General features: G+C 54.1%; 2 protein-coding genes across 2 annotated transcripts in view; both read right to left on the minus strand.

Annotated features, from left to right (window-relative positions):
- Nucleotides 1–14,627: 14,627 nt before the first annotated feature.
- Nucleotides 14,628–41,973, minus strand: LOC137484402 (centrosome-associated protein CEP250-like). Its single transcript, XM_068208275.1, has 30 exons — nucleotides 41,959–41,973; nucleotides 40,964–41,011; nucleotides 40,582–40,814; nucleotides 39,984–40,137; nucleotides 38,479–38,669; nucleotides 37,046–37,173; nucleotides 36,699–36,868; nucleotides 35,778–35,954; nucleotides 35,465–35,479; nucleotides 35,028–35,162; nucleotides 34,608–34,751; nucleotides 33,865–34,145; nucleotides 32,952–33,111; nucleotides 32,132–32,375; nucleotides 31,351–31,505; nucleotides 30,085–30,426; nucleotides 29,237–29,427; nucleotides 27,811–27,938; nucleotides 27,463–27,632; nucleotides 26,542–26,718; nucleotides 26,229–26,243; nucleotides 25,792–25,926; nucleotides 25,372–25,515; nucleotides 24,629–24,909; nucleotides 23,716–23,875; nucleotides 22,836–23,139; nucleotides 22,055–22,209; nucleotides 20,770–21,111; nucleotides 19,260–19,341; nucleotides 14,628–14,755 (listed from the first exon to the last, which is right to left on the minus strand). Exons 1-30 carry the CDS (start codon nucleotides 41,971–41,973, stop codon nucleotides 14,628–14,630), a joined length of 5,004 nt encoding a protein of 1,667 aa, XP_068064376.1.
- Nucleotides 41,974–58,567: 16,594 nt separating this feature from the next.
- The window catches only part of LOC137484403 (centrosome-associated protein CEP250-like), a 16,614-nt gene continuing 6,171 nt past the window's right edge, over nucleotides 58,568–69,010 (minus strand). The window contains exons 5-11 of the mRNA XM_068208276.1: nucleotides 68,952–69,010; nucleotides 67,667–68,008; nucleotides 66,819–67,009; nucleotides 65,294–65,513; nucleotides 64,707–65,039; nucleotides 63,201–63,282; nucleotides 58,568–58,695 (exon numbers count right to left, since the gene is read on the minus strand). The exon at nucleotides 68,952–69,010 is cut by the window's right edge and continues 96 nt beyond it. Coding sequence (XP_068064377.1) covers nucleotides 58,568–58,695; nucleotides 63,201–63,282; nucleotides 64,707–65,039; nucleotides 65,294–65,513; nucleotides 66,819–67,009; nucleotides 67,667–68,008; nucleotides 68,952–69,010 — 1,355 coding nt within the window. The remainder of the gene's footprint in view (nucleotides 58,696–63,200; nucleotides 63,283–64,706; nucleotides 65,040–65,293; nucleotides 65,514–66,818; nucleotides 67,010–67,666; nucleotides 68,009–68,951) is intronic.

The raw sequence follows: 69,010 nt of genomic DNA on the forward strand, positions 1-69,010 counted from the left end.
TCCTTGAGCAGAGCTGCAAAGGAGCAGGACAGCTCCTGCTGAAGGTCTGACAGCTCCTGCCTGGTCCTTGCACAGCTCTCAGTGTAGTTCTGCCGGTGGTCCTGTCGGTCTTGGGCCAGCTGTGACTGCAGCAGGGACACCTGAAAGAGGCACAAGGCCCGGCTCAGACAAGCCCACGCTGGCAGGAGCACCTGCAGCCCCACGGTACCGGCTCTCGGGGCAGACACAGCCTCCAACTCCAGCCCTCACCAACTCTCTGCCCTGGGGCAAGGGGAAGGGAACAGGCTCCCACACAGAGCAGAGCTCAGATGATCAACAGGTCCAGTTCAAGGCTGGCAAAGCCTTCCCACGGACATCCCTCAGCCACCACAGGTCTGTTAGAGAGAGTTCTCACGGGATTTAGGAACCCAACTCTGATTTCCAAAGCACACATTTGGGCCACCGAGCCCTTTTTCCACAGGCTGTGCCTCAGCACGAGGGCTGCTGCTCCCTTCAGTTCCTGGAGGACTCTTCTACTTGAGCTGCTCAACAGCCAGCCCAAGCATGAGGGGAATGTGGTGCTTGGGGTTTCCTGGTACTTTCTTGAGGCATTTGAGCACCCCAAGCCCCATATTACACGTCCCCCTTTTATACTGATATGTTAATTATGGCTTTAACCGATTTATATTTATTGATATTTATTATGCCTCTACTCAATTTTACTTAATTTTCAGGGATTCTTAAAGGGCCTTTGGGGTTTTTCTTGGTCTTGCCATGTTTCAGTGCACAGTCTGCCTTTCCCACACTCCATTGTCTAAATGGAACTAAAATATAGCCTTAAATATTTCCTACTTATTCAAATTTATTCCATTTTGGTCAGTTTTGTGTAAATTTCGAGGAGGTTTTGAGGCTTTTTGGGGTCATTTTGCGTACCCTCCCAGCCAATCCCTGAGGGCACTTTTCCCCGTTGTCACTCACTGAGGGGGGGTCGGGCTGAGGCCGGAACTCCTCCCCGCCCTCCCCTTGCCCATCACTGCCGCCGCTCCCCTGCCTCGCTGCCAGTGGCCCCTTGTGACTCTGAACTTTGCCCAGCTGCCCCAGTCTGGACTGGTTTATGCTGGTTTATTCTCCCCCCTGCCCAGGTAGTGGAGTTCCAGCACCCCCCACCGCCCAGAGCGTCAAATTCACGTGGCTCGAGGGTCGTGTCCACAAAGGAGACAGAGGAGTCCTGTAAAAGTCCCTTGGCTGGAACAAAGGGAGGGAGTCCATCAGGGTCTCTCTCAATTAGCTGGAGCAAGCAGCCTTCTTTTCTCCTTTCCCGGCTGCATTTTCTCCTCAGTCCCTTTCCCCTTTGGCTGAGCTACTTGGGAGGTACTCGGGACTTCCTGATCCGCCTATCCGTGTCCCCCTTAGTATGTGCCCTCTGTAAGACACACAAGCCATGATCATTGCAATCAGCTGAATCCATTAATTTATTTTAGAAAGCTTTACTAATTGCCATGGACTTCTTCTCAGGGAAGAAGAATAAAGACTTAATAGGGTTTTGAATATTAACTTTGTGAGAAATTATGCTCACTTTTAAAATTCCAAAGGTTCATTAAACCTGAACAAAATTGCAGCAAAAGTCTGTGTAAAATGACTACATAATATTGGCTTTCACCTTTACGTATTAGCTTTTGCATGTGGTCAGTGATTATAAGTATTTAGAAATAGTACCAACTGTAACTCTTTTTAGCTGCTTGTGAATATAATAGAATCTATCAGCTTAAGTGTGCACTGTATTGCTCATAGAAATAGTGTAATGAATATAATATCTGTGTAGCAGTTATGGAAATAAGAGTGTGATGAACGTATTGTAGAATAGAAAAGGCTTTTGTGTAACTAAGAAGAACAATGTAAGGCCGTCCACTGACCGACCCGTCCAAGTGATAAGATAACCGTCACACAAACCAGAGCACCGGAGGACAATTAGAGAATGCCATGTTCCATTTAAGGAGGACACACTAAATCCTTAACAGAGGATGTAAAACAGCAGGATGGAGACACAAGAAGAAATAAAATATATTGACCTGATACCCAGGATGTTATGCAGACAAGCCGGAGTGTGAAGAAATCAAACAAAGGAGTTCCCGAAACCTCAGAAAGTTCAAAAGAATGTTTGACTAATGTACAAAACACACGAATATGCATGTATCTCGGTGATGTAACTGTATAAAGGTGATGAAGGTGATGTCACCTTCTCCAGACCCCCAAAACCTCCCCAGAGACCCCCCAACCCTTGCTGCACTGGTGGATGAATGGCTCTATGTGTTTGGAGGTGGGGAGGGGGCTCGGGGGTCCTGGGTGAATCCTAGGGGGATTTGGGGCAGCTACAAGACAAGGGGGCCTGGGGAGTTTGGGGGAGTCAGGGAAAATTCAGAATGGGGGCAAGGTGGTGGCGTCTGGGGGGCTGGGGTTGGCAGCTCTACATGACTGGAGGTCAGGAGGAGCCCTGAGGGGCGTTCTAGGGGGGTTTAGGGAAGGTTTTGGGGTTCTACAGGATGGAGGGGGGGCTGGAGGGGTTGGAGGTGCTGGAGGAATTTGGGGACGGGTGGTTGGGGGCTTTTGAAGGGCTGGGAGACAACTGGGTCTCCTTGTTTGGAGATGGGGAGGAGCTTCAGGGAGTCTGAGGGGAGCTCTGGGGAACTTTGGGCAGGGCTAAATGGGCTGGGAGAGCTTCAGGGGATCTGGGGGGGCTGGAGGACATTTGGAATAGGGGAGATATGGGAGGGCTGGGGTGGCTGGTGGGCGACTTGCTCTATATCTTCGGAGGTGTGGAGGGGGCTGGGGAGGCTGATTTTGGGGCCCCTCCTGATTTTTGGGCGGGGACCACACAGCTCAGGCCATTTTCTCCTCTCATCTGGGTGGGGGCTTTAGGGGTCCCAACTTCTTAGGGTCCAGGGTCCCTTCCTGATTTTGGGGTCCCCTCCCCAGGCTGCACATCTGAGGATGTTTTCTCCTCAGAGCTGTTCCAGTTCCCGCTGTGAGGGGGGGCCCTTGGGAGTGGTTGGGGCTTGGGGGAGGGGGAAGCCCTCCACCTGCCCACCACCAGCTACTCCATGGTCTTCCACCCCCCTCCCACACCCTCATCCTCGGTGGGTGGCACTCCACTGCCGGGGGGGATCTGGGGAGGATCCTGGGGGCTCTGTGGGGGAAGATATGGGGGACACTGGCTCTCCACCATCAGGTACAAGCCATCCTGGGGCAGTCCTAGGGCAGGGCTCGGGGGATCTCTGGCTATCTGGAGGGGGCTGAGAGGGTCCTTCAGGGGTCTGGTAGGGGAAACAGGGGGAGATATGGGGGGAATATGAGGGAATACAGGAAGCTATGGGGTCCCGAGTGGGGATATGGCTGGAGAAATGGGGGGGGATACAGGGGGTACAGGGTCCTGGGGGCCTCATGGAAGGGAGACATAGGAGAGATATGAGAGGCACAGGGAGCTGAGGACTCCTTGAGGGGATTCAGGCAGTCCTGGATGGGCTGGGAAGAGATATATGGGAGGCAGATGGGTAGTACAGAGTCCTGGGTGGGAGATATAGGAGGGGAGATGGTCGGGTCCTGGGTGGCTCTGGGGAGGTCCTGGGAGATCCTGGGGGCTTCTGGGCAGGTTGTGGGAGCAGACTGCGGGGGAGAGATGGGGGAACAGGGAAAATGCGTGGATGCAGTTTGGCCTGGTTTGGAGGAAGCACAAGCAAGGCCTTATGGATAAACTCTTTATTGATGGAACAAGGGTGTGAAGTTTGCTGTCTAGAGGCCCTTCAGCTCTCCTGCCACACGCCTTGCTCGCCTCAGACGAGCTTTGAGTGCACTGATCTGTGCCGTGCTCTGTCCTGGGCAGGGGGCGTTTGGACCCTCCGGAGGGATGGGCTGTGGGGAAAACTGTGGGTCCAAGGAGGGGAGAGTGTCCTCAGCAGCACAGCTCTCCTCTCTGCCTTGGCACGTGGCTGGGTTTGGGACAGGCCATTGGAAATTCTGCCTGCAGGTTGGTGCAGGCCTATGCCGAACAACCCACCCTAATACAGACTGAACGATCCAATTTGCCATGGTCCTTATGTCCCAAGTGTTGCCTGAGATTGCTGGATTCCTTTCTCTCACCAAGTCCCCCTTCACCATTGCTGGATACTCGGGCTCCATGGTTTTGGCATAGCCTGTCCCTTTTGCATGGAGCTGTGTTCCTAAGGCAGGCAGCTTTACTCCCGTGCTTTCTTCCTGGCTCTGTTTTTCAGATGCTCCAGGGAATCCTGGTGGCATCTGTCCTCTGGAGACCTTACCCTTGGGAAGCTTCAGGATTTTGGTGTAGTCACAGCTGGAGTCTCCTCCAAACTGAGAAGCTACCATGGATTTCTAGAGGCAGGGAATATTCTTGACAACTTGGATGGTGAGATAGTCAAGGCAAGCGTGTAAACGTCCTCTGTCTGTTTCAGCTTCCTTGGGTGTGTCTGCTTGGGTGGCTCCTCCATCAACAAGCTGCTCCTTCTGCCTGGCTGCCCTCCCTGACTCAGAAGCTTTGGACTCCAGATGGTCCCCCAAGATCTCCAACACCATCGCTGGAAGCTCCTTGGCCACCAGTTCTATTTCCTGTTGGCGGTCTAGTGGTGGCTCTGCAGGCTCTGTTCTCATAGAGCTGCCAAAAACTCTTCCTCTGATCCCCTGAGCAGTGTTTCTTAAGACACTGACACGCTGGTCCCAAGGAACCTTCTGCCTCGCAAACACTTTGTACACAATGGTCTCAACCAGCTCTTGGAGCTTCTGGCCTTCTGCTGTGGTCAGCTGCTCAAAGACAGCTTTAAAGAGGCCATCGGCAGTGTTGTCCGGCTTCCTCTGGGAGCCAGCGGCTCTGCTGGCATCTTCCTGAGCCAGCTCAGCTGTGGAGTGGGTTTGGCCCTTGTCTAAAGGTGCTTTCACTCTTCTGAATCTCCCTGATTTCAGGGGGGGTCTCTTTGCTCCTCTGTGGAGGTGGGCAGGAAGGTTTCTGAGGCTGCAGCTGCCGCTGTGCCCTGCAGGAAGTGTCAGTGGTTCCTGACAGTTTGGGACCATCCTTTAATTTGGCCAAAAGTGGCAGAAGCCCTTCCAGAAAGGTGACACCAGGTTGTGGGTCATGGCGCCTGGACAAGCACTCAGCCCCTGCGTGCTGAGGATTCCTGCGGGCCCAGGCCGGCACTCTGCTTCAGCCAGGCCACGAGGGCAGGAGAGAAGGGCTTCCCTCAGCACGGGGTGTGCCTGCACATGGCCCTGCTGCCCGTGCCCAGCTCAGCGCCCTGCGCTGGCTCAGCTCCCAGCCGTGGAGTCCTTTCCACACCACAGCACCCAGCCCAGCAGCACAGCCCTGCACAGTCCCATGGCCCTGAACACAACGCTTTGCCTACCTCTTGCCGCCCCAAGATCTGCTCCGACTGCAGCTTGGTCCTGGTCAGGCACTGCCTGCACTCGTTGAACTCCTTCACAGTGCAAATCACCTGTGGAGGGACGAGGACAGAATCCCCCAGAAACTGTCAAGCCATGCTGTCAGCCTTCCCCAAAACAGCCTGACCTCAGTGGGAGAGGAGCTGCCCCCAAGCCCTCTCCCCATACCCTGGTGTTGGGGCCAGTGATGTCCCCCCAGCCAGGGCTGAAGAGGCAGCGTGGGGCAGGCTGAGAAGGGCAGGACTGGGGCTTGCCAGGGCGATGTTGGCACTGCTTCTGCTCCCAGAGACACCAGCGCACGGCTCTGTCCTCTGGCAGCAGCAGGCGGCTGCAGCAGGGGCTGTGGGAGCCCTGCTTGAAGAGGGCTGTTCTTGATCAGCCTGATGTCCAAACCTACCTTGTTGTCACTGGTGCTGCAGCCCTGTTTCCTCAGCATCCGCAGGATGTCCTTGCGCTTGTGGTAGTCCTGAAGGTGGGGGTCATGCAGGCAGTTGTATTGCAGGTTCAGGTGGTGCATGTAGGGGTCGTCCAGACTGAAAGAAGGACATTGCCAGTGAAGCTGTAAGAGACATTTCCCAGAGTATGAAGGAGGCCGGAGAGCTGTAAAGAGGTGCCATGCGGTACCTGTGGAAAGAGCAAGGTACTTTGAAGACCAACACTTTGAAGACCATCCTTCTGAAGACACAGAGACCCTCACAGAAAGACTGCGGGGCCGTGCTGGGCCAGGCTGGGCTGTGATGGGATGGGCTGAGGGAGAGAAAACAAACCCCAGCAGCAAATAGACACCTTAGGCCACCAGGAAGAACTGCTGACCCACCCACAAATGAACCTTCCAGCTGAAAAGGTCAGGCCCAGTGCTTCAAATGCAGACAGTGGAGAGGGGATGAAACCAGTCTCCTCGGGTTAGGCAGGCTCAAGGGCTGTGTCAGCCTGGAGCTTCCCTCTGCTGCCCAGCCCTGCCTGACTGTAGGGCTGCGGCTCCTGCTGTAGAGGAGGTGGCCACAAGAACTTCTGTGCATGATGAGGACCCCATGAAAGAGGAGAGCTTTTCTGCGCTCTTTTATTTCCTTACCTTTTCCCCCAGCTTTCCCTTGCAGAAGACAGAGTTGGACTTGGGCTTCACCTAGATCTTGACTCCGAGTGGGAGGTCCAGCAGGTCAGAATCCATCAGCCCGGTGGCTCAGTCTCCCAGGTGTGGCGTTCCGGGGCCAATCTGTGAAGACACAGACACTTGGGCAGTAGCTCAAGAAGCCTCCTGCACAGCAGGTGCAGGAGAAGGAGCTGAGGCTCTTGAGGGTCCTTAGGCCTAGAGCAGACCCGCATGCCCCAGGCTCAGCGGCTGAGCTCTCTCTATCAGCCCACTGCTTTCCTCCCCGTCATTCCCAGTGCACTCAGCAGTGCCTCTGCCTTTTGGCAGGACACCAGCAGTGAGATGGAGCTCCACAGCTCCTTCCAAGAGCTCTTGTGGTGCTCCTGTCCACAGGCCCCTTCCCCCCTCCCCTGTTGTGTCATTCTGTCAGGCAAAGCTTCCTCACCAACAGGAAGGAATGGGAGGAATTGCCACGCCAAAGATGCCCAGTTTGGGGGCTGCTTTTCCTCCTTTCCCTTTTTAGGGCTTCTTCCCTGTCATGGCCAAGCAGCAACGGCTGGGGAAATTGCAGAAAACTGGATATTTGGCCCATCCCTGGCAACGTGAGATTCCTTGGTCATGTTTTGAGAAAGAGAAGAGAAGCACGGGCTGAGGGAAAGCCTTCTCCTCCCCTTTCCTCAGGATCCCCTTCAGCCCAGACACCTCTCTGCCGCCTTCCCAGTCTCCCCTGCTCTGGCTTCTGCTGTTCCTGTCTGCTCTTGTGATGAATGCTTTGATCAAATAATCAGATCATATAAAAGGGTTACTATGATTATAAGTAGACAGTTGTGAAGTATAAGGTATAGAAATGTCAGGAGCGCTGTGTTTGGAATGTAACTGGTGAAACCTCCCCAGGAAGTTACTGGACCCTTCTGTTGCAGTCACGCTCACCAGTAACACTGCTTGGAAACCCACTATCCTTCCCATCTTGATTTTAAGATTAAGGATTCCAGTCAGTAGACCTCAGGAGAGATGAGCAATGATTGGTTTAGAATATTGGCGAAGTTATTAACTCTTAGAACCAATCAATGTAAAGGTTAAATTTAAGAGTGGGCATAGTATGCGCAGTATGTAAAAGAAGGCACATAATGATGATTCAGCAGAAAAAGTAAATAAAATGGATGGGTTTTGTTTGTTAAGTGGAACACACTTCCAGAGGAGTTATCCCTGTGTTCCCAGCACCTGAATAAAGAAGTGTCTGCTTATTCACATCAAATTGGTATTGGATAAGTTCCCTTTTTCCTGTTTGGTGACACTCTCTGTTCCTACCCCTTCTTGGCTGGATGTGGCGAGGTCTCTGGCGCCCGTTCCTCCAGCCTGTCTGGTTCCTTGGGGCAGCTTTCACCCTACAGAGCCCTGCCAGCCTCGCTCTTTGCACAAAGGCAAGAGACAGGCAGAGCAATCTGTTGGAGGTGCAGTGATTGATCACCACGGGGCTCTAGGGAAACAGCGAGGGGCGCAGCCCAGGGACACTGTTCCTCTGCTCCCAAAGCAGTTCCTGGCACACGCTCCAACTGCAGCTCTTCTCCAGCTTGGCCAGGGGAGGAGCAGCATTGGCTGTGCCCCAGCTTCCCTGGGCCACGTGGACTGCTCAGCCACGAGGGCCGTGAGCCCCGCAGCGCGTTCACGCACACCCGCAGCTGGGGCAGTGCTCAGGCAGCTCCAGCAGCTCCAGCGTGCGGTCCCGGAGGCCGAGTGGGCGGTCCTGTGTGCAGTTCCTTGGCAGCTGCAAAGCACAGGTGCTGAGGAATACACCTGGTGCAGGTAGCTCGGGGTGCAGCTGCAGTGCCAGCTCCAGGCTGAGCTCTGGCTGGCAGGAGCCCAAGGGAAGAGCCCGTGACCTGCTGACCCTTGGCATGACAAAGAGCCCAAGGACCTGTGGCACAGCCAGAGACAGTGGCCGCTCAGAGACAGGGCAGATGCCAAGCCTCGGGAGGAAGAGCTGAGACTTTGATGTGCTCTGACCGTGAAGGCGTAACAGCCCAGGGGTTCGAGGTCCCTCCCTGGAGGCACCGGCTCGGGCTATTTCTGTGTTCCTGTGCTGCAAATAAATTGTTTTTTGGAATGAGACACGTGAGACTCTGCTGTGGGAAACCTGGCCTGACTGTGTGAGAGTGGGGGGAGTGCAGGGAGTCAATGGGGGCACCCTTTGGCTCACCTGAGCCACCCACTGCAAAGGGGATTTGGTCCCTGCAGGAACAGTCTGGTGATGGGAGTGTGAATGCCAGAGTGCCTCGGGGATGCTCAGACAGGGAAGTTTCCTTAACAACAGGGCTGCCTGAGAGCTGGAGCAGAGCCCAGGCCGTGCATCCGCTGGGCTCTGCCCGTAAGAAACCGGGCAAGGTGCAGCAGGGTTCCCTGGTGTGGCAGGGCATCTCCCCTGCCACGAGAGCTTATCTATTGCTTGTTCTTGCCAATTGGTGGGATAACTCTCTCAAGACCCCTTGGCTCGTCTTAAGTAGTCCATTGTGCTGTTTCTCTTTCTGTCCTAGGGTGATGTTATGATGCTTGTATCCCCAGTCGTCTGTTCTGTTTATGCTGGATATTGTATTCAGTGCCTTCAAGACTGGTTCTGAGAGCAAAGGAGGGGAGAAGACGAAGCACGGAGTTTGTTACCAGATCGCACTCCTCCACATTCTGCTTGACTGTGTTGTCTGGGCACAAATGGAGCAGAACAGAGCGCTCCTTTGCTTTTTAGTTAGTTTAGCTAGCTGAGGCAGTGAAGTTTTCCCTGGACTGTCTTTCTTTCTTTCCCTTTTCCTGGAACCATTCGAACCTGCTCTGGACCAGGACCCGGGGAGCACCGAGAGCTCGCACTTTGTGGCCTACTCTGGGCAGCAGCCTTTCCCAGTGCCGGAGGGACTGATAACAGAGCGAGCAGCCACAGGAGAGACTTTCTGAATTTGTCATCTCTTCAGAGCAGCAAATGAGTTTTGTCATCTGGTATTGTTCATTTTTTTGCACGGGACAGTGCTTTGCCTGTTAAATAAACAGGTTTTCTCCACTTCTCTCTGAGGAAATTTTTCCCGAACCGGTTGCGGGAAGGGGGCTGTGGGGGTTTTCTTTCTGGGGGGGGGGGGGGGGGCAGAGGGGGGGAGGCTTTTGGCCAACCCCCTCCCAGTTTCTGTACTGGGCAGGAGGTTCTGTGGTCCAGAATATCCCTCTGGCCAGTTGGGGTCAGGTCTCCTGGCCATGCTGCCCCTTGCTGGCAGAGCGTGGGACACTGAAAAGTCCTTGACTGGGCTGCAACTCAAACATCAGTGTGCAACCAACACTGTTCTCATGCTAAATCCTGAATGTAGCCCTGGACACACTTCTGGGAAGAAAATTAACTCTATCCCAGCCAAAACCAGTGCACTGGAGCATCCCAGGAAGAGATAGGCGTTTGGGGAAGTGTATTCCTGAATGGATGCCACCTTGCTTTGTGAAGGAGCTTGACCTCCCAGAGGCCACACCACTCATCCAGGAGGTATTGGGTCAGCTGGAGTGGACCACAGAGGGAGAAAGGTGGCTCGAGGGGCTGTGGACCTTCTTTGACAGGATGGTCCCCTCCAGGACTTCAGATGTGGACATGAAGTCGTTCATGAATCATCTCCAGAATACGGCAGTGCTGCCTATTCAGGGGAGTAAGACAGACTCAAAGCACCTACTGCCACTATCCTCCCTCTCCAAGGTTCTTTTTGAGTGTCACTCTAAAGTAGAAAAGGTGCTGCACAAACTGGGCATCCCTGTGCTCCAGCAGTCCCTGCTGCCCTGGAGTTTTGCCTACTGTTGCCTGAAGCCAAGGGCACTGCAGGTCACAGATGCCAGGGCTGTAGTGGCCCATCTGGCAGACACAAGAGCTGATCTCTGCTGGGGGGATTTAGGGGAGCAGGACGTGTCAGCCCTGCTAAGGTTTGTCCAGGAGGGAAAGCTGGATTCACGTGCACTGGAGCAGCTCCTCCATGGAGAAGCATGCTGCTTCTCACACTAAGCCAGGACCCCAAATGGCTGGCCAAGCGTTTGAAGGGGGAGTTCACCGATGACCAAGAGCTCTTCATGACTGTGGTACTTCCCCGGCTGTCCCAGCTCACACAGCAAGACCTCATGGAAGCTGTACGCTCGTTCTTTGTCCTGCGACCCATCTGTTCCACTCAGAGCGTGGACGCCATTGTGGCAGCATTTCGGAAGGCGGCCTTTATACCAGATGCCCACAGAACACTGCGCCTGGCCTCCTACTTCTACCCTGACATGCGGCTCCAAAACCGCTTTGCGCCTAAATCTTTCTTTAAGAAGCTACCTTCGAACTGCATAGTAATTGTGGATTTCTTCCTTAAGGCAGGTGTCCGCACCAGCCTCTCTGTAGAGGACTTTGTGGCGCTGGCTGAGGAGATAGAGCGTGAAGCCACTCAGGCTACATGCCATGCTGCAGAACTGCTGGAGCGACAGCAGGAGATGCTCAAGCAACTTGCAATCCTGTTGGAAAATCCTGAGGAAAATTTCCTGAGGAAAATTGCCTCAATCCAATTCCTGCCTCCACTGGATATCCCCCCAAACTTGATGAACCTTCACCCTCCTTTTACAGACTGCACTAAGGCCGTGGCTCTGAAAGGCAGCGTTTCCTACTGCAAAAATGTGGCTGAGCTCCTGTGGACATCAGCCACCATCCTGCCAGAATCCCTTGAACTTGAGGAGCGGTCCCTGGAGGCCATGGAAGTCTTTGCAGAGATACCCACTGCCCTGGTGGTGGCCAACCTGGAGCATGTGTGCAGGGCAGCCTGCTCGACAGAACTGCAGGTAAGCACACGGGCCAGGGTGCTCCATAGCATGTACAGCTTCCTGCAGACCTGTCTGAAGGAGGTGGACGCAGAGCACCTCTCTGAGCTGCCCGTGGTGCTGGCCAAGTCATGGGACATGGCCAGGCCACGGCAGGTGGTGACATCACTCCCGGACGAGGCTGACTTTTACCCCTACCTCCTCACGCCTCACCCCCACGTGGCTGCCTTTGGAGATCTCCTGCAACACCTTGGTGTCGTCCTGGTCCCCACACTGACTCACTACAGCCGTGTCCTGGCCCAAATCTACCAGGAGAGCCATGGCAGTGGAACCCTTTCCAGTAGCCAGGAGAAGACAGTCCTGCTGGCCACACGGCATTTCTTCCAGCTGCTGCGGGAGGAACCGGAGCCCCCCGATTGCTCTGCTGTGGCTGAGCTGTACCTGCTGAGCACTGCTGACTGCCTGGAGCCATCCCACAGACTGTGCTTCAATGACTGTGTGCCCTCAGAGACCGCTCGGGCCCTAGAGAAGACCTTTGTGCTCATGGCTGCGCTGCCAGTGTCTGGGTGTAATGTCAGGTGGCTGCTGCAAAGGCTGCCACCGCACCTGCGGCCGCGGGCACTCTCAGAGGTGACAGAGAAGCAGCTGGAGGAGGGTGGTCCGCAGCCATGTCATTACGGCTCTCAGTGCGCTGCGCAGAGGCGTCTCCAGACCCTGCTGGTATCCCCGTGGTTTAGGCTGGGGCTGGAGTCCCTGCTGCAGTGGCAGACCCCCAAGGCTACGATGGGAATGGAGGGGGATGGTGGCTTTGCAGTGGAGCAGGTGAAAGTGCAGTGCTGCAAGGACATCTGCACTGTGCTGGTGCACAGTGGGGCAAAGGTGGAGGGCAGCTCCCAGTCACAAGTTATCTATGTGTGCCCATCTGGTGGTGCCCAGCGGCTCCTCTACATCCGGCATGCAGAGATGGTGCTGAACTGGCAGCAGCTGAGGGTCGTGGAGACACTGGCACAGGAGATCAATAACATCCTGGGTGGGCAGCTGGAGGCACAGGCTTTGTCCGTGCTGCGTGAAATGCTGGTCTGCCAGGAGCCACAGGACGTGGCCTTGGTTCTGGAGGCGAACAATGTGGACCTGGTGGGTGCTGCACCAGAGCCAGAGAAAAGGCTGCAGGAGGAGGCTGAAGCTGATCCATGGAAGGATCCCAGCCTGCCAGCCTTGAGGCCTCTGCATGGTGTCAGGGGGCCAAAGGTGTGGGTCCAATACAAACCTGTGAGTGCTGCCCAGCACCACAGACAGGGAGGCTGTGGCTCCTGGCTGAGCAGTGAGGAGCTCATGGCCCTGACTCCATCCGTCCCCGAGGCCCTGCGTTGGCTGTGTCAGGCCACGAGTGACCTGCAGGCAGCCCGCAATGACATCCGGCACTGCTGCCCCAACTGGGTGCTCTTCAAAGTGCACCAGGCCCTGGAGAGGGCACTGGTGGCGGCCGTGCTTTGCCGTGGTGAAGCTTTTGCGGGCCACAGGGGGCCGATGGGTACGGCCCAAAGGCTGGAGGCGGAGGAGCCGGAGCTGAGGGGCCTTGTCCTGGACGTGCAGTGGTTGTGTGACCGTGGCACGGACGGCAAGGCCACACAGTACCCGAGTTACCATCCCTTTCCCATGACCCCCAGTGAGGCCTTCCCCAGCGTGGATGAGGAGGAGGTCCTGAAGCGGGCACAAAAAGTGCTGGTAACACTGAAGGACCACGTGGGCAGAAAGTGACAGCTCCCCACCAAGGCGCACGGCACCTGGGCCAAAGGACCATCAGGCGCCCATCAGAGACCCACCATGGACCTGTTGTGGACTTGCCGTGGGCGTGCCACAGACCTGCCACAGCCAATTCCAGACTGTCCAGCCCTGGCAGGGGAGTTCTGGTGGCAGACGCGGGCCCAGAGCACTGGACATCACAGAGTTGCCTGTGCCATTGGCATGTCTGGAGTGTGCAGTAAATAAAGTGCAAAATAAATGCTGCAATGCTGGAAGACCCTTCACTGACAGTGGAGTCAGGGACATGAAGAAGTCATGGGCAATGGGTGTTGAAGGTGGAGGTGGTGATGAAGGAGTTTGGAGAACTGTGGTTGGTCAATTTTGGCTAGCCAGGTGCTCACTGAGCCACTCCATTACTTCCCCTCTTTGACTGAAAAGGAGAAGAAAATGTGATAAAAATCCCACGGGTCAGGGAGATCACTCACCAATTACTGCCACAGTCAAAGCAGACTCACCTCGGGGAAATTAATTTATTTTATAACCACTTAAACAGAGTAGGAAAATGAGAACTAAGAATAAACCTAAAACCACCTCCCCCTACCCTCCCTTCTTCCCAGACTCAGCTTTACTCCCAACTCTTTTACCTCCTCCCCTTGAGCAGTGCGCAAGATGGGGAACGTGGATTGCTGTCAGCTCATAACACTTGTCTCTGCTGCTCCTTTCTCCTCATAGATTCCCCTCTCCATGGGAGACAGTCCTGCACCAACTTTCCCAATGTGGGTCCTTCCCACGGGCTGCAGTTCTCTAAGAACTGCTCCAGCAAGGTGCCTTTCCCTGGGGTCCAGTCCTTCAGGAACAGCCTGCTCCAGTGTTCTGCCAGCTCCTGCATGGACTCCTCTCCACAGAGCATAGCCCCTGCCAGGAGCCCGCTTGTGGCAAGCACATTTCTCTCTCTCTCAGGATTTTTCTTAGAGGTGCACAGAGAGAGAGAAGGAGAAAACAGTTTCTATTTCTGCTCCTTGTTTTTCCTTGTGGAATGTGTTTGGAGAGTTATTTTCCTGGGGTGATTGCTGGATTGGATTCTGGTCAGAATTGTTTGGGCCTGATGCCAATCGGATCCACCTGTGTCTGGACTCTGGAGAACAGGGTCACAAGCTGTTGGTTAGTTAGATTTAGTAGTGTTAGAGAAAGTAGCATGTAGTTTTAGTATCCTCCTTTATATAGTCAATGAATGTATTATAGCATAGTTATAATAAAGAAATCGTTCAGCCTTCTGAACTGAGTCAGACATCATCATTCTTCCCACTGGGTTCGCCTGCCTTTACAATACCTGCTGGAGCGTGGGCTCCTTCCAGGCTGCAGATCCCTTCAGGGCATCCCCACCCGCTGTGCTGTGGGCTCCTCACATGGGCTGCACTGGGGATCTGTTCCTCTGCTCACCTACACGGGCTATGGGTCAAAATCCACTGTTGCTCTCCCATCTTCTTCCTCCCTGCCAGCTGCTGTTGCACAGCAGTGTTTAGCCCTTTTTTAGTACCTAATCCCAGAGGCCCTCCCAGCATCACTGGTTGGCTCAGCCTTAGCCAGTGGCAGGTCCCTCCTGGAGCCCTCTGGAGCCGGCTCTGCCCAACACGGGAGCAGCTTCTGGTGTCTTCTCATAGAGGGTCACCCTGCGGGCCCCTGCTACCCGGATGTGACCACGCAAACCTGCGACAAGGATGATGAGGCAGTACCAAAGGGAGCATGGGGTTCTCAAGAAAAGCATGAGGTAGGGGAAGCAGCAAGAGGAGCTTAAAAGTTTCAAGGAGCTGGAGTCATTGCCATAGGCCCAGAGACCATCACCAAAGTCCCAGTGTGACTCTGCTGGTATGAGGCCAAGGACATGGCCTGCCCCTGGGCCAGGGCAATCCCAAGCACAGACTCAGGCTGGGCAGGGCAGGGGTTGAGAGCAGCTCTGAGCAGAAGGACTGGGGCATGTTGGTGGACAGAAGTCCCAGTGTGCCCCAACCCCTTGCGCTGTCACCCAGAAAGCCCCATGTCCTGGGCTGGCCCCACAGAGTGGGCAGCAGGGGACAAGGGGGATTCTGCACCTCTGCCCTGCTCAGGTGAGACCCCACCTGCAGAGCTGCCTCCAGCCCTCGGGTCCAGCATCAGAAGGATGTGGAGCTGCTGGAGTGAGTCCAGAGAGGCCAAAGAGATGCTCCAAGGTCTGGAGCCCCTCTGCTCTGAGCCGAGCTGGGAGAGCTGGGAGTGTTCAGCCTGGAGAAGAGAAGGCTTCAGGGAGACCTTAGAGACATTTCCAATGCCTAAAGGGACTCTAAGAGAGCTGAGGGCTGACCTTGGACAAGGGCTTGGAACGCCAGGACAAGGGGAATGGCTTTCCACTGGCAGAGGGCAGGGTTAGAAGAAACTCTTCCCTGTGAGGATGGTAAGACACTGGCACAGGTTGCCCAGAGCAGCTGTGGCTGTCCCGTCCCTGCACGTGTCCGAGGCCAGGTTGGAGGCGGCTTGGAGCAACCTGGTCTGGTGGCAGGTGTCCCTGCCCATGGCGGGGGGTGGAATAGGATGAGCTTTGAGGTCTCTCCAGCCCAAACCAGTCGGGGATTCTATGCTGAGGTGAAACATCACCATAGTTGATGCCAAATCCAGGGGTTGCCAAGCTGCCATGGCATCATGTCCATTGAGTGGTCCCTGGCAAGGTCAAAGGGCAGCTCCTGAGGAGACAGGGTCATCTGACTGGGCCAAAGCTGCAGAAGTGGGATGCCATCACTCAGTGCTGAAGGCTCACTGTCAGGTGCCCTGACCCTTGACCGGTAGAAGCTGGAGGCTCTTGTGCCTTCAAGGCGGGGCAGCCTGAGCACATGGCTTCTGCCTCTCCTGCCTGTGGTTCTCCCCTGTCTGGGCAAGGGATGCGAGCTGAGCTGAGGCTGGACATGACATCAGTGCGTGGCATGTCTGTCAGCCGCAGGGACCACAGAAATGGGGGTGGCTCCAGCCAGGAAGACGCATTGCTGCCACTCACCGTGACAGAAAACGTGGAAAACAGAAAGTGTTGGTTGCAAAATACAGCTTAAAGACTAACTAGCAAATGAGATAAAAGAATGTAAAAGTAGACAGACGGGATGTTGAACAGAGCTGGAAGCAGTGGAAAAACAGATTATAAGGCACCCAAGTGGGTTTTGTGGCAAAGTTATGTAACAAGAAACAACAGTGCACGCCCTAAGAGAAGTTCAAGGCAAGGGCACTTCCAGTTTTGAGGGCTCACTGTGAATATGACCACCAGAGACCTCTTTAGATGACCCTCCAAGACCATAAAGGGACTTCCAGCAAGAGGCAGAGGTGGGTAAAATAGTTCTATGAAAAGTAATGTTTATGTATGAGCTAGGAACTACCTTGTGATATGTATGATCATGGTGGAATAAACCCCCTGTTGTAAAGTTTCTTCGATTAGAGGAGACATTCTCTGCATATAAATATTAGTCATTAATCAACAGTAATGCTGGCTCCAGGGATGATCTGGAGTGGGTGGTGTCACCACAGCCTGGCCACTTCATACATCTGATCCAGCAGCACTGAGCCCGCTGGTTTGGGCGGTTTTCCCTTGGCCATTCACTCAGTCCATATCTCACCAGTCGGGCTGTAAGGGGACTGCGTGGCTGCTGAATGTTTTGCAATGTCGGGCAACACCATGCCTGGTCTCCCGTAATTTGCAGAGTTGCTCAGGTTGGCCAGGCACCATGTCCCTGTGCTAAATCTGTGCTGGCTGTTCCCAATGCCCTTCTCTCTCAGTTGCTTGAAAGGGTGTCCAGGAAGATTTGCTCCATCACTTTCCCAGGGATTCCAAAGCAGCTGATTAGCCTGTAGGTCTTCAGACCCTCCTTTGTGCCCATCTTTAAGACTGCTGTAGTTCTCAGGAAGTTCTCAGGAACCACCTGCACTGGCCAGGCTCTTCTGAAGACAATGGACAGCTGACGTAGCTTCCTCCAGTCCTTAGACCTGGTGTATGCCTGGCTTAAGATTCTAACTATTCTCCCTAACTATTCTCCCCCTTCCCTACTGCTGTGGCATATGAATGTGAGAGACACAAGCTAGAAGCAAGTGAATTGGGTTTATTGCAAAGTTAAGACATTATTTATACATTTTATTGTGAGAAACTGTGCTCAGCAGTTTGCTCAAAAGCGGTTGCAGGCCTGTAATAAATCCGTCCTTTTGACGGCTTGTTCTTCTTCTCACAAGGTTTACAGGCTTGACAATCAGGACGCCTTTCCAGTTTTCAGATCGTGTGTAATCAGCTTTCTTCCCCATTTCTCAGCATTCTTGCTCACATGATGCAGGGCAGGCTTCCTCTTAACTCCATAACTGCTTCCACAGCAATGTCTGTACACGCCCCCTGGATAACTTGATTCTTCTTCCACATCGCTCCTTTCTGAGATGAGGTTGGTCAGAAGTTTCCGGTTCACTTGATCTCCTATCACCCAGGGTTGTGATTCTGCTTTTCACTTTGCTAAGTTATTTTAAATTATGCCCTCAACCCTTGACCTTGTATGTCACACCAGTCTGGCACAGTTCCTCTGCAGGTGACCTCCACTGTCACCAACAACAGGACCTCTTTTCCTTTAGCCACTGCCAGTGAGAGGGAGCATGGATCATTACATTTTTTCCCACTTAAGATATGGAGCAGAAATCCCTGTTGTAAATCCTGCCAATTCTTTCTGAATTTGTGCATACAAGCAAAGACGCCTTGCACAGAATCTACCTTCTTGGAACCCTGGAGATCAGTGGCACAAAGTCTAGCGGTGGAGCCTGGAGGACAATGCTGAGTCCAGTCCTTGCTGACACCTTTGTCAGTAAACTGGGTGATGGGGCCAGGGGGTGCCCTCCCACAAACCGGGAGCGGTGGCTGCTCTGCCAGAGAGAAGTGCTGCCATCCCGAGGGACAGTTCAACAAGGGTGACAGTTCTATGACAGGTGCTGAGTCCTGTCCTTGGGAAGGAACAACCACAGGCACCGGTATCTGCTGGGGGCCACCCGGTTGAAAAACTAAAGTTTGGCAGGGTCCTGCTGGACACCAGGATGCCCACGGGCCAGCAATGTGCTCCTGCAGCAATGCAGAACAGCGTCCTGGGCTGCACCGGGAGCTGCGACACAGCTGCTGGAGGGAGGGGATCCTTTCCCTCTGCTCCACAACAGTGAGGCCAGCCCTGGAGTGCTGGGCCCAGAGCTGGGCTGCCCCGTACAGGAGACAGGGACAGACTGGACAGAGTCCAGCACAGGGCCATGAAGGTGACGGAGGGACTGGAGCATCTCTGCCGTGAGGAGAGGCTGAGAGAGCTGGCACTGCCCAGCCTGGAGCAGAGCAGGCTCAGAGCATCTCATCCCTGGGGATAAATACCCGGGGGGAGGCTGCAGAGGGGACAGAGCCAGGGACATTCCAGGGGCCTCGGGCACCAAGTGACACACAGGAGGGGCTCTCTGAGCTCAGGAGGCACTTCTGCACTGGGAGGGTGGCCGAGCACTGGTGCAGGTGCCCAGGGAGGTGGTGGAGTCTCCATCCCTGGAGAGACTCAAAAGCCACCTGGACACATCCTGGGCAGCTGGCTCTGGGTGGCCCTGATGGAGCAGGGGCTGGGCAAGGTGACCTGCAGAGGTGCTTCCAGCCTCCCCTGGCCTGAGATTCTGGGACTCTGAGAATAATCAGGCTGCAGTTTCCTAAGGACAAATGACAAAGCTCCACACATGGCAGGTTTCTCCTGCTCTCACCAAAGTGGTTCATGTCACATGTCTCCCTTCTGCAGATTCCACCCTGGAGTGAGGATGCTTCTCAAGGTCATGCCTTGAGGCTGAGAGAAATGTTTGCCCGTGGTCCTTGCTTTGGGTGAGTAGCATCAATCTTCAAGAATTGGTTTTGCTGGCTTGACTAGAATTGCTACAATGTTGCTTCAAAACATAATGCACTATACTGGAAGTTATAGGTCTCTGTACTGGGTAGTAAATAACCCTGATAAAGATCTATTAGTTTAATCATGATCATCATAAACTCTTTATTTTTCTATAAATATATCTTTCATCCTATGGAACACAGTTGTGTAAAGGTTCAATTTCACCTATACTGTCCTTTAAACATAAACTACTGACTAAGTCTAAGACTGCATCCAGCTGCACCCTGGCTGCTCTCTGAGTCGTTCAGGAAGCAAGGAGGTCCCTTCTGCACCTTGTGTCTCCTGCCTGCTCCCTGCATAGCTCTCCAGGTGGTCCTGTCGGTCTTGGGCCAGCTGTGACTGCAGCAGGGACACCTGAAAGAGGCACAAGGCCCGGCTCAGACAAGCCCACGCTGGCAGGAGCACCTGCAGCCCCACGGTACCGGCTCTCGGGGCAGACACAGCCTCCAACTCCAGCCCTCACCAACTCTCTGCCCTGGGGCAAGGGGAAGGGAACAGGCTCCCACACAGAGCAGAGCTCAGATGATCAACAGGTCCAGTTCAAGGCTGGCAAAGCCTTCCCACGGACATCCCTCAGCCACCACAGGTCTGTTAGAGAGAGTTCCGAGGGGATTTAGGAACCCAACTCTGATTTCCAAATTTGGGCCACTGACCCCTTTCTCCACAGGCTGTGCATCAGCAGGAGGGCTGCTGCTTCCCTGAGCTACTGGAGGAGTCTTCTGTTGTAGAAGTCGACGATTTTGATAGGCAGGCTTGTGGACAGGAAACGTAAAGCAATCTGGGGGGAACACTCTCCTAAAAGTTCTGTTTCTTCTCCTTTCAGGTTCCACCTGCACGTTGGATGGGAGAGAGGGTCACAGAAACCTGTCAGCAAACACGGAGCAAAAAGACCTGTGGACATCATGGCAAGGAGATCTCTGCTCTGAGACCCTGAATTGCACTAGACAACACTGGGGGCAAAAAGCTCTCGCTGGGGGCTGTGCAAGAGAGGCCAGTGTGTGTGCGGGGACACAGGGCCAGGGAGGGAGGCAGCGGAGTGAAGGTGCCCTTGTGAAAGCCATGGGCTGCCCCAAGAGAGAGGACAAACAAAAGGGTGTGCCCACAGCAGGGACAGGGAGAGGCAAGGAAACAAGCAGAGGTCTCCAAAGCACTGCCTGGGCTAACGTGCCAAGTTCCAGAGGAGCCTGAGGCTCGGCAGAGGCAGTGAAAGCCCAATTTACCCGCTCGCCACTTCTGGGCTCAGTGGTTAATTCAGGCCTCTCTCTCTTCTCCTCTTCTAGTGATGCAATTGGTTGCTTGGATTCCAGGATGGTCCCTGAGCCACGTAACAGCTGTTCCACTTGTGCTCCAACAGCCTGCAGGGTATTTAGAGAGGAGATGATGCCCATATTTCAAACACCACAGAAGCTGTCCCTCAGGAATCTCCATCTCAGGAAGCATCCTCGAAGCACCAGCAGTGCAGCTGCTCTTCAGCCCTCTCAGTACAAAACTCAGCTGGGTTTAGTGCATCCCTCTGCTCACCTGCTCCATTACTTCCCACACCAAATCCAAACCCCCATGTGTTGCATGGGCACAGGAAAAGCAGCTCCCCATGCCTAGCTTTTGGCCTGGAGCAGACTGGAACAGTAAGCTCCAGAGCTGGAGCAGTCTTTCTGGGCGAGCCAGGAAACAATCTGGCAGTCAATGGTCTCTGGCTGGAGCCAGGCAGACAGACAAGGCTGCCTGCTGCAGCCCGGGCTGCTTTACCCAAGCAGGCCTGGACTGACAGGGATAGAGACCCACCTCCTCATGGGAAACAGCACTGGAATAATTCAGGGACCCTGGAGTGGACTTAAGGTCAATGCCAGTGCCTGCCTGGATACCAGACTTTCCCTTCAGGATGTACAAGTGTTTCATCAGAGTCCCTTTGGCAATTTCACTTTTCTTCAGTGCAGCACTCAGTACTTGGGTGTTCTCTCTCCATTTCTTCAAAGAAGCAGCCCCATGCTCCAACTCTTCCTGCTCGCCTTCTCTCTCCACTTCCCATTCTTGAGTATTTTCCTTATGATATCTTAACTCAGCTGCATGCATTTCATTCTTCTCTTCCACATCTCTCATGTGCTGCTGGTTCAATTCCTGTCCATGCTGCCAAAACAGGGAGAAAAAGGGTCACTCATTCGCCCCCTTGGTTTGCTTTTCAGACCAGATCTGGACTCCTGCTGCAGGGGCAGGCACTGGCTGCCCCTCTCTCTCTGCCCCTCGGGATGCTGCAGACCTTTGCTGGTCTTCCCCCCTTGATACCGCTCCTTCCCTCAGCCTGTCCCAGCTTCCTTTCTGCCCTTCCCCAAGCTCTTGCAGCCCCACTCCAGTGCTCCTCTGGGGAGGAGCTGCCAGAACTGCAGCCAGGATTTCAAGTCCATGCTAAGCAGGATTTAGGCAGTGCCACGAGGATGTGCTCTCCATCAGGGAGGAAGGGAAGAGCAAACACCGCCAGCATTTCCTTCCCTGGGCTTGGGCTGACAGCAGTGGTTTTCCAGCTCTGCTGTGTAGAGTTTTCATGGCTCCATCCCCGAGAGCCCCACTGCCCTCTCTTGGAGCAGCAATGGCCAGATCCCTCTGTCATCCTCTGCTGCCACTCAGGACGAGTTCTCCCCTTGCAGGCACACGTCCTGGTGTGGATCAGCACTTGGCTTTCCTCTCTTCTCTCCCCACTGGCTGCTCTCAGATGGCCAAGGCCAAACACCTTTCTATTCACAGCAAACTTGGTCTTCTCACCCCTCCTTCCAGATCCAGATATTTAGGAATCTGGACATGGGTTTGGACACGAGGAATTCCCCAAAGCATGCAATGTCCATAGAGGCAGTGTGGACATTGAGGACTAAAGCTTCTAGGGCACAGAAGCCCAGCATGGAGGAAAATCAGCAGGCTCAGCATTAACTGGCTTTGACATGACTACAACATCTTCTCCTCCTTATTCAGAAGAACGCAGTTGGAGAAGTTTAACTGGAAAAAGGTGCTCCTTAGAACTATTAACTGAATGTGCAAACACAGCTAGGAAATGGCCCTTTGTGGCATCCGCCAATCTCACCAGCACATCCATCCTTTCCTTCTGCAGGCTCTCCAATTTCCTCTGCAGAGATGCCACCTCCTGACGAAGAGTCACAGCCTCTTCCTGCCTTTCACAGGCCTCTTTCTCCAGGGCAGTTTCTCGAGAGGTGTGCTTGACTGCTGCCTCCCACAAATCTGCAGCAGGGAGGGGGAAGGAACAGGAGAAAGGAGAAGGGGAAAAGCAAAGCAAAGGCAAACTGATGTGCATCCTGCAGAGACAACAGCAGTGTCTTCTCTGCCTGCCTGAGTTTGCCAGGCCCTGAGCCCACAAGGGCTCCAAAGCTGACAGAAATGAAGGAAATTTGCAGGCAGAGAAAAAAGCAGGAATGAAAGGGGCAAGGTTCAGAGGGACAGGAAAGGGTGTTTGCTCTTGGCCTTGTGCAGAGTGAGCAATCCAAGAGAGACAAAGGAGAGGGGATGCCTGTGCAGCCCTGCTCCAGAGAGGCCAGTAGCCTGGAGGCTCTGGCAGGGCCTGGAGTTTGGGGGAATCGAGCTGAGGCATCCAGCTACAGCTCCTCAGCACAGACACGGCACCTGGAAGGCTCCAGCTGTGCACGGGATCAGCCATGGCACAGCTGGATGGCACTGGCAGCCACAGCATCTTTCTCAAGAAAAAGCTTTCACTGGCACTTGGATGGATAAATCTCCTGCTGGTTGTTTTTCCCTCTGCCATCTCTGGGCACTTTTCCTCTGCGAGCCATCAGCGAGATCCCCGCAGGTGAGGCAGGATGGGGCAGTGAGTGGGAGAGGAGAAGCTGTACCTTGCTCACTTTGCTCCAGCTGTTTCAGCAGCTCCTGATTGTGGGCTCTGAGATGGTCCCTCTGAGCCTGTGTCTTCCTCAGCTCCAGCTCCATGTCCTTACACTGTATGGCCATGGCCTCTGCTCTTTCCTCAGAGCTCTGGAGCCTCACACGCAGCTCAGACACCTCAGTTTCCAGCACGTCCACAGAGTCCCTCAAAGCCCATTCTCCTGCTCGAGACTCCTCAAACGTCTGCAGCAGCTGCTTCTTTCGAGTTGTTTGGGAAGCCTCCATCTGCAGCACTGTGTCCTGCAGGGCCTGGATCTGGAAGATGGATGCACAGAGCCTCAGGGACAGGGCTGCTCCTGAGGCTGCAGAGTGGGCCGCAGGGAGAGCAGCAAAGAAGAAATGATTTCAGGCAAAAACCTTGCCAAAACCAAAAGGCAGAAAAGCAAGGATTCCAAAGGAGACCAATGTAGAGAAAAGAGGGAAAGGGAGGCAATGGGCATCCTTGAGGCTGCAGCTCTGAACAGCAGCTGAGATGGCTGCGCTGGAAGTGCCCTGCCCAGCCTGCCATAGCCACCTCTGTGTCCCCACACTGCTCAGTGCCCGGCACAGGCACCAACTCTGTCTGGGACAACACTGCTAACTGAGGGACACAGAGGCTCCAGAGGAGTCTGCTGCTGCTCCCCTCCCAGATTTCCTGCTGGGAGCCGGGAGAGAACGGTGCAAAACTTGGGCAGCAGACAGCAGATCCAGCCTCGGCCTCAGGGTGCAGCAGCAGCCCCGGGCAGAAGACGGCAGCTGTGCGTGCTGCTGGGAGGGGAAAGAGGTTGGGGCCTCCAAGGCAAAGGTGCTGTTGTGTGTCCCTGGAGAAGAGGATGCCACTGCACAGCTTACCTGGGTGTTGAGCTCCCGCAGTTGTCCAGCGCGGTGAGAAGAGAGCTGCTCTGCCTGCTGAAGAGCAGAGTGATACTGAGACACCTGATAGTTCAGCAGCAGGTTCTGTTTTTCCAGAGTTCTGAGGCGCTGGTTCTTCTCCTCCAGAGACACTATCAGCCTAGAAGGGAAGCAAGCGACTCATTGCTACACGGTATCAGATTTTATAAACTCTCAGGACTTGCAGCACCTCAGGGAAAAACTCCTCTGTCTGATGAGGTCTGTCTAAACAACTTGGCTGTTTGTTCTCCCTGCAGTCAAAGCCCAGCATGTGCCTACTCTGCTTTTGGCCCTAAAAGAACAGGGAGTTCCTGCCTACATGCCCTACCTTCTTTTTGAGGTGGGAATGTGAATACAAACCTAACAAAGTCTTGCAATGAAGACGCCCTCCAGGCACCGGGGCACATTTTATGAGGAACCATGCAACAGAGCCGCTCTTGTTGCTGGGCTGCCTCCGAGGGCAATCTGGCCTAGATCAGCAATCAGGGCCTTCAGATGGTTCTGCCCAGAAAAAGCATCAGAGGCCAGGCTGATCCACATCCCAGAGGCTTCAAGTTACAGGACCCAAGGTGGAGCTGATGGATGTATCCAGCTCCTCACAATGCAGCTCGGGCAGTGTCAACACACCCACCTAAAGACACAATACCCCCTAGAGGGAAAGAGCTACCCCCAAATCCTTTCTCTGCAGAAAAACTCTGTTTGAAGTCTTAAAAGTAAAGAAAATGAAAGACAACATCCAGACAAGGAGAAGTGTCTGCACGGAGAGTTCAGAATCTGCCACTTAGGAAATGCTGCCAGAGCCCCTGGCAGGTGCAAAGAGGGCAAAGAGGGAATCCATTCACCACAATGCAGAGTCCCACAGGCTTTCATTTACCTGGCTTTTTCACTCTCTAGGACATCCACCGAAGCCTGCAATTCTGAATTTTGCTGAGCCACTTCTTCCCAGCGATTCCTTTCCCTCTTCAAGGACTCCACATGCACTTGCAGCTCCTTGTTCAGATTTTCTGCCTCCTCCAGGATCTTCTGGACGTGTTCAACCTCCGACAGCTTCTGCCTGGACTCTTCCTGGGCCTCCCTCACCTCTTGCTGGGCTCTCTGGACAGTTGTTTCCCGGGACTCTCGGGAGGCTGCCAGCTGAGATGTCAACTCTCCCACCTCCAGTCAAAGGGAACAAAGCAGTCAGGGGCTGCAGCCACAGCTTGTCACTGTCAGCCACAGCACAGGCTGAGAGGAAAGGCAAAGGACAACTTTCCATTTCTCCCTGTCCTGAGAGCACCAGATTCACACTGGATATGGACAACTTGTTTCAGTCTCTAAGTGGCCCACCACCAAGGGCACCTGAAAAAGCACCTCCCAAACCAAGGCTGGCAAGGAGAGGCCAGCAGGAATCCATGCTGATGGTTGCTGGCCAACAGCCCAGAGGACTAGCCCAGCTGTCCAGAGCAGCAGCTGAGATTCAGCAGAGCACTGTGTGTCCTACAGAGCAGCTGCCATGGAGCCCCCAGAGCCCGAGACAGCCCCAGGGATCACCCCACCAGCTGCTGCTCTGCCATGGAAAAGCAAGAAGGCCACAGACCCCTCGCTGCATGGCTGCCGTGCCAGTGCTGTTTCACTCACCTGCTTTTGTAGAGCCTCCCTCTGCTCAAGGAGCAGATTCATTTCCTCTTTGAGGCCGTGTAGCTCTTCCTTGTGCCTCCTCTGCACTGCCTGGACTTCACTGCGAGCTTCCTGCAGCTCAGCTTGCAGATTTGCCTTGATGGTCTGGCAACAAAATGCAGAGCAACTTCCTGGGACCTGCCCTCAGGCTCAGCTTGTTCCACGTGCTGCCTCAAAATCCCATTCCTTCAGCTGCTTCTTTTGGCTTCTCTAGCCAGCTCTGCTTCCACTGCAAGCCTTCCTTCCTGGGGCTGAGCTCTGGAGCTTACCAGGCTCTGTGCTCCCAGGGCCTGAAGCAGCCCTTGCCTCCTCAGTCCCAGGAGCTGCCTTTTGTGCCCTTGTCCCTGCCCTGCCCTCTGTTGCCTGCCTACTCACACTTACCTGCCCCTTCTCTTGCAGCTCTTTCACCTCCTGCCTGAGCTGCTGGACCTGCTGGTGGGCTCGGCTGAGCTCTCCCTGAGTCTGGAGCAGTGCCTCTGATAAAGCACTCTTCTCCTTCTGCTCTTCCAGCAGCACCTGCACCGAAGGAAAGAGCAGAGGGCTTCACACTTCTCCTGCAGCATCCATGTGGCAGAGGCAAAGACTGATGGGCTCACGTGCTCTCACAGCACTCGGCTGCTGCTCCCCTGGGCCACTGCCTGCCCCGGGGCCAACACAGCTTCCCAGGAAGTGACTTAAAACACAGCCCAGAAGATATCTCTGGGTTACTGTTCAGAAATACTCCAGGCAAGTCTTTAAAAAGATTTTTCTCTTGTCAATGTTGCTGCTGCACCCCCCTCCCCCCCCGTTTCCACATAAGAAAAGAGCTACAAACTCACTTTGGCTGTGAACACCTACCAGTACACACCAAAAGGGGAGCGGAAAGAGAACAGCGAAGGTACCCTGAGGTACATCTTAGAACAACAGAGCACAAGAGCAGCACAAAGATCTCAGCTGATAGCTGATGTTTCTGCCTGGCTTCCTATGAGAGGGCTCATTGCTGGTCCCAAAGACAGCCCCGTTCAGCTTTCACCTCCCCCAGTTCAATGTAGAAGACACGGAGGGCATGCTCCACACAGCCCCATGTCCTGCCATCTCCCACAGCTCCAGCCTTGCAAAAAATCACACCAGTTCTCCTCTCTCAGTCATTACCTGTCGCTTGGCATTTTCAAATCTCCTTAGTTCTTCTTGTTGGGCCAGCAGGGTGGCATCTTTCTGCCTCATCTCAAACAGCACCTTCTTGTGCTCCTGCTCTCTCTCTGCCTTCTCTTTTTCCCATTGCTCCAGCGTCTCCTGCATCTCTGCACGGTGCCTTTCGCGCTCACTTGCCTGAGGAGGGGAGGAGAAATTTGCAAGATGAAGTCCCAGGCAAGCTCCCTGCTGAAAAAGGTGAAGCTTCATCCCTCCCACAACCCCCAACCGGAAAAGACAACAGCACTCCAGAAACCGTGTCCTGTCATGGAATTCAAAAGGAGGCTCAGCAGGTGCAAGAATCACAGACTCGTGGAATCTCTTCTGTTGGCAAAGACCTTCCCAAGCGTTGAGTCCAAGTGCTCAGAAAAGGAGGTGTCACCTTCCCTTCCCTGACACCCCAGTCACAAGGACTGAAGGACCAGGGACAAGGGGCCTGTTCCCTTTGCTTCCAGCCCAAAGCTAATCCCTCTGTCCACCATGGAAGCACAGCAAGAAAGGAACCGAGTTCCCACGCCTGCAGCCAGCAGCACTGTTGGCATCTGCTCCATGCCGGCAAGTGCTCCACGCTGGCATCTGCTCCGTGGCAGGTGGGACTCAGGGACAATCCTGCCCTGGGCTGCCACGCTTTGGGTGGGCACTGCCCAACCTGCTCTGGAACTCCTCTTACGCCCTCACTGAAGCTGTGGCTGCATTTACTGTCCCAGCACCATCCTGGGGGCTCTCAGGCACCTCCAAGTCCAAGCTGCTGCCTCTGCTGCCCGGTCCAGCAGCGGGAGGCCTTGGCAGAGGATTGCTGCCCTTTCACACCCTCAGGCTCTGCTTGTGCTAAACCAACCCACAGGGCTGGCTTGGACACTCCAGAAGTGTACTGTCCCCTACCAGGTCTTGCAGGAGCTTCTTTATTTCCAGTTGCTGAGCAGTTCCCTGAAGCCTGAGGCTTTCGTGATGCTGCTGCTCTGCCTGCAGGAGCTGTTGAGCTGTGTCTTCCCGTTCCTGCCTCCTGAGAGATCTCTCTGCTTCCAGCTCATCTTGCAGGCACTTCACTTCTCCTACAAACACGACCAACAGCAAGAGTCAGAGTCTTTACTGACTTTACTGACCTCAGGCCCTTTCAGTGCCACCAAGCCCCACCACTCCTCAGAAGCTCTGTGGACAGAGGCAGCTTTACAGGGTGCTTAGTTCTCTAGGCAGGGGCAGCACCACAAACAAAGCACACGAGGTTCTCACCTTCTATCACCTCCTTGGCCTGTGTGACTGTGAGCACTTGAGCCTCCAGATGGTTCCTGGTGGTCTCCAGCTGAGATATCTGCTGCTGAGCAGCACTCAGCCTGGATTCCAGGCTCTCCTTTGCTGACCTATGAGTTGCACATACGGAGAGACATGAGTTGTTTGCTCCAGACACCCACAGCCGGTTATTCCAGGACGACGTGGCTCAAGATCCCCACACCTGAGTATGGGAAATGGGCCACGTGGAAACTCGCCCAGGCAAGGCACATTTGTGCCATCTCAACGGCAGAGCAGGGCCCTCTGAGGGACTGCCCAGGCCTTCCCTATGGCCTGGCAGAGCATAGACAGCCCAGCCCAACTTGGCCTCAACAGCCAAACCTTCAGTTGCTGATCCTGACCTATGACACTGGCTAGCTGTGTCCAAACAGGCTGGGGCGACGAGCAAAAGCCCAGCCTCTGCTCACAGCCCTTCTCTCATCAGCACTTCCAAGCTTCTCTGCAGGGGGACACAACAGACTCTTGTCCTTGCTGACTGCTGACTTTTTAATGCTCTTGATAATGGACATAAAGGTCCATCATCTTCCAGACACCCTGTATTTATGTGGCTTCAGAACTACTTTGCGTGACACAGTAAAATCTCATGGTCATCTCATAGCAGCACTTGTAAAAAATCAGGCCACCCTTTTGTCTGAACAACAACTACCTGAATGCAGAGACTGCAGTTTAAACTCTTGCAAGGTCATGGAGTAGACTTGCCACCTTTATTTTAGTGTTGCGGGCCAAGCAGGCAGTAGCCCGAGGCACTTGTCCTTCTTTACAGAGTGATAGGGACCATCCAAAGGGAGGTTGGCAGGTTTGGCAGCTGGGTGCCCATCAACAATCAGCAAGAATCCCCAGAGGCTGTTGAGAATTCCAAAGAGCTTTCCCTGCTGCTCTCCAGCCAGCTCTAGGGCCTGTCCCACACTTCTCAAGAGTGTGCTTGGAAGCAGAAAGCCCTCAAGATTTTCAGCAGGAGCCTCTGGCTTCCCCCTGAATGGCAGTGTGCTACCCCCAACATGCCAAGGTCGGAGCCTGGAATGCTGAAGACGAAGCTTCAGTTCTGAAGATCAGGATCATGTCAAGCTACTTGCTAAGGAATGAGGGACGTTCAATGCCCAGAAGAAGAAACCAAAGCCAAGAGAAACCTGAGGTTTCACTCAGCATCTGCATGGTTTATCTACTACTCAGTTCAGGGCTGGGTGGATTGCTTTGGACTTCCCACAGGAGTGTGCTCGGCAGCACAAACAGGAGCCCAAGAGAGCTTTGCTGGCTTTAGGTGTCAGAAAAAGAACCTTCACATTGGGGCATATTTTTGTTCTTGGGACTCTTCCATATTCTGTCCATGGAATGTAAATAGATCTGAAAAGGTTCTGCTCCCTGCCTTTACCTGGTCTCCTCCAGCTGCCTGGAAAGGTCTTGTTGGAGCCACTCCATGGCTGCCAGTCGGCCCTCAAGGTCAGCCTTCTGGCCCAGCAGCTCCTGCTCTCGGCACACCTGGGCCAGTGCGTGCCCTTGGCCAGAGGATTCCGGGCCCAGCTGCTCCAGAGAGCAGCTCGATGAATCTTGCTCCTGGGAAACCTGGAAGTGGGACAAGGTACAGCTCGAGCCCTTCCTCGGGAGGCCTGTGCAGAGCCAGCCAGTGGCACCTCACAGGCAGCCAGAGGACAAGGAGCACCTGTGCTCTGGGCTCAAAGTTTCACAGCATCTGCCCTATGCAGCTCTGATAGCCGGGGCTGCCAAAAGCCTCTGGCACTGTTACCTTGGAAGTGCTGTGTCAGGCCCTGCTGGCTTGCCTGGGACCAGACAGCTCTTTCCCAACAAACATCCCCACTCCAAACTCCGTGTTGTCACCCAAAAATACTGCATCTTCTACAACTGGCAATACCATTTACTCTAAGCACCAGGAGTGCAGCTGATTTTCAGCCATTGGTCCACTTTAGTCCATCACTCAGTTTAGTCCATCCCTCTGCTCACCTGCTCCATTACTTCCCACACCAAATCCAAACCCCCATTTGTTGCATGGGCACAGGAAAAGCAGCTCCCCATGCCCAGCTTTTGGCCTGGAGCAGATTGGAACAGTAAGCTCCAGAGCTGGAGCAGTCTTTCTGGGCGAGCCAGGAAACAATCTGGCAGTCAATGGTCTCTGGCTGGAGCCAGGCAGACAGACAAGGCTGCCTGCTGCAGCCCGGGCTGCTTTACCCAAGCAGGCCTGGACTGACAGGGATAGAGACCCACCTCCTCATGGGAAACAGCACTGGAATAATTCAGGGACCCTGGAGTGGACTGAAGGTCAATGCCAGTGCCTTCCTGGATACCAGACTTTCCCATCAGGATGTACAAGTGTTTCATCAGAGTCCCTTTGGCAATTTCACTTTTCTTCAGTGCAGCACTCAGTACTTGGGTGTTCTCTCTCCATTTCTTCAAAGAAGCAGCCCCATGCTCCAACTCTTCCTGCTCGCCTTCTCTCTCCACTTCCCATTCTTGAGTATTTTCCTTATGATATCTTAACTCATCTGCATGCATTTCATTCTTCTCTTCCACATCTCTCATGTGCTGCTGGTTCAATTCCTGTCCATGCTGCCAAAACAGGGAGAAAAAGGGTCACTCATTCGCCCCCTCGGTTTGCTTTTCAGACCAGATCTGGACTCCTGCTGCAGACCCCTCTCTGCCCCTCGGGATGCTGCAGACCTTTGCTGGTCTTCCCCCCTTGATACCGCTCCTTCCCTCAGCCTGTCCCAGCTTCCTTTCTGCCCTTCCCCAAGCTCTTGCAGCCCCACTCCAGTGCTCCTCTGGGGAGGAGCTGCCAGAACTGCAGCCAGGATTTCAAGTCCATGCTAAGCAGGATTTAGGCAGTGCCACGAGGATGTGCTCTCCATCAGGGAGGAAGGGAAGAGCAAACACCGCCAGCATTTCCTTCCCTGGGCTTGGGCTGACAGCAGTGGTTTTCCAGCTCTGCTGTGTAGAGTTTCCATGGCTCCATCCCCGAGAGCCCCACTGCCCTCTCTTGGAGCAGCAATGGCCAGATCCCTCTGTCATCCTCTGCTGCCACTCAGGACGAGTTCTCCCCTTGCAGGCACACGTCCTGGTGTGGATCAGCACTTGGCTTTCCTCTCTTCTCTCCCCACTGGCTGCTCTCAGATGGCCAAGGCCAAACACCTTTCTATTCACAGCAAACTTGGTCTTCTCACCCCTCCTTCCAGATCCAGATATTTAGGAATCTGGACATGGGTTTGGACACGAGGAATTCCCCAAAGCATGCAATGTCCATAGAGGCAGTGTGGACATTGAGGACTAAAGCTTCTAGGGCACAGAAGCCCAGCATGGAGGAAAATCAGCAGGCTCAGCATTAACTGGCTTTGACATGACTACAACATCTTCTCCTCCTTATTCAGAAGAACGCAGTTGGAGAAGTTTAACTGGAAAAAGGTGCTCCTTAGAACTATTAACTGAATGTGCAAACACAGCTAGGAAATGGCCCTTTGTGGCATCCGCCAATCTCACCAGCACATCCATCCTTTCCTTCTGCAGGCTCTCCAATTTCCTCTGCAGAGATGCCACCTCCTGACGAAGAGTCACAGCCTCTTCCTGCCTTTCACAGGCCTCTTTCTCCAGGGCAGTTTCTCGAGAGGTGTGCTTGACTGCTGCCTCCCACAAATCTGCAGCAGGGAGAGGGAAGGAACAGGAGAAAGGAGAAGGGGAAAAGCAAAGCAAAGGCAAACTGATGTGCATCCTGCAGAGACAACAGCAGTGTCTTCTCTGCCTGCCTGAGTTTGTCAGGCCCTGAGCCCACAAGGGCTCCAAAGCTGACAGAAATGAAGGAAATTTGCAGGCAGAGAAAAAAGCAGGAATGAAAGGGGAAATGTTCAGAGGGACGGGAAAGTGTGTTTGCTCTTGGCCTTGTGCAGAGTGAGCAATCCAAGAGAGACAAAGGAGAGGGGATGCCTGTGCAGCCCTGCTCCAGAGAAGCCAGTAGCCTGGAGGCTCTGGCAGGGCCTGGAGTTTGGGGGAATCGAGCTGAGGCATCCAGCTACAGCTCCTCAGCACAGACACGGCACCTGGAAGGCTCCAGCTGTGCACGGGATCAGCCATGGCACAGCCGGATGGCACTGCCAGCCACAGCATCTTTCTCAAGAAAAAGCTTTCACTGGCACTTGGATGGATAAATCTCCTGCTGGTTGTTTTTCCCTCTGCCATCTCTGGGCACTTTTCCTCTGCGAGCCATCAGCGAGATCCCCGCAGGTGAGGCAGGATGGGGCAGTGAGTGGGAGAGGAGAAGCTGTACCTTGCTCACTTTGCTCCAGCTGTTTCAGCAGCTCCTGATTGTGGGCTCTGAGATGGTCCCTCTGAGCCTGTGTCTTCCTCAGCTCCAGCTCCACGTCCTTACACTGTATGGCCATGGCCTCTGCTCTTTCCTCAGAGCTCTGGAGCCTCACACGCAGCTCAGACACCTCAGTTTCCAGCAGCTGCTTCTCTTGAGTTGCCTGGTGAGCTGTCTGCTCTATCTCTGCCAGCAGCTTGGCCTGGATCTGGAAGATGGATGCACAGAGCCTCAGGGACAGGGCTGCTCCTGAGGCTGCAGAGTGGGCCGCAGGGAGAGCAGCAAAGAAGAAATGATTTCAGGCAAAAACCATGCCAAAACCAAAAGGCAGAAAAGCAAGGATTCCAAAGGAGACCAATGTAGAGAAAAGAGGGAAAGGGAGGCAATGGGCATCCTTGAGGCTGCAGCTCTGAACAGCAGCTGAGATGGCTGCGCTGGAAGTGCCCTGCCCAGCCTGCCATAGCCACCTCTGTGTCCCCACATTGCTCAGTGCCCGGCACAGGCACCAACTCTGTCTGGGACAACACTGCTAACTGAGGGACACAGAGGCTCCAGAGGAGTCTGCTGCTGCTCCCCTCCCAGATTTCCTGCTGGGAGCCGGGAGAGAACGGTGCAAAACTTGGGCAGCAGACAGCAGATCCAGCCTCGGCCTCAGGGTGCAGCAGCAGCCCCGGGCAGAAGACGGCAGCTGTGCGTGCTGCTGGGAGGGGAAAGAGGTTGGGGCCTCCAAGGCAAAGGTGCTGTTGTGTGTCCCTGGAGAAGAGGATGCCACTGCACAGCTTACCTGGGTGTTGAGCTCCTGCCTTTGTCTTCTATGCTCAGAACAGAGCTGCTCTGCCTGCTTAAGAGCAGAAAATAACCGAGATACGCGATAGTTCAGCAGCAGGTTCTGTTTTTCCAGAGTTCTGAGGCGCTGGTTCTTCTCCTCCAGAGACACTATCAGCCTAGAAGGGAAGCAAGCAACTCATTGCTACACGGTATCAGATTTTATAAACTCTCAGGACTTGCAGCACCTCAGGGAAAAACTCCTCTGTCTGATGAGGTCTGTCTAAACAACTTGGCTGTTTGTTCTCCCTGCAGTCAAAGCCCAGCATGTGCCTACTCTGCTTTTGGCCCTAAAAGAACAGGGAGTTCCTGCCTACATGCTCTACCTTCTTTTTGAGGTGGGAATGTGAATACAAACCTAACAAAGTCTTGCAATGAAGACGCCCTCCAGGCACCGGGGCACATTTTATGAGGAACCATGCAACAGAGCCGCTCTTGTTGCTGGGCTGCCTCCGAGGGCAATCTGGCCTAGATCAGCAATCAGGGCCTTCAGATGGTTCTGCCCAGAAAAAGCATCAGAGGCCAGGCTGATCCAAATCCCAGAGTCTTCAAGTTACAGGACCCAAGGTGGAGCTGATGGATGTATCCAGCTCCTTACAATGCAGCTCGGGCAGTGTCAACACACCCACCTAAAAACACAATACCCCCTAGAGGGAAAGAGCTACCCCCAAATCCTTTCTCTGCAGAAAAACTCTGTTTGAAGTCTTAAAAGTAAAGAAAATGAAAGACAACATCCAGACAAGGAGAAGTGTCTGCACGGAGAGTTCAGAATCTGCCACTTAGGAAATGCTGCCAGAGCCCCTGGCAGGTGCAAAGAGGGCAAAGAGGGAATCCATTCACCACAATGCAGAGTCCCACAGGCTTTCATTTACCTGGCTTTTTCACTCTCTAGGACATCCACCGAAGCCTGCAATTCTGAATTTTGCTGAGCCACTTCTTCCCAGCGATTCCTTTCCCTCTTCAAGGACTCCACATGCACTTGCAGCTCCTTGTTCAGATTTTCTGCCTCCTCCAGGATCTTCTGGACGTGTTCAACCTCCGACAGCTTCTGCCTGGACTCTTCCTGGGCCTCCCTCACCTCTTGCTGGGCTCTCTGGACAGTTGTTTCCCGGGACTCTCGGGAGGCTGCCAGCTGAGATGTCAACTCTCCCACCTCCAGTCAAAGGGAACAAAGCAGTCAGGGGCTGCAGCCACAGCTTGTCACTGTCAGCCACAGCACAGGCTGAGAGGAAAGGCAAAGGACAACTTTCCATTTCTCCCTGTCCTGAGAGCACCAGATTCACACTGGATATGGACAACTTGTTTCAGTCTCTAAGAGGCCCACCACCAAGGGCACCTGAAAAAGCACCTCCCAAACCAAGGCTGGCAAGGAGAGGCCAGCAGGAATCCATGCTGATGGTTGCTGGCCAACAGCCCAGAGGACTAGCCCAGCTGTCCAGAGCAGCAGCTGAGATTCAGCAGAGCACTGTGTGTCCTACAGAGCAGCTGCCATGGAGCCCCCAGAGCCCGAGACAGCCCCAGGGATCACCCCACCAGCTGCTGCTCTGCCATGGAAAAGCAAGAAGGCCACAGACCCCTCGCTGCATGGCTGCCATGCCAGTGCTGTTTCACTCACCTGCTTTTGTAGAGCCTCCCTCTGCTCAAGGAGCAGATTCATTTCCTCTTTGAGGCCGTGTAGCTCTTCCTTGTGCCTCCTCTGCACTGCCTGGACTTCACTGCGAGCTTCCTGCAGCTCAGCTTGCAGATTTGCCTTGATGGTCTGGCAACAAAATGCAGAGCAACTTCCTGGGACCTGCCCTCAGGCTCAGCTTGTTCCACGTGCTGCCTCAAAATCCCATTCCTTCAGCTGCTTCTTTTGGCTTCTCTAGCCAGCTCTGCTTCCACTGCAAGCCTTCCTTCCTGGGGCTGAGCTCTGGAGCTTACCAGGCTCTGTGCTCCCAGGGCCTGAAGCAGCCCTTGCCTCCTCAGTCCCAGGAGCTGCCTTTTGTGCCCTTGTCCCTGCCCTGCCCTCTGTTGCCTGCCTACTCACACTTACCTGCCCCTTCTCTTGCAGCTCTTTCACCTCCTGCCTGAGCTGCTGGACCTGCTGGTGGGCTCGGCTGAGCTCTCCCTGAGTCTGGAGCAGTGCCTCTGATAAAGCACTCTTCTCCTTCTGCTCTTCCAGCAGCACCTGCACCGAAGGAAAGAGCAGAGGGCTTCACACTTCTCCTGCAGCATCCATGTGGCAGAGGCAAAGACTGATGGGCTCACGTGCTCTCACAGCACTCGGCTGCTGCTCCCCTGGGCCACTGCCTGCCCCGGGGCCAACACAGCTTCCCAGGAAGTGACTTAAAACACAGCCCAGAAGACATCTCTGGGTTACTGTTCAGAAATACTCCAGGCAAGTCTTTAAAAAGATTTTTCTCTTGTCAATGTTGCTGCTGCACCCCCCTCACCCCCCGTTTCCACATAAGAAAAGAGCTACAAACTCACTTTGGCTGTGAACACCTACCAGTACACACCAAAAGGGGAGCGGAAAGAGAACAGCGAAGGTACCCTGAGGTACATCTTAGAACAACAGAGCACAAGAGCAGCACAAAGATCTCAGCTGATAGGTGATGTTTCTGCCTGGCTTCCTATGAGAGGGCTCATTGCTGGTCCCAAAGACAGCCCCGTTCAGCTTTCACCTCCCCCAGTTCAATGTAGAAGACACGGAGGGCATGCTCCACACAGCCCCATGTCCTGCCATCTCCCACAGCTCCAGCCTTGCAAAAAATCACACCAGTTCTCCTCTCTCAGTCATTACCTGTCGCTTGGCATTTTCAAATCTCCTTAGTTCTTCTTGTTGGGCCAGCAGGGTGGCATCTTTCTGCCTCATCTCAAACAGCACCTTCTTGTGCTCCTGCTCTCTCTCTGCCTTCTCTTTTTCCCATTGCTCCAGCGTCTCCTGCATCTCTGCACGGTGCCTTTCGCGCTCACTTGCCTGAGGAGGGGAGGAGAAATTTGCAAGATGAAGTCCCAGGCAAGCTCCCTGCTGAAAAAGGTGAAGCTTCATCCCTCCCACAACCCCCAACCGGAAAAGACAACAGCACTCCAGAAACCGTGTCCTGTCATGGAATTCAAAAGGAGGCTCAGCAGGTGCAAGAATCACAGACTCGTGGAATCTCTTCTGTTGGCAAAGACCTTCCCAAGCGTTGAGTCCAAGTGCTCAGAAAAGGAGGTGTCACCTTCCCTTCCCTGACACCCCAGTCACAAGGACTGAAGGACCAGGGACAAGGGGCCTGTTCCCTTTGCTTCCAGCCCAAAGCTAATCCCTCTGTCCACCATGGAAGCACAGCAAGAAAGGAACCGAGTTCCCACGCCTGCAGCCAGCAGCACTGTTGGCATCTGCTCCATGCCGGCAAGTGCTCCACGCTGGCATCTGCTCCGTGGCAGGTGGGACTCAGGGACAATCCTGCCCTGGGCTGCCACGCTTTGGGTGGGCACTGCCCAACCTGCTCTGGAACTCCTCTTACGCCCTCACTGAAGCTGTGGCTGCATTTACTGTCCCAGCACCATCCTGGGGGCTCTCAGGCACCTCCAAGTCCAAGCTGCTGCCTCTGCTGCCCGGCCCAGCAGCGGGAGGCCTTGGCAGAGGATTGCTGCCCTTTCACACCCTCAGGCTCTGCTTGTGCTAAACCAACCCACAGGGCTGGCTTGGACACTCCAGAAGTGTACTGTCCCCTACCAGGTCTTGCAGGAGCTTCTTTATTTCCAGTTGCTGAGCAGTTCCCTGAAGCCTGAGGCTTTTGTGATGCTGCTGCTCTGCCTGCAGGAGCTGTTGAGCTGTGTCTTCCCGTTCCTGCCTCCTGAGAGATCTCTCTGCTTCCAGCTCATCTTGCAGGCACTTCACTTCTCCTACAAACACGACCAACAGCAAGAGTCAGAGTCTTTACTGACTTTACTGACCTCAGGCCCTTTCAGTGCCACCAGCCCCACCACTTCTCAGAAGCTCTGTGGACAGAGGCAGCTTTACAGGGTGCTTAGTTCTCTAGGCAGGGGCAGCACCACAAACAAAGCACACGAGGTTCTCACCTTCTATCACCTCCTTGGCCTGTGTGACTGTGAGCACTTGAGCCTCCAGATGGTTCCTGGTGGTCTCCAGCTGAGATATCTGCTGCTGAGCAGCACTCAGCCTGGATTCCAGGCTCTCCTTTGCTGACCTATGAGTTGCACATACGGAGAGACATGAGTTGTTTGCTCCAGACACCCACAGCCGGTTATTCCAGGACGACGTGGCTCAAGATCCCCACACCTGAGTATGGGAAATGGGCCACGTGGAAATTCGCCCAGGCAAGGCACATTTGTGCCATCTCAACAGCAGAGCAGGGCCCTCTGAGGGACTGCCCAGGCCTTCCCTATGGCCTGGCAGAGCATAGACAGCCCAGCCCAACTTGGCCTCAACAGCCAAACCTTCAGTTGCTGATCCTGACCTATGACACTGGCTAGCTGTGTCCAAACAGGCTGGGGCGACAAGCAAAAGCCCAGCCTCTGCTCACAGCCCTTCTCTCATCAGCACTTCCAAGCTTCTCTGCAGGGGGACACAACAGACTCTTGTCCTTGCTGACTGCTGACTTTTTAATGCTCTTGATAATGGACATAAAGGTCCATCATCTTCCAGACACCCTGTATTTATGTGGCTTCAGAACTACTTTGCGTGACACAGTAAAATCTCATGGTCATCTCATAGCAGCACTTGTAAAAAATCAGGACGCCCTTTTGTCTGAAGAACAACTACCTGAATGCAGAGACTGCAGTTTAAACTCTTGCAAGGTCATGGAGTAGACTTGCCACCTTTATTTTAGTGTTGCGGGGCAAGCAGGCAGTAGCCCGAGGCACTTGTCCTTCTTTACAGAGAGAGAGGGACCATCCAAAGGGAGGTTGGCAGGTTTGGCAGCTGGGTGCCCATCAACAATCAGCAAGAATCCCCAGAGGCTGTTGAGAATTCCAAAGAGCTTTCCCTGCTGTTCTCCAGCAAGCTCTAGGGCCTGTCCCACACTTCTCAAGAGTGTGCTTGGAAGCAGAAAGCCCTCAAGATTTTCAGCAGGAGCCTCTGGCTTCCCCCTGAATGGCAGTGTGCTACCCCCAACGTGCCAAGGTCGGAGCCTGGAATGCTGAAGACGAAGCTTCAGTTCTGAAGATCAGGATCATGTCAAGCTACTTGCTAAGGAATGAGGGACGTTCAATGCCCAGAAGAAGAAACCAAAGCCAAGAGAAACCTGAGGTTTCACTCAGCATCTGCATGGTTTACCTACTACTCAGTTCAGGGCTGGGTGGATTGCTTTGGACTTCCCACAGGAGTGTGCTCGGCAGCACAAACAGGAGCCCAGGGCTCACGAGAGCTTTGCTGGCTTTAGGTGTCAGAAAAAGAACCTTCACATTGTGGCATATTTTTGTTCTTGGGACTCTTCCATATTCTGTCCATGGAATGTAAATAGATCTGAAAAGGTTCTGCTCCCTGCCTTTACCTGGTCTCCTCCAGCTGCCTGGAAAGGTCTTGTTGGAGCCACTCCATGGCTGCCAGTCGGCCCTCAAGGTCAGCCTTCTGGCCCAGCAGCTCCTGCTCTCGGCACACCTGGGCCAGTGCGTGCCCTTGGCCAGAGGATTCCGGGCCCAGCTGCTCCAGAGAGCAGCTCGATGAATCTTGCTCCTGGGAAACCTGGAAGTGGGACAAGGTACAGCTCGAGCCCTTCCTCGGGAGCCCTGTGCAGAGCCAGCCAGTGGCACCTCGCAGGCAGCCAGAGGACAAGGAGCACCTGTGCTCTGGGCTCAAAGTTTCACAGCATCTGCCCTATGCAGCTCTGATAGCCGGGGCTGCCAAAAGCCTCTGGCACTGTTACCTTGGAAGTGCTGTGTCAGGCCCTGCTGGCTTGCCTGGGACCAGACAGCTCCTTCCCAACAAACATCCCCACTCCAAACTCCGTGTTGTCACCCAAAAATACTGCATCTTCTGCAACTGCCACTTGGGAAACACAATTATTATCTGGATATATTTCATTGCTGGACATTTTCAGGAAGATTTGTGAAAACAAATTTGCTTGCTGAATCAAGGGGAAATATACAGGATTTCCCCCTGCCACATCAAAACTCTCGTCTAAGTTTCTCCTCCTCACATATTCTACGCAGCTCTCTGCAAGGAGAGGATGCCTCGCCGGGAAATGGCTCTTGTGCTGAGCAGACATTTTGTGACTTGTGGACGCCTGCCTGATGTGGCCAAATCAGAACGTCTGCTGTGCATTTGCCCAACCTATCACATTCCCCAGAACTGAGACTGTCTGACAGAGACCATCAGAAACAAAGCCTTCTCTTGCAGCTATCCTGTAACACCCAATCTAAACCTCCTCTGGCACAGCTTGGGGCTGTTTCCTCTTGTCCTGTCCCTTGTTCCCTGGGAGCAGAGCCTGACCCTCACCTGGCTGCAGCTTCCTGTCACAGAGAGCTGTAGAAGGCAAGAAGGTGCCCCCTGAGCCTCCTTTTCTCCAGGCTGAGCCCCCCCAGCTCCCTCAGCTGCTCCTGGTCACACCTGTGCTCCAGACCCTTCCCCAGCTCCGATCCCTGTTTTAGAGGCTCTGTGGCTGCCCAAAGCAACACATTTTGCAGAAGCATGCAACACTTTGCTGATGAACACGCATATCCCTGGCTCATAAACGCATGTGCCGTCTTGAGCCAGGTGTGCACAGCAGTGTGCCCATCTTCTCCTGCCAGCAACAGCATCTGGGCTGATCTGGCTGCCACAACTCCCCCTCCCACAGGTGCTGCCGAGCAATAAGGTGTTCAGAGCCGTGCTAACATCATCCCTCTCCTGCTGCAGCAGATCCCTCTGAAGCTGCAATTCCTCCAATGACTGCCTCTTGACTTCCAGCTCGCTCTGCAACAATGGGTCTTCTCCCTCAAGTGCAGCCAAGTCCTCCAGTGTAGAAGAAGGGGCAAGACGAGTTTTCAAGGGAAAACCAGTCTCATTTCCAAAACCAACCTCCATCCTGTCCTGCTGCTCTGCCTGTTCGGCCTGGGCTGATGCTTCCTTCCGCTGCTTGGTGTTCTTCAGATGCAGACACAAGGCTCCTGTCTCCGGGATTCCAGTGCATTGCAGCAGCATTTCCCTGGACTTCTCAAGGTTTGCACAGTCACTGCAGAGACAAGGCTCAGTCAGAAGAATCAAGAGGCCTGAAGAGTCAGCAATGCCATTTTCAGCTCTCCAGGATGGAGCTGGGGGCAGTGGGCTAAGGAAGACCTTGCTCTTTCCCTCCCAGGAAAATCCTCCAGAGGCTGCCTTCTTTCAGTGAGAAGCTATGGCTGGGCAGGGGCACTTAAAGAACAGAATTCAGGGAAGCAGCACGGCGAGAAGGAGTCTCCTATTGCAACATGGCTCTGCAGCTCCCAGACAGCCTTGGGAGTCACAGAAGAGCATGGAAAAACCAGACAGGACGATGCTCGAGGGCCACACTGAGGACTACACATGGTAGGCAGGTGACTTCTTCACCAGGGACTCCTCTGAACTCCCCGGCCTGGAAGCAGATTGTTTCTGGAATGCAGGAGGAGGAGGAGGAGGAGGAGGAGGAGGAAAGACTCACCTACTGATTTCTTCTAGCAGAGAGTCTATCAGCTGGCAGCGGCTTCTGATCCTCTGAGTTCTCTCCTCCATTTGATCAAAATGCCGCTGCATGCGCCCCCAGTTCTCTGTAGCTTCCCGAACCAATTCAAAAGGATGCTGTTCATCAGTGGATGTCAGAGTTGAGAGGATGTTCCCAGGATTGTCGGTGCAGATGATGGAATTGGCCATGCTGTCACTGTCGCCTACCAGCGCCTGAAAGCCCACATCCAGCTGTTAGTCAGGTGTTCTGTTCCCATTCCAAAGCAGCACTGAGATACCTCTTTTCTGATCCCACAAGAACCAGCATCCATTCATGGAGAACCAGTTTCAAAATGCCAGCCAGCTCAGCACACTTTACTCACCTCAGGGGCTCCGGAGGAACGTCCCTGCTGAGAAAGCCCTTGAGCTCCCTGCAAGAGCACGGGGAAGAGCACACTCAGACTGCATGGCTGCCCCTGAGGCAGTCGCCTCTGAGTGCCTCCCAGCCTGTCCCAGAGCACAGCAATTCCAGCTGAGCTCTTCCTCCCCTCCTTGGGAATATTTTCAGCCCAGTAGTTTGACAGCAGCAGAAATGAACATGCTGGAAGGTGTTTCATCACTTCTAAGAGCACCAGAAGGGGAGTTGCCCAGAGCCCCAGCCAGTCTGGCCTTGAACACTCCCAGGGATCCAGGGGCAGCCACAGCTTCTCTGGGAAACCTCAAGCCTGGGTGCCAGGGCCTCAGCACCCTCAGAGGGCAGAACTCCCTCCCAATATCCCATCCATCCCTGCCCTGTCTTGGTGGGAAGCTTTTGTCATTTGTCCTGTCCCTGCAGGCCACTGGCTTAAGTCCATCTCCAGCTCTCATGCAGCCCTTTCATGCATTGGAAGGGGCTCTAAGGTCACCCTGGAACCTTCTCCAGGCTGGACAACCCCAACTCTTGCATCCTTTTCCCTTGCCACTGGTGCTCCAGCCCTTGGAGCATCTTCCTATCATGCTTGTGACCTCCTCTGGGCCACTAGGGATCATTTCAGAGATGTCTGGGAGAAACTCATTCTGGACTCTGGGAAGCACTGAGGCTGTGCTGTAATTTGGGTGAGGGGAAGGCAATGAAAAGCTGCTCCCTTGTTTGTGCCCACAGCCTCCAGTGGGACAAGGATGGAGGAGGAGATGTGGCTGTGCTCTGGGATGGCCAGGAGCCACCCATTCCCTCCCACACCTGTCCCCACAGCGAGCACCAAAGCTGCTGCCAGCTCCGGAACAGCCAACTGTTAATCCCTTGCTATTGCCAAAGGGAACTGTTCCCCGAGGCCCAGCCCAGGCCCTCCCAGGTCCCTGCTGGGCTTGGCACAAGGAGAGCAGTGGCTTTCTCACTCACCCGCCGGGTCTCCATCCTCCCCTTGGCACGAGCAGAGAGTAAACAGCAATGCCCAAAGGCCCTTGGCCCTAGCAGGGTCTAAACCCCAATATCCAAAGGCCCTTGGCCTTAGCAGGGTCTAAACCCCAATATCCAAAGGCCCTTGGCCTTTGCAGGGTCTAAACCCCAATATCCAAAGGCTCTTGGCCTTTGCAGGGTCTAAACCCCAATATCCAAAGGTTCTTGGCCTTTGCAGGGTCAATAGCACACAATCCACGTGCCCTTGGCCTTTGCAAAGTCCAAGCCCCAAAGCTCATGAGCTGTTGACAGCTCCAGGGTCCAAACCCCAATAGCCAGGAGCTGTTGGTTGTCGCCAGGGTCTAAGCCCCAACATTCCATGGCCTTTGTGACAGTTCTCGGGCTCCAACCCCCAACATTCCATGGCCTTTGTGACAGTTGTCAGGCTCCAACTCCCAACATTCCATGGCCTTTGTGACAGTTGTCAGGCTCCAACTCCCAACTTTCCACAGCTTTTGCGATGGTTACCAGGGTCCATAGCCCAGCATTCCAGGGGCTCTTGGAGAGGCCCTCCCTGGCTCTCCCCCCATCCCAGCTTCCTGCCGGTCCTGGTGTTAAAAGCAGGCGAACTGGAGCCAAGACATTTTAAAAGGCCTGGGCCTGTTTATTAAAAACAAAGACAACTGAAGACGAGGCCCCAGGATAAGCCCAGGGCCTCAGGGGCAAGTCAGAGATCCAAGTAACTCTGTGCTACACAGGGAGTTTCTGTGGATACTGATTCTGCAGAAAGACCCGGGTGCTCGGCACCCAGGGGTTTTTAAAGTCTCTGAAAGGTGCAAGACTGGTGCACTTTTGATCCACTTGTTGATTGGTCCACCTCCTGGTAGCTGGTTGCTCCATAAGACAGCGCATTCCTGGCCAATCATCCTGGAATTCTGAGGCACTATTGGCTGGTTAGTCCCCCAGTCATAGGTTGAGTTGCTGACATCGCTCCATGATGTAACCCGTCTAGAAGATTCTTGCCTTGACACCTTTTCCGACCCCTCTTTTCCGTGATTGACAGCTATGCACGCACACTTGACCGACAATACCTTTAACTTTGTAACTTACTACATCAATTCCAACAATTAATTATATTAATTAGCAATTCATTACAACTCATTAAAACGATGAACTATTATTAAGCCGGCCTATTAAAACAAATTTATTTATACCACTGGCACGGGCCCTGCCTCCCCCGTGTCCCCAGAGCCCTGTTGGGCAGCTGGGCAGGGACCTGGCTCATAACATGAGTTCAAAGTTGCTGGTGCAGACAGTGTCAGTTTTAAGGCTCAGCGTTCTCAAGACCTGCAGGCTCTTTAGGGATGCGCTTGGTTCCTGAGTTACAGGAATTCTTCTGTCTTTCCTGACAAAGGAGAGATGGAAGAAAAAGCCTGCAAAGGTTCTTGCTGCTGACAAATATTCATGAAAGTAAAGCTTTGCCTTTAGAACAGCCGCATGAGGAGGAAGAATGGTGTTTCAGGGGCTTTTCAAATTCCTACAGAGAAATGCCAAGAGCTGCAGTGTTTAAGGCTCATAAAAGTGATTAAGAATGCTGAGACAACCACAAGTGCATTTTTTTTCTCTGCTCTCTGTTTGGCAATATATCACTAGGTTTTCTAGGCAGAAGAAAAGTCTTGCTGCTTACATCAGAGATTCCTCTCTAGGAACAGACCTTCAAGAACTAAATGAGCCTGCTTGTAAAAGCTTTGGCAGGTATTTTTTGCCCTCATCTTCGATAGCGTTCATCTGTGACCTAGGGAGGAATTTTGTTCCCCAGTTGACAGGAATTGGCTTCTGAGCAGGGCACAAATCCTGCGTGGAAGAGAAGAGCTGCACCTGCCTTCTGCAGGGCCTGTCTCTCCAGAGACGGACAGCCCCTGGATGTCACTGCCAAGTTAAGGTTCAGAGACCGATGCAGCTTCAAGTGTCTGCTTCCACAAGAGCAGCTTTGGGCTCCTTGAGCAGAGCTGCAAAGGAGCAGGACAGCTCCTGCTGAAGGTCTGACAGCTCCTGCCTGGTCCTTGCACAGCTCTCAGTGTAGTTCTGCCGGTGGTCCTGTCGGTCTTGGGCCAGCTGTGACTGCAGCAGGGACACCTGAAAGAGGCACAAGGCCCGGCTCAGACAAGCCCACGCTGGCAGGAGCACCTGCAGCCCCACGGTACCGGCTCTCGGGGCAGACACAGCCTCCAACTCCAGCCCTCACCAACTCTCTGCCCTGGGGCAAGGGGAAGGGAACAGGCTCCCACACAGAGCAGAGCTCAGATGATCAACAGGTCCAGTTCAAGGCTGGCAAAGCCTTCCCACGGACATCCCTCAGCCACCACAGGTCTGTTAGAGAGAGTTCCAAGGGGATTTAGGAACCCAACTCTGATTTCCAAAGCACACATTTGGGCCACCGAGCCCTTTTTCCACAGGCTGTGCCTCAGCACGAGGGCTGCTGCTCCCTTCAGTTCCTGGAGGACTCTTCTACTTGAGCTGCTCAACAGCCAGCCCAAGCATGAGGGGAATGTGGTGCTTGGGGTTTCCTGGTACTTTCTTGAGGCATTTGAGCACCCCAAGCCCCATATTACACGTCCCCCTTTTATACTGATATGTTAATTATGGCTTTAACCGATTTATATTTATTGATATTTATTATGCCTCTACTCAATTTTACTTAATTTTCAGGGATTCTTAAAGGGCCTTTGGGGTTTTTCTTGGTCTTGCCATGTTTCAGTGCACAGTCTGCCTTTCCCACACTCCATTGTCTAAATGGAACTAAAATATAGCCTTAAATATTTCCTACTTATTCAAATTTATTCCATTTTGGTCAGTTTTGTGTAAATTTCGAGGAGGTTTTGAGGCTTTTTGGGGTCATTTTGCGTACCCTCCCAGCCAATCCCTGAGGGCACTTTTCCCCGTTGTCACTCACTGAGGGGGGTTGGGCTGAGGCCGGAACTCCTCCCCGCCCTCCCCTTGCCCATCACTGCCGCCGCTCCCCTGCCTCGCTGCCAGTGGCCCCTTGTGACTCTGAACTTTGCCCAGCTGCCCCAGTCTGGACTGGTTTATGCTGGTTTATTCTCCCCCCTGCCCAGGTAGTGGAGTTCCAGCACCCCCCACCGCCCAGAGCGTCAAATTCACGTGGCTCGAGGGTCGTGTCCACAAAGGAGACAGAGGAGTCCTGTAAAAGTCCCTTGGCTGGAACAAAGGGAGGGAGTCCATCAGGGTCTCTCTCAATTAGCTGGAGCAAGCAGCCTTCTTTTCTCCTTTCCCGGCTGCATTTTCTCCTCAGTCCCTTTCCCCTTTGGCTGAGCTACTTGGGAGGTACTCGGGACTTCCTGATCCGCCTATCCGTGTCCCCCTTAGTATGTGCCCTCTGTAAGACACACAAGCCATGATCATTGCAATCAGCTGAATCCATTAATTTATTTTAGAAAGCTTTACTAATTGCCATGGACTTCTTCTCAGGGAAGAAGAATAAAGACTTAATAGGGTTTTGAATATTAACTTTGTGAGAAATTATGCTCACTTTTAAAATTCCAAAGGTTTATTAAACCTGAACAAAATTGCAGCAAAAGTCTGTGTAAAATGACTACATAATATTGGCTTTCACCTTTACATATTAGCTTTTGCATGTGGTCAGTGATTATAAGTATTTAGAAATAGTACCAACTGTAACTCTTTTTAGCTGCTTGTGAATATAATAGAATCTATCAGCTTAAGTGTGCACTGTATTGCTCATAGAAATAGTGTAATGAATATAATATCTGTGTAGCAGTTATGGAAATAAGAGTGTGATGAACGTATTGTAGAATAGAAAAGGCTTTTGTGTAACTAAGAAGAACAATGTAAGGCCGTCCACTGACCGACCCGTCCAAGTGATAAGATAACCGTCACACAAACCAGAGCACCGGAGGACAATTAGAGAATGCCATGTTCCATTTAAGGAGGACACACTAAATCCTTAACAGAGGATGTAAAACAGCAGGATGGAGACACAAGAAGAAATAAAATATATTGACCTGATACCCAGGATGTTATGCAGACAAGCCGGAGTGTGAAGAAATCAAACAAAGGAGTTCCCGAAACCTCAGAAAGTTCAAAAGAATGTTTGACTAATGTACAAAACACACGAATATGCATGTATCTCGGTGATGTAACTGTATAAAGGTGATGAAGGTGATGTCACCTTCTCCAGACCCCCAAAACCTCCCCAGAGACCCCCCAACCCTTGCTGCACTGGTGGATGAATGGCTCTATGTGTTTGGAGGTGGGGAGGGGGCTCGGGGGTCCTGGGTGAATCCTAGGGGGATTTGGGGCAGCTACAAGACAAGGGGGCCTGGGGAGTTTGGGGGAGTCAGGGAAAATTCAGAATGGGGGCAAGGTGGTGGCGTCTGGGGGGCTGGGGTTGGCAGCTCTACATGACTGGAGGTCAGGAGGAGCCCTGAGGGGCGTTCTAGGGGGGTTTAGGGAAGGTTTTGGGGTTCTACAGGATGGAGGGGGGGCTGGAGGGGTTGGAGGTGCTGGAGGAATTTGGGGACGGGTGGTTGGGGGCTTTTGAAGGGCTGGGAGACAACTGGGTCTCCTTGTTTGGAGATGGGGAGGAGCTTCAGGGAGTCTGAGGGGAGCTCTGGGGAACTTTGGGCAGGGCTAAATGGGCTGGGAGAGCTTCAGGGGATCTGGGGGGGCTGGAGGACATTTGGAATAGGGGAGATATGGGAGGGCTGGGGTGGCTGGTGGGCGACTTGCTCTATATCTTCGGAGGTGTGGAGGGGGCTGGGGAGGCTGATTTTGGGGCCCCTCCTGATTTTTGGGCGGGGACCACACAGCTCAGGCCATTTTCTCCTCTCATCTGGGTGGGGGCTTTAGGGGTCCCAACTTCTTAGGGTCCAGGGTCCCTTCCTGATTTTGGGGTCCCCTCCCCAGGCTGCACATCTGAGGATGTTTTCTCCTCAGAGCTGTTCCAGTTCCCGCTGTGAGGGGGGGCCCTTGGGAGTGGTTGGGGCTTGGGGGAAGGGGAAGCCCTCCACCTGCCCACCACCAGCTACTCCATGGTCTTCCACCCCCCTCCCACACCCTCATCCTCGGTGGGTGGCACTCCACTGCCGGGGGGGATCTGGGGAGGATCCTGGGGGCTCTGTGGGGGAAGATATGGGGGACACTGGCTCTCCACCATCAGGTACAAGCCATCCTGGGGCAGTCCTAGGGCAGGGCTCGGGGGATCTCTGGCTATCTGGAGGGGGCTGAGAGGGTCCTTCAGGGGTCTGGTAGGGGAAACAGGGGGAGATATGGGGGGAATATGAGGGAATACAGGAAGCTATGGGGTCCCGAGTGGGGATATGGCTGGAGAAATGGGGGGGGATACAGGGGGTACAGCGTCCTGGGGGCCTCATGGAAGGAGACATAGGAGAGATATGAGAGGCACAGGGAGCTGAGGACTCCTTGAGGGGATTCAGGCAGTCCTGGATGGGCTGGGAAGAGATATATGGGAGGCAGATGGGTAGTACAGAGTCCTGGGTGGGAGATATAGGAGGGGAGATGGTCGGGTCCTGGGTGGCTCTGGGGAGGTCCTGGGAGATCCTGGGGGCTTCTGGGCAGGTTGTGGGAGCAGACTGCGGGGGAGAGATGGGGGAACAGGGAAAATGCGTGGATGCAGTTTGGCCTGGTTTGGAGGAAGCACAAGCAAGGCCTTATGGATAAACTCTTTATTGATGGAACAAGGGTGTGAAGTTTGCTGTCTAGAGGCCCTTCAGCTCTCCTGCCACACGCCTTGCTCGCCTCAGACGAGCTTTGAGTGCACTGATCTGTGCCGTGCTCTGTCCTGGGCAGGGGGCGTTGGACCCTCCGGAGGGATGGGCTGTGGGGAAAACTGTGGGTCCAAGGAGGGGAGAGTGTCCTCAGCAGCACAGCTCTCCTCTCTGCCTTGGCACGTGGCTGGGTTTGGGACAGGCCATTGGAAATTCTGCCTGCAGGTTGGTGCAGGCCTATGCCGAACAACCCACCCTAATACAGACTGAACGATCCAATTTGCCATGGTCCTTATGTCCCAAGTGTTGCCTGAGATTGCTGGATTCCTTTCTCTCACCAAGTCCCCCTTCACCATTGCTGGATACTCGGGCTCCATGGTTTTGGCATAGCCTGTCCCTTTTGCATGGAGCTGTGTTCCTAAGGCAGGCAGCTTTACTCCCGTGCTTTCTTCCTGGCTCTGTTTTTCAGATGCTCCAGGGAATCCTGGTGGCATCTGTCCTCTGGAGACCTTACCCTTGGGAAGCTTCAGGATTTTGGTGTAGTCACAGCTGGAGTCTCCTCCAAACTGAGAAGCTACCATGGATTTCTAGAGGCAGGGAATATTCTTGACAACTTGGATGGTGAGATAGTCAAGGCAAGCGTGTAAACGTCCTCTGTCTGTTTCAGCTTCCTTGGGTGTGTCTGCTTGGGTGGCTCCTCCATCAACAAGCTGCTCCTTCTGCCTGGCTGCCCTCCCTGACTCAGAAGCTTTGGACTCCAGATGGTCCCCCAAGATCTCCAACACCATCGCTGGAAGCTCCTTGGCCACCAGTTCTATTTCCTGTTGGCGGTCTAGTGGTGGCTCTGCAGGCGCTGTTCTCACAGAGCTGCCAAAAACTCTTCCTCTGATCCCCTGAGCAGTGTTTCTTAAGACACTGACACGCTGGTCCCAAGGAACCTTCTGCCTCGCAAACACTTTGTACACAATGGTCTCAACCAGCTCTTGGAGCTTCTGGCCTTCTGCTGTGGTCAGCTGCTCAAAGACAGCTTTAAAGAGGCCATCGGCAGTGTTGTCCGGCTTCCTCTGGGAGCCAGCGGCTCTGCTGGCATCTTTCTGAGCCAGCTCAGCTGTGGAGTGGGTTTGGCCCTTGTCTAAAGGTGCTTTCACTCTTCTGAATCTCCCTGATTTCAGGGGGGGTCTCTTTGCTCTTCTGTGGAGGTGGGCAGGAAGGTTTCTGAGGCTGCAGCTGCCGCTGTGCCCTGCAGGAAGTGTCAGTGGTTCCTGACAGTTTGGGACCATCCTTTAATTTGGCCAAAAGTGGCAGAAGCCCTTCCAGAAAGGTGACACCAGGTTGTGGGTCATGGCGCCTGGACAAGCACTCAGCCCCTGCGTGCTGAGGATTCCTGCGGGCCCAGGCCGGCACTCTGCTTCAGCCAGGCCACGAGGGCAGGAGAGAAGGGCTTCCCTCAGCACGGGGTGTGCCTGCACATGGCCCTGCTGCCCGTGCCCAGCTCAGCGCCCTGCGCTGGCTCAGCTCCCAGCCGTGGAGTCCTTTCCACACCACAGCACCCAGCCCAGCAGCACAGCCCTGCACAGTCCCATGGCCCTGAACACAACGCTTTGCCTACCTCTTGCCGCCCCAAGATCTGCTCCGACTGCAGCTTGGTCCTGGTCAGGCACTGCCTGCACTCGTTGAACTCCTTCACAGTGCAAATCACCTGTGGAGGGACGAGGACAGAATCCCCCAGAAACTGTCAAGCCATGCTGTCGGCCTTCCCCAAAACAGCCTGACCTCAGTGGGAGAGGAGCTGCCCCCAAGCCCTCCCCCCATACCCTGGTGTTGGGGCCACTGATGTCCCCCCAGCCAGGGCTGAAGAGGCAGCGTGGGGCAGGCTGAGAAGGGCAGGACTGGGGCTTGCCAGGGCGATGTTGGCGCTGCTTCTGCTCCCAGAGACACCAGCGCACGGCTCTGTCCTCTGGCAGCAGCAGGCGGCTGCAGCAGGGGCTGTGGGAGCCCTGCTTGAAGAGGGCTGTTCTTGATCAGCCTGATGTCCAAACCTACCTTGTTGTCACTGGTGCTGCAGCCCTGTTTCCTCAGCATCCGCAGGATGTCCTTGCGCTTGTGGTAGTCCTGAAGGTGGGGGTCATGCAGGCAGTTGTATTGCAGGTTCAGGTGGTGCATGTAGGGGTCGTCCAGACTGAAAGAAGGACATTGCCAGTGAAGCTGTAAGAGACATTTCCCAGAGTATGAAGGAGGCCGGAGAGCTGTAAAGAGGTGCCATGCGGTACCTGTGGAAAGAGCAAGGTACTTTGAAGACCAACACTTTGAAGACCATCCTTCTGAAGACACAGAGACCCTCACAGAAAGACTGCGGGGCCGTGCTGGGCCAGGCTGGGCTGTGATGGGATGGGCTGAGGGAGAGAAAACAAACCCCAGCAGCAAATAGACACCTTAGGCCACCAGGAAGAACTGCTGACCCACCCACAAATGAACCTTCCAGCTGAAAAGGTCAGGCCCAGTGCTTCAAATGCAGACAGTGGAGAGGGGATGAAACCAGTCTCCTCGGGTTAGGCAGGCTCAAGGGCTGTGTCAGCCTGGAGCTTCCCTCTGCTGCCCAGCCCTGCCTGACTGTAGGGCTGCAGCTCCTGCTGTAGAGGAGGTGGCCACAAGAACTTCTGTGCATGATGAGGACCCCATGAAAGAGGAGAGCTTTTCTGCGCTCTTTTATTTCCTTACCTTTTCCCCCAGCTTTCCCTTGCAGAAGACAGAGTTGGACTTGGGCTTCACCTAGATCTTGACTCCGAGTGGGAGGTCCAGCAGGTCAGAATCCATCAGCCCGGTGGCTCAGTCTCCCAGGTGTGGCGTTCCGGGGCCAATCTGTGAAGACACAGACACTTGGGCAGTAGCTCAAGAAGCCTCCTGCACAGCAGGTGCAGGAGAAGGAGCTGAGGCTCTTGAGGGTCCTTAGGCCTAGAGCAGACCCGCATGCCCCAGGCTCAGCGGCTGAGCTCTCTCTATCAGCCCACTGCTTTCCTCCCCGTCATTCCCAGTGCACTCAGCAGTGCCTCTGCCTTTTGGCAGGACACCAGCAGTGAGATGGAGCTCCACAGCTCCTTCCAAGAGCTCTTGTGGTGCTCCTGTCCACAGGCCCCTTCCCCCCTCCCCTGTTGTGTCATTCTGCCAGGCAAAGCTTCCTCACCAACAGGAAGGAATGGGAGGAATTGCCACGCCAAAGATGCCCAGTTTGGGGGCTGCTTTTCCTCCTTTCCCTTTTTAGGGCTTCTTCCCTGTCATGGCCAAGCAGCAACGGCTGGGGAAATTGCAGAAAACTGGATATTTGGCCCATCCCTGGCAACGTGAGATTCCTTGGTCATGTTTTGAGAAAGAGAAGAGAAGCACGGGCTGAGGGAAAGCCTTCTCCTCCCCTTTCCTCAGGATCCCCTTCAGCCCAGACACCTCTCTGCCGCCTTCCCAGTCTCCCCTGCTCTGGCTTCTGCTGTTCCTGTCTGCTCTTGTGATGAATGCTTTGATCAAATAATCAGATCATATAAAAGGGTTACTATGATTATAAGTAGACAGTTGTGAAGTATAAGGTATAGAAATGTCAGGAGCGCTGTGTTTGGAATGTAACTGGTGAAACCTCCCCAGGAAGTTACTGGACCCTTCTGTTGCAGTCACGCTCACCAGTAACACTGCTTGGAAACCCACTATCCTTCCCATCTTGATTTTAAGATTAAGGATTCCAGTCAGTAGACCTCAGGAGAGATGAGCAATGATTGGTTTAGAATATTGGCGAAGTTATTAACTCTTAGAACCAATCAATGTAAAGGTTAAATTTAAGAGTGGGCATAGTATGCGCAGTATGTAAAAGAAGGCACATAATGATGATTCAGCAGAAAAAGTAAATAAAATGGATGGGTTTTGTTTGTTAAGTGGAACACACTTCCAGAGGAGTTATCCCTGTGTTCCCAGCACCTGAATAAAGAAGTGTCTGCTTATTCACATCAAATTGGTATTGGATAAGTTCCCTTTTTCCTGTTTGGTGACACTCTCTGTTCCTACCCCTTCTTGGCTGGATGTGGCGAGGTCTCTGGCGCCCGTTCCTCCAGCCTGTCTGGTTCCTTGGGGCAGCTTTCACCCTACAGAGCCCTGCCAGCCTCGCTCTTTGCACAAAGGCAAGAGACAGGCAGAGCAATCTGTTGGAGGTGCAGTGATTGATCACCACGGGGCTCTAGGGAAACAGCGAGGGGCGCAGCCCAGGGACACTGTTCCTCTGCTCCCAAAGCAGTTCCTGGCACACGCTCCAACTGCAGCTCTTCTCCAGCTTGGCCAGGGGAGGAGCAGCATTGGCTGTGCCCCAGCTTCCCTGGGCCACGTGGACTGCTCAGCCACGAGGGCCGTGAGCCCCGCAGCGCGTTCACGCACACCCGCAGCTGGGGCAGTGCTCAGGCAGCTCCAGCAGCTCCAGCGTGCGGTCCCGGAGGCCGAGTGGGCGGTCCTGTGTGCAGTTCCTTGGCAGCTGCAAAGCACAGGTGCTGAGGAATACACCTGGTGCAGGTAGCTCGGGGTGCAGCTGCAGTGCCAGCTCCAGGCTGAGCTCTGGCTGGCAGGAGCCCAAGGGAAGAGCCCGTGACCTGCTGACCCTTGGCATGACAAAGAGCCCAAGGACCTGTGGCACAGCCAGAGACAGTGGCCGCTCAGAGACAGGGCAGATGCCAAGCCTCGGGAGGAAGAGCTGAGACTTTGATGTGCTCTGACCGTGAAGGCGTAACAGCCCAGGGGTTCGAGGTCCCTCCCTGGAGGCACCGGCTCGGGCTATTTCTGTGTTCCTGTGCTGCAAATAAATTGTTTTTTGGAATGAGACACGTGAGACTCTGCTGTGGGAAACCTGGCCTGACTGTGTGAGAGTGGGGGGAGTGCAGGGAGTCAATGGGGGCACCCTTTGGCTCACCTGAGCCACCCACTGCAAAGGGGATTTGGTCCCTGCAGGAACAGTCTGGTGATGGGAGTGTGAATGCCAGAGTGCCTCGGGGATGCTCAGACAGGGAAGTTTCCTTAACAACAGGGCTGCCTGAGAGCTGGAGCAGAGCCCAGGCCGTGCATCCGCTGGGCTCTGCCCGTAAGAAACCGGGCAAGGTGCAGCAGGGTTCCCTGGTGTGGCAGGGCATCTCCCCTGCCACGAGAGCTTATCTATTGCTTGTTCTTGCCAATTGGTGGGATAACTCTCTCAAGACCCCTTGGCTCGTCTTAAGTAGTCCATTGTGCTGTTTCTCTTTCTGTCCTAGGGTGATGTTATGATGCTTGTATCCCCAGTCGTCTGTTCTGTTTATGCTGGATATTGTATTCAGTGCCTTCAAGACTGGTTCTGAGAGCAAAGGAGGGGAGAAGACGAAGCACGGAGTTTGTTACCAGATCGCACTCCTCCACATTCTGCTTGACTGTGTTGTCTGGGCACAAATGGAGCAGAACAGAGCGCTCCTTTGCTTTTTAGTTAGTTTAGCTAGCTGAGGCAGTGAAGTTTTCCCTGGACTGTCTTTCTTTCTTTCCCTTTTCCTGGAACCATTCGAACCTGCTCTGGACCAGGACCCGGGGAGCACCGAGAGCTCGCACTTTGTGGCCTACTCTGGGCAGCAGCCTTTCCCAGTGCCGGAGGGACTGATAACAGAGCGAGCAGCCACAGGAGAGACTTTCTGAATTTGTCATCTCTTCAGAGCAGCAAATGAGTTTTGTCATCTGGTATTGTTCATTTTTTTGCACGGGACAGTGCTTTGCCTGTTAAATAAACGGTTTTCTCCACTTCTCTCTGAGGAAATTTTTCCCAAACCGGTTGCGGGAAGGGGGCTGTGGGGGTTTTCTTTCTGGGGGGCAGAGGGGGGGAGGCTTTTGGCCAACCCCCTCCCAGTTTCTGTACTGGGCAGGAGGTTCTGTGGTCCAGAATATCCCTCTGGCCAGTTGGGGTCAGGTCTCCTGGCCATGCTGCCCCTTGCTGGCAGAGCGTGGGACACTGAAAAGTCCTTGACTGGGCTGCAACTCAAACATCAGTGTGCAACCAACACTGTTCTCATGCTAAATCCTGAATGTAGCCCTGGACACACTTCTGGGAAGAAAATTAACTCTATCCCAGCCAAAACCAGTGCACTGGAGCATCCCAGGAAGAGATAGGCGTTTGGGGAAGTGTATTCCTGAATGGATGCCACCTTGCTTTGTGAAGGAGCTTGACCTCCCAGAGGCCACACCACTCATCCAGGAGGTATTGGGTCAGCTGGAGTGGACCACAGAGGGAGAAAGGTGGCTCGAGGGGCTGTGGACCTTCTTTGACAGGATGGTCCCCTCCAGGACTTCAGATGTGGACATGAAGTCGTTCATGAATCATCTCCAGAATACGGCAGTGCTGCCTATTCAGGGGAGTAAGACAGACTCAAAGCACCTACTGCCACTATCCTCCCTCTCCAAGGTTCTTTTTGAGTGTCACTCTAAAGTAGAAAAGGTGCTGCACAAACTGGGCATCCCTGTGCTCCAGCAGTCCCTGCTGCCCTGGAGTTTTGCCTACTGTTGCCTGAAGCCAAGGGCACTGCAGGTCACAGATGCCAGGGCTGTAGTGGCCCATCTGGCAGACACAAGAGCTGATCTCTGCTGGGGGGATTTAGGGGAGCAGGACGTGTCAGCCCTGCTAAGGTTTGTCCAGGAGGGAAAGCTGGATTCACGTGCACTGGAGCAGCTCCTCCATGGAGAAGCATGCTGCTTCTCACACTAAGCCAGGACCCCAAATGGCTGGCCAAGCGTTTGAAGGGGGAGTTCACCGATGACCAAGAGCTCTTCATGACTGTGGTACTTCCCCGGCTGTCCCAGCTCACACAGCAAGACCTCATGGAAGCTGTACGCTCGTTCTTTGTCCTGCGACCCATCTGTTCCACTCAGAGCGTGGACGCCATTGTGGCAGCATTTCGGAAGGCGGCCTTTATACCAGATGCCCACAGAACACTGCGCCTGGCCTCCTACTTCTACCATGACATGCGGCTCCAAAACCGCTTTGCGCCTAAATCTTTCTTTAAGAAGCTACCTTCGAACTGCATAGTAATTGTGGATTTCTTCCTTAAGGCAGGTGTCCGCACCAGCCTCTCTGTAGAGGACTTTGTGGCGCTGGCTGAGGAGATAGAGCGTGAAGCCACTCAGGCTACATGCCATGCTGCAGAACTGCTGGAGCGACAGCAGGAGATGCTCAAGCAACTTGCAATCCTGTTGGAAAATCCTGAGGAAAATTTCCTGAGGAAAATTGCCTCAATCCAATTCCTGCCTCCACTGGATATCCCCCCAAACTTGATGAACCTCCACCCTCCTTTTGCAGACTGCACTAAGGCCGTGGCTCTGAAAGGCAGCGTTTCCTACTGCAAAAATGTGGCTGAGCTCCTGTGGACATCAGCCACCATCCTGCCAGAATCCCTTGAACTTGAGGAGCGGTCCCTGGAGGCCATGGAAGTCTTTGCAGAGATACCCACTGCCCTGGTGGTGGCCAACCTGGAGCATGTGTGCAGGGCAGCCTGCTTGACAGAACTGCAGGTAAGCACACGGGCCAGGGTGCTCCATAGCATGTACAGCTTCCTGCAGACCCGTCTGAAGGAGGTGGACGCAGAGCACCTCTCTGAGCTGCCCGTGGTGCTGGCCAAGTCATGGGACATGGCCAGGCCACGGCAGGTGGTGACATCACTCCCGGACGAGGCTGACTTTTACCCCTACCTCCTCACGCCTCACCCCCACGTGGCTGCCTTTGGAGATCTCCTGCAACACCTTGGTGTCGTCCTGGTCCCCACACTGACTCACTACAGCCGTGTCCTGGCCCAAATCTACCAGGAGAGCCATGGCAGTGGAACCCTTTCCAGTAGCCAGGAGAAGACAGTCCTGCTGGCCACACGGCATTTCTTCCAGCTGCTGCGGGAGGAACCGGAGCCCCCCGATTGCTCTGCTGTGGCTGAGCTGTACCTGCTGAGCACTGCTGACTGCCTGGAGCCATCCCACAGACTGTGCTTCAATGACTGTGTGCCCTCAGAGACCGCTCGGGCCCTAGAGAAGACCTTTGTGCTCATGGCTGCGCTGCCAGTGTCTGGGTGTAATGTCAGGTGGCTGCTGCAAAGGCTGCCACCGCACCTGCGGCCGCGGGCACTCTCAGAGGTGACAGAGAAGCAGCTGGAGGAGGGTGGTCCGCAGCCATGTCATTACGGCTCTCAGTGCGCTGCGCAGAGGCGTCTCCAGACCCTGCTGGTATCCCCGTGGTTTAGGCTGGGGCTGGAGTCCCTGCTGCAGTGGCAGACCCCCAAGGCTACGATGGGAATGGAGGGGGATGGTGGCTTTGCAGTGGAGCAGGTGAAAGTGCAGTGCTGCAAGGACATCTGCACTGTGCTGGTGCACAGTGGGGCAAAGGTGGAGGGCAGCTCCCAGTCACAAGTTATCTATGTGTGCCCGTCTGGTGGTGCCCAGCGGCTCCTCTACATCCGGCATGCAGAGATGGTGCTGAACTGGCAGCAGCTGAGGGTCGTGGAGACACTGGCACAGGAGATCAATAACATCCTGGGTGGGCAGCTGGAGGCACAGGCTTTGTCCGTGCTGCGTGAAATGCTGGTCTGCCAGGAGCCACAGGACGTGGCCTTGGTTCTGGAGGCGAACAACGTGGACCTGGTGGGTGCTGCACCAGAGCCAGAGAAAAGGCTGCAGGAGGAGGCTGAAGCTGATCCATGGAAGGATCCCAGCCTGCCAGCCTTGAGGCCTCTGCATGGTGTCAGGGGGCCAAAGGTGTGGGTCCAATACAAACCTGTGAGTGCTGCCCAGCACCACAGACAGGGAGGCTGTGGCTCCTGGCTGAGCAGTGAGGAGCTCATGGCCCTGACTCCATCCGTCCCCGAGGCCCTGCGTTGGCTGTGTCAGGCCACGAGTGACCTGCAGGCAGCCCGCAATGACATCCGGCACTGCTGCCCCAACTGGGTGCTCTTCAAAGTGCACCAGGCCCTGGAGAGGGCACTGGTGGCGGCCGTGCTTTGCCGTGGTGAAGCTTTTGCGGGCCACAGGGGGCCGATGGGTACGGCCCAAAGGCTGGAGGCGGAGGAGCCGGAGCTGAGGGGCCTTGTCCTGGACGTGCAGTGGTTGTGTGACCGTGGCACGGACGGCAAGGCCACACAGTACCCGAGTTACCATCCCTTTCCCATGACCCCCAGTGAGGCCTTCCCCAGCGTGGATGAGGAGGAGGTCCTGAAGCGGGCACAAAAAGTGCTGGTAACACTGAAGGACCACGTGGGCAGAAAGTGACAGCTCCCCACCAAGGCGCACGGCACCTGGGCCAAAGGACCATCAGGCGCCCATCAGAGACCCACCATGGACCTGTTGTGGACTTGCCGTGGGCGTGCCACAGACCTGCCACAGCCAATTCCAGACTGTCCAGCCCTGGCAGGGGAGTTCTGGTGGCAGACGCGGGCCCAGAGCACTGGACATCACAGAGTTGCCTGTGCCATTGGCATGTCTGGAGTGTGCAGTAAATAAAGTGCAAAATAAATGCTGCAATGCTGGAAGACCCTTCACTGACAGTGGAGTCAGGGACATGAAGAAGTCATGGGCAATGGGTGTTGAAGGTGGAGGTGGTGATGAAGGAGTTTGGAGAACTGTGGTTGGTCAATTTTGGCTAGCCAGGTGCTCACTGAGCCACTCCATTACTTCCCCTCTTTGACTGAAAAGGAGAAGAAAATGTGATAAAAATCCCACGGGTCAGGGAGATCACTCACCAATTACTGCCACAGTCAAAGCAGACTCACCTCGGGGAAATTAATTTATTTTATAACCACTTAAACAGAGTAGGAAAATGAGAACTAAGAATAAACCTAAAACCACCTCCCCCTACCCTCCCTTCTTCCCAGACTCAGCTTTACTCCCAACTCTTTTACCTCCTCCCCTTGAGCAGTGCGCAAGATGGGGAACGTGGATTGCTGTCAGCTCATAACACTTGTCTCTGCTGCTCCTTTCTCCTCATAGATTCCCCTCTCCATGGGAGACAGTCCTGCACCAACTTTCCCAATGTGGGTCCTTCCCACGGGCTGCAGTTCTCTAAGAACTGCTCCAGCAAGGTGCCTTTCCCTGGGGTCCAGTCCTTCAGGAACAGCCTGCTCCAGTGTTCTGCCAGCTCCTGCATGGACTCCTCTCCACAGAGCATAGCCCCTGCCAGGAGCCCGCTTGTGGCAAGCACATTTCTCTCTCTCTCTCTCAGGATTTTTCTTAGAGGTGCACAGAGAGAGAGAAGGAGAAAACAGTTTCTATTTCTGCTCCTTGTTTTTCCTTGTGGAATGTGTTTGGAGAGTTGTTTACCTGGGGTGATTGCTGGATTGGATTCTGGTCAGAATTGTTTGGGCCTGATGCCAATCGGATCCACCTGTGTCTGGACTCTGGAGAACAGGGTCACAAGCTGTTGGTTAGTTAGATTTAGTAGTGTTAGAGAAAGTAGCATGTAGTTTTAGTATCCTCCTTTATATAGTCAATGAATGTATTATAGCATAGTTATAATAAAGAAATCGTTCAGCCTTCTGAACTGAGTCAGACATCATCATTCTTCCCACTGGGTTCGCCTGCCTTTACAATACCTGCTGGAGCGTGGGCTCCTTCCAGGCTGCAGATCCCTTCAGGGCATCCCCACCCGCTGTGCTGTGGGCTCCTCACATGGGCTGCACTGGGGATCTGTTCCTCTGCTCACCTACACGGGCTATGGGTCAAAATCCACTGTTGCTCTCCCATCTTCTTCCTCCCTGCCAGCTGCTGTTGCACAGCAGTGTTTAGCCCTTTTTTAGTACCTAATCCCAGAGGCCCTCCCAGCATCACTGGTTGGCTCAGCCTTAGCCAGTGGCAGGTCCCTCCTGGAGCCCTCTGGAGCCGGCTCTGCCCAACACGGGAGCAGCTTCTGGTGTCTTCTCATAGAGGGTCACCCTGCGGGCCCCTGCTACCCGGATGTGACCACGCAAACCTGCGACAAGGATGATGAGGCAGTACCAAAGGGAGCATGGGGTTCTCAAGAAAAGCATGAGGTAGGGGAAGCAGCAAGAGGAGCTTAAAAGTTTCAAGGAGCTGGAGTCATTGCCATAGGCCCAGAGACCATCACCAAAGTCCCAGTGTGACTCTGCTGGTATGAGGCCAAGGACATGGCCTGCCCCTGGGCCAGGGCAATCCCAAGCACAGACTCAGGCTGGGCAGGGCAGGGGTTGAGAGCAGCTCTGAGCAGAAGGACTGGGGCATGTTGGTGGACAGAAGTCCCAGTGTGCCCCAACCCCTTGCGCTGTCACCCAGAAAGCCCCATGTCCTGGGCTGGCCCCACAGAGTGGGCAGCAGGGGACAAGGGGGATTCTGCACCTCTGCCCTGCTCAGGTGAGACCCCACCTGCAGAGCTGCCTCCAGCCCTCGGGTCCAGCATCAGAAGGATGTGGAGCTGCTGGAGTGAGTCCAGAGAGGCCAAAGAGATGCTCCAAGGTCTGGAGCCCCTCTGCTCTGAGCCGAGCTGGGAGAGCTGGGAGTGTTCAGCCTGGAGAAGAGAAGGCTTCAGGGAGACCTTAGAGACATTTCCAATGCCTAAAGGGACTCTAAGAGAGCTGAGGGCTGACCTTGGACAAGGGCTTGGAACGCCAGGACAAGGGGAATGGCTTTCCACTGGCAGAGGGCAGGGTTAGAAGAAACTCTTCCCTGTGGGGATGGTAAGACACTGGCACAGGTTGCCCAGAGCAGCTGTGGCTGTCCCGTCCCTGCACGTGTCCGAGGCCAGGTTGGAGGCGGCTTGGAGCAACCTGGTCTGGTGGCAGGTGTCCCTGCCCATGGCGGGGGGTGGAATAGGATGAGCTTTGAGGTCTCTCCAGCCCAAACCAGTCGGGGATTCTATGCTGAGGTGAAACATCACCATAGTTGATGCCAAATCCAGGGGTTGCCAAGCTGCCATGGCATCATGTCCATTGAGTGGTCCCTGGCAAGGTCAAAGGGCAGCTCCTGAGGAGACAGGGTCATCTGACTGGGCCAAAGCTGCAGAAGTGGGATGCCATCACTCAGTGCTGAAGGCTCACTGTCAGGTGCCCTGACCCTTGACCGGTAGAAGCTGGAGGCTCTTGTGCCTTCAAGGCGGGGCAGCCTGAGCACATGGCTTCTGCCTCTCCTGCCTGTGGTTCTCCCCTGTCTGGGCAAGGGATGCGAGCTGAGCTGAGGCTGGACATGACATCAGTGCGTGGCATGTCTGTCAGCCGCAGGGACCACAGAAATGGGGGTGGCTCCAGCCAGGAAGACGCATTGCTGCCACTCACCGTGACAGAAAACGTGGAAAACAGAAAGTGTTGGTTGCAAAATACAGCTTAAAGACTAACTAGCAAATGAGATAAAAGAATGTAAAAGTAGACAGACGGGATGTTGAACAGAGCTGGAAGCAGTGGAAAAACAGATTATAAGGCACCCAAGTGGGTTTTGTGGCAAAGTTATGTAACAAGAAACAACAGTGCATGCCCTAAGAGAAGTTCAAGGCAAGGGCACTTCCAGTTTTGAGGGCTCACTGTGAATATGACCACCAGAGACCTCTTTAGATGACCCTCCAAGACCATAAAGGGACTTCCAGCAAGAGGCAGAGGTGGGTAAAATAGTTCTATGAAAAGTAATGTTTATGTATGAGCTAGGAACTACCTTGTGATATGTATGATCATGGTGGAATAAACCCCCTGTTGTAAAGTTTCTTCGATTAGAGGAGACATTCTCTGCATATAAATATTAGTCATTAATCAACAGTAATGCTGGCTCCAGGGATGATCTGGAGTGGGTGGTGTCACCACAGCCTGGCCACTTCATACATCTGATCCAGCAGCACTGAGCCCGCTGGTTTGGGCGGTTTTCCCTTGGCCATTCACTCAGTCCATATCTCACCAGTCGGGCTGTAAGGGGACTGCGTGGCTGCTGAATGTTTTGCAATGTCGGGCAACACCATGCCTGGTCTCCCGTAATTTGCAGAGTCGCTCAGGTTGGCCAGGCACCATGTCCCTGTGCTAAATCTGTGCTGGCTGTTCCCAATGCCCTTCTCTCTCAGTTGCTTGAAAGGGTGTCCAGGAGGATTTGCTCCATCACTTTCCCAGGGATTCCAAAGCAGCTGATTAGCCTGTAGGTCTTCAGACCCTCCTTTGTGCCCATCTTTAAGACTGCTGTAGTTCTCAGGAAGTTCTCAGGAACCACCTGCACTGGCCAGGCTCTTCTGAAGACAATGGACAGCTGACGTAGCTTCCTCCAGTCCTTAGACCTGGTGTATGCCTGGCTTAAGATTCTAACTATTCTCCCTAACTATTCTCCCCCTTCCCTACTGCTGTGGCATATGAATGTGAGAGACACAAGCTAGAAGCAAGTGAATTGGGTTTATTGCAAAGTTAAGACATTATTTATACATTTTATTGTGAGAAACTGTGCTCAGCAGTTTGCTCAAAAGCGGTTGCAGGCCTGTAATAAATCCGTCCTTTTGACGGCTTGTTCTTCTTCTCACAAGGTTTACAGGCTTGACAATCAGGACGCCTTTCCAGTTTTCAGATCGTGTGTAATCAGCTTTCTTCCCCATTTCTCAGCATTCTTGCTCACATGATGCAGGGCAGGCTTCCTCTTAACTCCATAACTGCTTCCACAGCAATGTCTGTACACGCCCCCTGGATAACTTGATTCTTCTTCCACATCCCTCCTTTCTGAGATGAGGTTGGTCAGAAGTTTCCGGTTCACTTGATCTCCTATCACCCAGGGTTGTGATTCTGCTTTTCACTTTGCTAAGTTATTTTAAATTATGCCCTCAACCCTTGACCTTGTATGTCACACCAGTCTGGCACAGTTCCTCTGCAGGTGACATCCACTGTCACCAACAACAGGACCTCTTTTCCTTTAGCCACTGCCAGTGAGAGGGAGCATGGATCATTACATTTTTTCCCACTTAAGATATGGAGCAGAAATCCCTGTTGTAAATCCTGCCAATTCTTTCTGAATTTGTACATACAAGCAAAGACGCCTGGCACAGAATCTACCTTCTTGGAACCCTGGAGGTCAGTGGCACAAAGTCTAGCGGTGGAGCCTGGAGGACAATGCTGAGTCCAGTCCTTGCTGACACCTTTGTCAGTAAACTGGGTGATGGGGCCAGGGGGTGCCCTCCCACAAACCGGGAGTGGTGGCTGCTCTGCCAGAGAGAAGTGCTGCCATCCCGAGGGACAGTTCAACAGGGGTGACAGTTCTATGACAGGTGCTGAGTCCTGTCCTTGGGAAGGAACAACCACAGGCACCGGTATCTGCTGGGGGCCACCCGGTTGAAAAACGAAAGTTTGGCAGGGTCCTGCTGGACACCAGGATGCCCACGGGCCAGCAATGTGCTCCTGCAGCAATGCAGAACAGCGTCCTGGGCTGCACCGGGAGGATGCGACACAGCTGCTGGAGGGAGGGGATCCTTTCCCTCTGCTCCACAGCAGTGAGGCCAGCCCTGGAGTGCTGGGCCCAGAGCTGGGCTGCCCAGTACAGGAGACAGGGACAGACTGGACAGAGTCCAGCACAGGGCCATGAAGGTGACGGAGGGACTGGAGCATCTCTGCCGTGAGGAGAGGCTGAGAGAGCTGGCACTGCCCAGCCTGGAGCAGAGCAGGCTCAGAGCATCTCATCCCTGGGGATAAATACCCGGGGGGAGGCTGCAGAGGGGACAGAGCCAGGGACATTCCAGGGGCCTCGGGCACCAAGTGACACACAGGAGGGGCTCTCTGAGCTCAGGAGGCACTTCTGCACTGGGAGGGTGGCCGAGCACTGGTGCAGGTGCCCAGGGAGGTGGTGGAGTCTCCATCCCTGGAGAGACTCAAAAGCCACCTGGACACATCCTGGGCAGCTGGCTCTGGGTGGCCCTGATGGAGCAGGGGCTGGGCAAGGTGACCTGCAGAGGTGCCTCCAGCCTCACCCAGCCTGAGATTCTGGGACTCTGAGAATAATCAGGCTGCAGTTTCCTAAGGACAAATGACAAAGCTCCACACATGGCAGGTTTCTCCTGCTCTCACCAAAGTGGTTCATGTCACATGTCTCCCTTCTGCAGATTCCACCCTGGAGTGAGGATGCTTCTCAAGGTCATGCCTTGAGGCTGAGAGAAATGTTTGCCCGTGGTCCTTGCTTTGGGTGAGTAGCATCAATCTTCAAGAATTGGTTTTGCTGGCTTGACTAGAATTGCTACAATGTTGCTTCAAAACATAATGCACTATACTGGAAGTTATAGGTCTCTGTACTGGGTAGTAAATAACCCTGATAAAGATCTATTAGTTTAATCATGATCATCATAAACTCTTTATTTTTCTATAAATATATCTTTCATCCTATGGAACACAGTTGTGTAAAGGTTCAATTTCACCTATACTATCCTTTAAACATAAACTACTGACTAAGTCTAAGACTGCATCCAGCTGCACCCTGGCTGCTCTCTGAGTCGTTCAGGAAGCAAGGAGGTCCCTTCTGCACCTTGTGTCTCCTGCCTGCTCCCTGCATAGCTCTCCAGGTGGTCCTGTCGGTCTTGGGCCAGCTGTGACTGCAGCAGGGACACCTGAAAGAGGCACAAGGCCCGGCTCAGACAAGCCCACGCTGGCAGGAGCACCTGCAGCCCCACGGTACCGGCTCTCGGGGCAGACAGAGCCTCCAACTCCAGCCCTCACCAACTCTCTGCCCTGGGGCAAGGGGAAGGGAACAGGCTCCCACACAGAGCAGAGCTCAGATGATCAACAGGTCCAGTTCAAGGCTGGCAAAGCCCTCCCACGGACATCCCCCAGCCACCACAGGTCTGTTAGAGAGAGTTCCGAGGGGATTTAGGAACCCAACTCTGATTTCCAAATTTGGGCCACTGACCCCTTTCTCCACAGGCTGTGCATCAGCAGGAGGGCTGCTGCTTCCCTGAGCTACTGGAGGAGTCTTCTGTTGTAGAAGTCGACGATTTCGATAGGCAGGCTTGTGGACAGGAAACTTAAAGCAATCTGGGGGGAACACTCTCCTAAAAGTTCTGTTTCTTCTCCTTTCAGGTTCCACCTGCACGTTGGATGGGAGAGAGGGTCACAGAAACCTGTCAGCAAACACGGAGCAAAAAGACCTGTGGACATCATGGCAAGGAGATCTCTGCTCTGAGACCCTGAATTGCACTAGACAACACTGGGGGCAAAAAGCTCTCGCTGGGGGCTGTGCAAGAGAGGCCAGTGTGTGTGCGGGGACACAGGGCCAGGGAGGGAGGCAGCGGAGTGAAGGTGCCCTTGTGAAAGCCATGGGCTGCCCCAAGAGAGAGGACAAACAAAAGGGTGTGCCCACAGCAGGGACAGGGAGAGGCAAGGAAACAAGCAGAGGTCTCCAAAGCACTGCCTGGGCAAACGTGCCAAGTTCCAGAGGAGCCTGAGGCTCGGCAGAGGCAGTGAAAGCCCAATTTACCCGCTCGCCACTTCTGGGCTCAGTGGTTAATTCAGGCCTCTCTCTCTTCTCCTCTTCTAGTGATGCAATTGATTGCTTGGATTCCAGGATGGTCCCTGAGCCACGTAACAGCTGTTCCACTTGTGCTCCAACAGCCTGCAGGGTATTTAGAGATGATGATGCCCATATTTCAAACACCACAGAAGCTGTCCCTCAGAAATCTCCATCTCAGGAAGCATCCTCGAAGCACCAGCAGTGCAGCTGCTCTTCAGCCCTCGGCACAAAACTCAGCTGGGTTTAGTGCATCCCTCTGCTCACCTGCTCCATTACTTCCCACACCAAATCCAAAGCCCCATTTGTTGCATGGGCACAGGAAAAGCAGCTCCCCATGCCCAGCTTTTGGCCTGGAGCAGATTGGAACAGTAAGCTCCAGAGCTGGAGCAGTCTTTCTGGGCGAGCCAGGAAACAATCTGGCAGTCAATGGTCTCTGGCTGGAGCCAGGCAGACAGACAAGGCTGCCTGCTGCAGCCCGGGCTGCTTTACCCAAGCAGGCCTGGACTGACAGGGATAGAGACCCACCTCCTCATGGGAAACAGCACTGGAATAATTCAGGGACCCTGGAGTGGACTGGTCCTCAATGTCAGTGCCTGCCTGGATACACATCTTTCTCTTCAGGAAGGTGAAGTGTTTCTGCAGAGCCCCTTTGGCAATTTTACACTTGGTCAGTGCAGCATGCACAGCGCTCCCTCTTTCATTCAAAGCAGCAGTCCCATGCTCCAACTCTTCCTGCTTGGTTTCCTTTTCAGTCTCCAAATGTTGTGCTCTTTCCTGGTGACTTTCCATCACAGGTGCATGCATTTCATTCTTCTCTTCCACATCTCTCATGTGCTGCTGGTTCAATACCTGTCCATGCTGCCAAAACAGGGAGAAAAAGGGTCACTCATTCGCCCCCTCGGTTTGCTTTTCAGAGCAGATCTGGACTCCTGCTGCAGGGGCAGGCACAGGCTGCCCCTCTCTCTGGTGTCCTGCAGACCAGCTGCCATGGAGCCTCCAGAGCCCAAGACAGCCCCAGGGATCACCCCACCAGCTGCTGCTCTGCCATGGAAAAGCAAGAAGGCCACAGACCCCTCGCTGCATGGCTGCAGTGCCAGTGCTGTTTCACTCACCTGCTTTTGTAGGGCCTCCCTCTGCTCAAGGAGCAGATTCATTTCCTCTTTGAGGCCATGTAGCTCTTCCTTGTGCCTCCTCTTCGCTGCCTGGATTTCACTGCGAGCTTCCTGCAGCTCAGCTTCCAGCTCTACCTCCACATAGTTCCTGGTCATCTGCATCTGAGATATCTGCTGCTGAGCAGCATTCAGCCTGGATTCCAGGCTCTCCTTTGCTGACCTACGAGTTGCACATACGGAGAGACATGAGTTGCTTGCTCCAGACACCCATAGCCGGTTATTCCAGGACGATGTGGCTCAAGATCCCCACACCTGAGTATGGGAAATGGGCCACGTGGAAACTCGCCCAGACAAGGCACATTTGTGCCATCTCAGCGGCAGAGCAGGGCCCTCTGAGGGACTGCCCAGGCCTTCCCTATGGCCTGGCATAGCACAGACAGCCCAGCCCAACTTGGCCTCAACAGCCAAACCTTCAGTTGCTGATCCTGACCTATGACACTGGCTAGCTGTGTCCAAACAGGCTGGGGCGACGAGCAAAAGCCCAGCCCCTGCTCACAGCCCTTCTCTCATCAGCACTTCCAAGCTGCTCGGCAGGGGGACAAAACAGACTCTTGTCCTTGCTGACTGCTGACTTTTTAATGCTCTTGATAATGGACATAAAGGTCCATCATCTTCCAGACACCCTGTATTTATGTGGCTTCAGAACTACTTTGCGTGACACAGTAAAATCTCATGGTCATCTCATAGCAGCACTTGTAAAAAATCAGGACACCCTTTTGTCTGAACAACAACTACCCGAATGCAGAGACTGCAGTTTAAACTCTTGCAAGGTCATGGAGTAGACTTGCCACCCTTATTTTAGTGTTGCGGGCCAAGCAGGCAGTAGCCCGAGGCACTTGTCCTTCTTTACAGAGTGAGAGGGACCATCCAAAGGGAGGTTGGCAGGTTTGGCAGCTGGGTGCCCATCAACAATCAGCAAGAATCCCCAGAGGCTGTTGAGAATTCCAAAGAGCTTTCCCTGCTGCTCTCCAGCCAGCTCTAGGGCCTGTCCCACACTTCTCAAGAGTGTGCTTGGAAGCAGAAAGCCCTCAAGATTTTCAGCAGGAGCCTCTGGCTTCCCCCTGAATGGCAGTGTGCTACTTCCAACGTGCCAAGGTCGGAGCCTGGAATGCTGAAGATGAAGCTTCAGTTCTGAAGATCAGGATCATGTCAGGCAACTTGCTAAGGAATGAGGGATGTTCAATGCCCAGAAGAAGAAACCAAAGCCAAGAGAAACCTGAGGTTTCACTCAGCATCTGCATGGTTTATCTACTACTCAATTCAGGGCTGGGTGGATTGCTTTGGACTTCCCACAGGAGTGTGCTCGGCGGCAAAAACAGGAGCTCATGGCTCATGAGAGCTTTGCTGGCTTTAGGTGTCAGAAAAAGAACCTTCACATTGGGGCATATTTTTGTTCTTGGGACTCTTCCATATTCTGTCCATGGAATGTAAATAGATCTGAAAAGGTTCTGCTCCCTGCCTTTACCTGGTCTCCTCCAGCTGCCTGGAAAGGTCTTGTTGGAGCCACTCCATGGCTGCCAGTCGGCCCTCAAGGTCAGCCTTCTGGCCCAGCAGCTCCTGCTCTCGGCACACCTGGGCCAGTGCGTGCCCTTGGCCAGAGGATTCCGGGCCCAGCTGCTCCAGAGAGCAGCTCGATGAATCTTGCTCCTGGGAAACCTGGAAGTGGGACAAGGTACAGCTCGAGCCCTTCCTCGGGAGCCCTGTGCAGAGCCAGCCAGTGGCACCTCGCAGGCAGCCAGAGGACAAGGAGCACCTGTGCTCTGGGCTCAAAGTTTCACAGCATCTGCCCTATGCAGCTCTGATAGCCGGGGCTGCCAAAAGCCTCTGGCACTGTTACCTTGGAAGTGCTGTGTCAGGCCCTGCTGGCTTGCCTGGGACCAGACAGCTCCTTCCCAACAAACATCCCTACTCCAAACTCCGTGTTGTCACCCAAAAATACTGCATCTTCTGCAACTGGCAATACCATTTACTCTAAGCACCAGGAGTGCAGCTGATTTTCAGCCATTGGTCCACGTTAGTCCATCACTCAGTTTCGTCCATCCCTCTGCTCACCTGCTGCATTACTTCCCACACCAAATCCAAACCCCCATGTGTTGCATGGGCACAGGAAAAGCAACTCCCCATGCCCAGCTTTTGGCCTGGAGCAGATTGGAACAGTAAGCTCCAGAGCTGGAGCAGTCTTTCTGGGCGAGCCAGGAAACAATCTGGCAGTCAATGGTCTCTGGCTGGAGCCAGGCAGACAGACAAGGCTGCCTGCTGCAGCCCGGGCTGCTTTACCCAAGCAGGCCTGGACTGACAGGGATAGAGACCCACCTCCTCATGGGAAACAGCACTGGAATAATTCAGGGACCCTGGAGTGGACTGAAGGTCAATGCCAGTGCCTTCCTGGATACCAGACTTTCCCATCAGGATGTACAAGTGTTTCATCAGAGTCCCTTTGGCAATTTCACTTTTCTTCAGTGCAGCACTCAGTACTTGGGTGTTCTCTCTCCATTTCTTCAAAGCAGCAGCCCCATGCTCCAACTCTTCCTGCTCGCCTTCTCTCTCCACTTCCCATTCTTGAGTATTTTCCTTACGATTTCTTAACTCATCTGCATGCATTTCATTCTTCTCTTCCACATCTCTCATGTGCTGCTGGTTCAATTCCTGTCCATGCTGCCAAAACAGGGAGAAAAAGGGTCACTCATTCGCCCCCTCACTTTGCTTTTCAGACCAGATCTGGACTCCTGCTGCAGGGGCAGGCACTGGCTGCCCCTCTCTCTCTGCCCCTCGGGATGCTGCAGACCTTTGCTGGTCTTCCCCCCTTGATACCGCTCCTTCCCTCAGCCTGTCCCAGCTTCCTTTCTGCCCTTCCCCAAGCTCTTGCAGCCCCACTCCAGTGCTCCTCTGGGGAGGAGCTGCCAGAACTGCAGTCAGGATTTCAAGTCCATGCTAAGCAGGATTTAGGCAGTGCCACGAGGATGTGCTCTCCATCAGGGAGGAAGGGAAGAGCAAACACTGCCAGCATTTCCTTCCCTGGGCTTGGGCTGACAGCAGTGGTTTTCCAGCTCTGCTGTGTAGAGTTTCCATGGCCCCATCCCCGAGAGCCCCACTGCCCTCTCTTGGAGCAGCAATGGCCAGATCCCTCTGTCATCCTCTGCTGCCACTCAGGACGAGTTCTCCCCTTGCAGGCACACGTCCTGGTGTGGATCAGCACTTGGCTTTCCTCTCTTCTCTCCCCACTGGCTGCTCTCAGAGGGCCAAGGCCAAACACCTTTCTATTCTCAGCAAACTTGGTCTTCTCGCCCCTCCTTCCAGATCCAGATATTTAGGAATCTGGACATGGATTTGGACACGAGGAATTCCCCAAAGCATGCAATGTCCATAGAGGCAGTGTGGACATTGAGGACTAAAGCTTCTAGGGCACAGAAGCCCAGCATGGAGGAAAATCAGCAGGCTCAGCATTAACTGGCTTTGACATGACTACAACATCTTCTCCTCCTTATTCAGAAGAACGCAGTTGGAGAAGTTTAACTGGAAAAAGGTGCTCCTTAGAACTATTAACTGAATGTGCAAACACAGCTAGGAAATGGCCCTTTGTGGCATCTGCCAATCTCACCAGCACATCCATCCTTTCCTTCTGCAGGCTCTCCAATTTCCTCTGCAGAGATGCCACCT

Source organism: Anomalospiza imberbis, chromosome 17 (assembly GCF_031753505.1).
Source record: "Anomalospiza imberbis isolate Cuckoo-Finch-1a 21T00152 chromosome 17, ASM3175350v1, whole genome shotgun sequence".
NCBI lineage: Eukaryota > Metazoa > Chordata > Aves > Passeriformes > Viduidae > Anomalospiza > Anomalospiza imberbis.

What these genes read in the sequence shown, in the direction of transcription:
- LOC137484402 (XM_068208275.1), bottom strand. An exon ending in CTGCTAGAAGAAATCAGTAG is followed by an intron (nt 40,138 to 40,581) that starts GTGAGTCTTTCC and finishes TTGTCTCTGCAG; the next exon opens with TGACTGTGCAAACCTTGAGA. An exon ending in GGCCAAGGAGGTGATAGAAG is followed by an intron (nt 36,869 to 37,045) that starts GTGAGAACCTCG and finishes TCGTGTTTGTAG; the next exon opens with GAGAAGTGAAGTGCCTGCAA.